Source organism: Chionomys nivalis, chromosome 10, assembly GCF_950005125.1.
Source record: "Chionomys nivalis chromosome 10, mChiNiv1.1, whole genome shotgun sequence".
Taxonomy (NCBI): Eukaryota; Metazoa; Chordata; class Mammalia; order Rodentia; family Cricetidae; genus Chionomys; species Chionomys nivalis.
The window spans coordinates 22,240,618-22,312,706 of NC_080095.1; the positions used below are offsets into that span (position 1 = coordinate 22,240,618).

At 48.4% G+C, this 72,089-nt stretch overlaps 1 protein-coding gene across 1 annotated transcript; it reads right to left on the bottom strand.

Moving 5' to 3' along the window:
• Positions 1–12,625: 12,625 nt before the first annotated feature.
• Positions 12,626–42,583, bottom strand: C10H14orf132 (chromosome 10 C14orf132 homolog). The gene is made up of 2 exons (XM_057783044.1): positions 42,154–42,583; positions 12,626–18,180 (listed from the first exon to the last, which is right to left on the bottom strand). The coding sequence occupies exons 1-2, from the start codon at positions 42,517–42,519 to the stop codon at positions 17,956–17,958; spliced, it is 591 nt and encodes a 196-aa protein (XP_057639027.1). The 5' UTR covers positions 42,520–42,583; the 3' UTR covers positions 12,626–17,955.
• Between the last annotated feature and the right edge of the window lie 29,506 nt (positions 42,584–72,089).

Genomic DNA, 72,089 nt, shown 5'->3' on the forward strand with positions numbered 1-72,089 from the left:
TTGATTGATTTTGTCTGTTTTTGAGACAGGAACTTGGTGTGGCCCATGCTGGCCTTAGACTCACAGTCACATGGTTCAACTTTCTTTATTTTTGAAAGTTTTTTTTTTATATGTATGGATGTTTTGCTGGGATTGCAAGCACCTGCCACATGGCTGGCTTCTGGATCTTGGGATACTGACTGAGTCGTCCCAGCACAAGGTTGAGCAAGTTTGGAGGCTTTGAATCTGTGTAAGCACACCTTAAGAGACCACGTTTCTCTTTATTGCATGTGACAATAATCTTGACATTTTGTGTTTTGGGAAGTCATATATGTTGAAGGTACAGACTCACTCTTAATGGATGAGTTGTCTCTCCAGTACCAACCTGAAGCTTTTGGAGCACTGACTTTTTACTATGAGCAGAAAACCTACACTTGACCTCCCAGGATGGGTCCCAGTCAAAACACAGGCATGCTGCCAATACTGACCAGAATTCCCCGCTGCGCTTGTAAGGCAGATGAGCCACGGGTTGTTTGCTTAGAATTCCTAAGGCATCTCCGAGGTAAAGGTGGATATTCCTGGAACATTTCCTGTCTCAAACCTCTTAGGTAAAAGATACTTAGCCCGTGTTTTGAACATTACAACAAACCACAAGAAAAAAAGCAAAACAAAACAAATAACAACAAATCCAGCATACACTCAAGCAGAGTAAAGGTTGCTTCAGAGAGGAGGAGTAACCCAGACAGTGGGCCCGGCCTGCATGCCCACTCTGCTCATTTCTGTGCTGCCACACTGTGTGTGGGCATCAACCATGACCTGCTTTATTCTACCTTCCCATCTCAGTAGATCCTGCTTTCGCATCTGGTGCACAGTAGGACCAAATGAGGGTCTGAGTTAAAAAAACAACAACAACAACAAAGCAATCTGCAATAAATTTTTATTCAGCCATTAAGAAAAATGAAATTATAAAATTTGCGGTAAGGAAATGGATGAAAAAGGAAAATGCAGTTTTCAGAAAGACACATATCGCATCATCTCTCTCCTATTCGGATCTTAGCTTCTCAATTTCATATGTGCATTTATTCCTGGGAGTGAGGGAGAGAGAAGAGGCCAGGAAACAAATCAGGGCCCATGGGAGAGGACAGAATTACTGTCAGTAGATAATTATGTTATATTCAACCTCAATAAATGTTATCTACGCTGCATTTAAAACCTAAATTTGGGTTGTTTTACTATCTGACCATTTAGGAAAGAGCTTAAACTCCTGCTTGTTTTATGTTAAGAATTGCTGTTCAGAGCTGGGCGGTGGTGGCGCATGCCTTTAATCCCAGAACTCAGGAGTCAGAAGCAGGCAGATCTCTGAGTTCGAGGTCAGCCTATTCCACAGAGTGAATTCCAGGACAACTAGGACTACACAGAGTCTTATAAAACCAAAAAAGAAAAAAGAAAAGAAAAGAAAGAAAGAAAGAAAAGAAAAGAAAAGAAAAACTTGCTGTTCAAACTCATTTCCAGATTCATCCCTCCCCCCACCATTAGTAATGCTACTAAGAATACTGTGGGGTTCTGTTTTTTCATATTTTATACGTTTAACTATTTCTACTGAGGCTCGTTTGTATTTGGATGCTGCTCATGGATCATTCATTTTCTTGTGGATTTAAGTCTTCTAACATAAAACTTAAAGATATATGTATATATATATATATTTATTTTTGTTAGAATATATACATGTACATATATATCACATTGTGCAGTACCCACACACGCCAGGAGAGGGCATCAGATTCTCTGGAGCTGGAGTTAACAGCAGTTATGAGCCACCCAATGTGGGAACTGGGAACTGAACTCAGGTCCTGTGGAAGAGCAGCCAATACTCTTAACCACTGAGCCCTCTCTCCAGCTGCCCCATTCCCCATTTTTTAAAAAAAGATGTCAATCTTACCAATGAATGTTCTTTTTTAGTTTTCTCAAAACAAAAACTTCCTTGACTCCTAGGAGGCAAATATCCCATAAGCTTGGTTCTCCTAGCTGGTGGGTGGACCGGTGGGCGGCAGGCACCACTGTCCCAGAACAGCCTTGCCACTCAGAGAGAGTCTATGGGCCCCAGGCCTGCTGCCAAATGCTTCTTTGTATTATTTAAAATTTTAATATTTTATCCATCATGGGATATTTTGGTACCAATTTTGACCTTAAAAACCATTACTAAGACTCACATTTATCTTTTTTAATTTTTAAAAAAGATATATTTTTAAGAAGATGTATTTATTATATATACCGTGTTCTGCCTAAATATATGCCTGCAGGCCAGAAGAGGGCACCAGATCTCATTATAGATGGTTATGAGCCACTATGTGGTTGCTGAGAATTGAACTCGGGACCTCTGGAAGAGCAGAAAGTACTCTTAACCTTTGAGCCATCTCTCCAGTCCTATTTTTACTTTTATTATGTGTATGTGTCTTTGTGTGGGTGTTTATAGAGGCCAGAAGAGGGCATCAGATCTCCTGGTGCTGGAGTTACAGGTGGTTGTGAAGTACTTGCTGTGGATGTGGGAACTGAATTCTGGTTCTCTGTAAGAACAGTATATGCTCCTAACCATCAACCCATCTCTCTATCACTGTTATTATTACTATATATTATTACTATTTTAAGAGTGTCTCATGTATCTCAGGCTGGCCTTAAACTTGCTATGCAACTGAGGATGACCTTGAACTCCTGATCTTCCAGCCCCAGCTCTGAGTGCTGGGATGACAGGCATGCACAGGTGTGGTGACACCAGGTTTATCCAGTGCTGAGGATTGAACCCAGGACCTCATGCTTGATAGACAAGCAGTCTACCTACTGACCTGCATTTCCAGACCCCAAATCCCATTTATCTTGGTGTCCATGCTCTGACTACCTGCAAAGGGTACCCTTTAATTCTCCGAAGAGGTCTGTCTTTGACCTGCCTGGTCCCTAACCCTACGTGCCAATCTCAATACTTGATGTGTGATGCTTGGTTTTGATTGTCAAATTGACACCGTCTAGATCCCTCTGAACAGAAAGTTTCAGTGAGGGACTCTCTAGATTGGTTGGCTAGTGGACGCGTCTGAGAGGTATTCTTAATTGTGTTGAGGTAGAAAACCCCACCCTGAATGTGGTGGTACCATCCCCTAAGCTTGTGACCCCCGGCTGCATGGGAATGGAAAACCTGAGCTGAGCAGAGAGCATGCAGGCCGTTATTCCTCCCTACTCTAGGATCTCATGTAACTAGCCATCCTAGCTTCCATCTTGATTTCACACGATAGACTGTAACCTTGGATGGTAAGCCAGGTAACCTCTCCAAGTTCCTTTTTAATCAGTGTGTTTATCACCTCAGAAATGGAGCTGGGAAAGCACGTGGATGCCTGTGAAGCTGGGAAGCCACGTGGATGCCTGTTGCTCCCCGAGTGGTCTTCACTGTCCATAGGTATCATTGTCCCTGTCCTCACTGCCTTACTTCATTTACAAATCTGTGACCAGGTAGCCAGGAAGGCAGGTGGCTCACAAGTCCTTTCTAGAAGCCACCTTGAGGGTAACTTCAGTAACTGCCCATCAAGTCCACCACTGTTTGTTCTTAGTGAACCCCACATTCTTCCGGGTTATGCCCTTGGGCCTTTCTCCTACTCCCATCTCTGGCACTCTCTTCTTTCTCCCTCTCCTGTGTCAAGTCACCAGGACTTTGGCTTCTAACTGGCAGTTTTTCTGGGAATAGCAGGTGGTGACGGCACTCTGAAGTCACTGGGGTCACCCCCGGTTTGTATGCTCAGCTTTGGGGCTTTGTGGCAGGTTCTTATGGGGGCTTCCATAGTCTGATCAGATAAACTCCTCTTGGTGTGTTGTGTCCGCCCCCACTCCTGGCTGCCTTTTCTTACTTGAAACTCCCCAGCAAAGAGTCAATCAACACAATTCTCCACAGCTCTCATGACAACCGCTTCTTTCTCATCTCTACATAGACTGAGTGTTTGTGATTGGGCTTGTGGTCCAGAGAAACCCCAGTTTGTGTCATTTGAGCCAGAAGTCACCTAGATTGGTACAGAAATAGGGACCACACTGGTCTGAGGCTTATTATCCACAAGCAGGAAAGACTCACAGCACGCCAGAGAGGGGAATACCGTCCCCAAGCCCGACCTTCCTGAGGGGAGTCATTTTCCCATCATGTTCTTGAATTAATAATGGCAGTGGCTCCCCGAGGGAAGCAGCTGCTTTCAGTAAAGCTTCAGTGCTTTCTGATTGCACACACAAGGAGCTGATGCCTGTAAGACTGCAGGCTGGGCCTGGACATTCTCAGGGCTGTGTCTTGCTCCATTGGAAATGAAGAATGAAAAGAAAGGCATGTACATTAAGTTGATCCTCTGCTTAGCACTCAATAGACACTTGAGACATTTTGTTGATTGGATGGGTGCATTGGATCTCGGGGATCACAAATAGTTCAAGACTCAGAAATCTACTTCCTCCCTCCTACATCTTTTTCTCTCTTTCTCTTTCTTTCTCCTTCCTTCCTTCCTTCCTTCCTTCCTTCCTTCCTTCCTTCCTTCCTTCCTTCCTGCCTTCCTTTCTTCCTTCCTTCTTTCCTCCCTCCCTCCTTTTTCTTTTGGTTTTTTCGAGACAGGGTTTCTCTATGTAGCCCTGGCTGTCTTAGAACTCACTCTGTAGACCAGGGTGACCTTGAATTCAGAGATCTACCCACCTCTGCCTCCCAAGTGCTGGGATCACAGGAGTGGCCACCATTTTCTCCTACATGTCTTGCATTTCTTGGGACATCTCTGTGGTGGCTTGCAGTTGTAAGCTTGGCCACTTTACAAGTGTCATTGACACTCCATAAAGGACCAGGTAGGGAATGAGATACCTTCCCAAAGCCTCCCGTGCTGGTTCAGCCAAAGGAAGAAAGCCAGCCTTTACCCCTGACTCCATCCACATGGCATCCGAGACCAGGCAGGCTGCATGTGTCAGCCCGTGTAGAGCCCACTCTACAGTTGAGAAGGGAGGCTCAGAAAGGCACCGTGACCTCCTTAATGACCGGTGCTGTGACCTGAAGTCAGCTCCTGGAAGAAAGATGAGCTGTAGCGGGTCCTAGGGAAGTGTGGTAGGGAGGTGGGGCCTGAGCCTGACAAAGGGTAGTGTGTGGAGGGTGACTGACTGTCCCCATGTGCCTCTGTGACGTAGGGCTTATCCTGCTTTGTGGGCTGCTAACAGATTGTCTGAGATTAACCTCTGTGTGCACCAGTTTCTGCTCTGGAGACTAGGGCTGGGAGCCAGAATTGCAGTTAATGTATTTGCTGCCATGCTGGCTCCTCCAAGGTGGGGTAAGCCCGGAAAGGGGCCAGGATGCAATTACTTGGATCTTTACCACATGGCTTCCACTGGCCGCTGTCCCTTCCCAAAAGTCATAGGTCACCCTTACTATCCCCACCCCTCCACCCTCCCACCCCCGCCTTCCTGCAGCACAGTCATCCTGGGGCCAGAGGAAGAGGCAGGGAGGCAGAGGTGGGAGAATCCTCTTTAGGGACCTTGTGCCAGAGTGACTGAGCTCTGCCTGGCACTTGCAAGGAAACAGGCAGTGACCCCTCACGGCCAGTGTGGGTCCCTGCTGATGCCGTGACCTGTCCTCACCAGCTGAACATCTTAGGTCAGCATCCATTGTCTTGCAGTTCTGGGAACAGGAGCCTAAAGTCAGTGTCCCAGGGTCAAGGCAAGGCTGGCCTGGGCTCTCCTGCAGCTCTGAGTGAGACTCCTTGCCTTCTATAGCCCCTAGCAACCCCCCCCCCCCGCTCCTCTGCTTCTGCCCCCTCCTCGTGGCCTCTGTCCGCTGTTTTGGAACTTATCTTTTGTTGTTCACTTGATCTCATGAAGTTACTAGCCACCCGTAGAGTCCAGGGTCACCTCTCATCTCTAGGTGAATCAATCTGGGCATGCCTTTGAGAGGATAGTGATGCCGGGCCTGAAGGATTAGAACCTGTGCCTTCTGAAGAGCCGTCATCATTCTGCTACGGCACCATTCCCGTCTTCACGTCATAGATAAAGACCAAGGCTGGGGGAGAGAGGGTATATGTCTGCTACCCAAGGTCAGGGCTAGGACAGAGAGCAAAGCCCAGGTGCTGGAGGACAAGGAAAGCATGCTGCCCCTGACAGTGGGCAGAAGCAAGCCATGGCAGGCATTTGGTTAGACAGGCACAGCTGGACATCAGCCCTGGCTGACCTGGGATGTCTGCTCTGGGCAGTGAACCCTGTACAACCTAAGTGGCCACAGAGGCCTCTTCTGTCTGTGGTCCTCCTAACCCAAGGCTGGAAGTGGGCTGTGTGGGGGAAAGGGTAGGATGATAGGCATGCCTCCTCATGCCTCCTCCTAAGCTCCCTAGACGGCCACTCACGATGCAGCTCTGAGCTCCACTTGGTGCCCAGCTTCTCTCATGATAACTGTCCATAGCACTGTTCTGGGGCCGAAGGGTATGGACCCCCATGGCAGTGACCTATTAAATGTACAAACCTACTTAGGCCAGAGGCGGGTACACAGGATTCTGGGGTCCCATATACTGTGGCGTGATCTAGAAAGGCAATGACAGAGCAAGAAAAGGTCTTGGGTTTGGGGGTCAAGGGGGGATATTGAGATGGATCATCTTTGGGGGAAGAGATTCATCAGAATGTTATTAGCATGGAGACAACAGCATGGCAGGAGCTCTGAGGATGGCTCACGCCCGCACGACGGAGTTGGAGAGAGCTGCCTTCTTTTCATAGGTTTCAGAGGAAAAAGAAAGAGTTCATCCCATGTAATTGATGCGCAGTCTACAGCATGGCCCTGCAGACATGCTGTCTCTGATTCCCAGGGGTATGGGGGGGGATCATTTTCTACTGGGGTGGGGGTAGGCTAGGTGAGAGTGAGAGTTGGGGGAGAATGTATGATTCTGAAAATGTCAGGGAGGACGGCACCTTTTAGTTAAGGTATACCATTATATAGGTGAGAAATATGTTGCCTTAGCAGTCCACTGATGCCTCCGTGTCTGGTAGCCTGGGCTGCAAATCTACCTGGAGGAATGAGAACGGGGCATCTCAACCCAGCACCCGAGGAGCCCGTTAGGGGTTAAAGATGCCCAGAGAAGCTCCTGGAAGGGGCTTGCCATGCCCTCTACAGCAGCTGAGAGAGGCTGTTGGACATATTGTCTTGGCCCTTGGAGGCCCTTGCCTTATGGGAGAGGCTCGCACGAGGCAGGCAGGAGGACAGGGAAGGGGTCGTACAGAGCCCTTTGACTGTGCCAGGGGGCCTGGTGTGATCTGCAGTGCATGGGTGCCCTTCACAGCAGGCAGACAGCTATGCCTGACCCAGAACTCCTCCCTTCCCCACTCTCATGGCCAGCAGCCACTGAGCAGATCTTTCCATTTGGTCAAGTCAAACCAGAAACTAAAATTCTATGTCAGTGTCCTTGTAGGCAACTGGCTAGAGTGAGTCTCATGACAATGCCGGCTTTAGGGGTTTGGGGCATCCTGAGAGGACTTGTCCTGTCCTGGTTCCTAGTCTGTGGGTGTAACAACTTTGAGGACTCATTAAACAGTACACAGGGACTTGGACATTTTTTTTCTGTTTCCATGTCCTAATCTGAAAAGGCCCAGGGACTGGGTTGAGCCTAGGATCTCCTGTTTGGATCTCCTGTAAGTCTGCTTAGCCCCTATCTAGATGGGCTGGGGGGGTGCTCACGGGTCATCAGCTAGGTTGATCTGTGGGGACCCTCTGGTTTAGCAACTTCTCCTGTGAGTCCATGCAAACTACATCGAAGCGTAAAGGCCACCTCATGGTTGCTGCTGTCCACACTGGAACAAGCTGGGTGAGGGTCCTGGCCTCACAAGGTCCCTATGGTGGAAGGGTGGGGCCAGGAGGTTTCTGAGGTCTCTTTCCAAGGTTTCTAGGGCCACACTGCCCCCTGCTGGGATGGCTCGTACTCTGCCCTTTCGGGACATGTTCTCTCACCTCATAACTCTTTGGGGGTGTTCCCTTTGACCTTGTGCTCTGCGGGGCACTTAGGAGAATGAATTAGTTTTCTGGATTATCCTGCCCATGGCAGGGTCTCTTACAGACTCCTTAAGAGGAGAAGATGGAACACAAACACAGCTAGTAGAAGGGATGAGAGATGTAGGGGGGCATCACAGTGACATCTGGCACCTACCCCAGCGCCATCTGAGGTTTGGCTCCTCTAGATATACGTACAGAGGCGGGGTTCACAGCTCCAATAAGCCCCTCCAAGTTCCCTTTCCCAACTTGGCTCCCATAAACAGCTGACACCCACCACTGGGATGGATGGTGACAGATCTGTAGTCAGTCTCATGGCGTTGACACCATCCTGGCAACGTTGCTGGCCTGCCCTCTCAAAATGAAGATCTCTTTAAGCACATGGGATGTGGGGAGGGGCTTGAGCTGGTGTGGGGGAACCTTGCTGGAGGGCTTTGTAAAAGAGCAGTTTTGCCTGGGAGCACAGACTACTGTCAGACCCTGAAGGATGGAGAGAGGACCACCTCATAAGTTGGTTTGCAAAGCAAGAGACAGGATCAACAAGACCATTCTCAAACCATCTCCATTTGCTTCTCCTCTGCCTTCTCTATCAGAAAAACAGGGCTTCGTTTTGTTCACCGCCCAGAACAGAGCCTGGCTCATCAAACTGCTGCCACTGGGGAGCAAGTCACAGTCTTCTTTTTCTCTTCTCGAACTCCGGGGTTGTGAGTGTCTGTCCTGGGGTACCATCCTGGTGCAATGCCTTTTCTGGCTTCCTCTTACCCACCCCTGGGTAAAAGGGGGTAGCATGTATGCTACCATGTTCTGCTATGAAGATGATGAACTAAACCTCGGAACTGTCAGCTACTCCAGTTAAATGCTTTCCTTTATAAGAGTTGCAGTGGTCATGGCGTCTCTTCACAGCAATAGAAACCCTAACTATGACATGTGGGTTGCAGGGATTGAACTCAGCAAAGGTTTTGCACCAAGTGATTTTACCTTCTGAGCCATCTCACCAACCCCACCCTATTCTCTTTATAAGTTAACAGTTTCAGTCATTTCACAAAAGTAATGGGAAGTGACCGATGTATCCCAGGGGACCTGGGCAGAGCACTGTGCTGACCATAGCACGTTCATGTGTTTGTGCAATGTCTTAGCTCTGGCTCCTGCAGCAAAGCACCAGGGAACAGATGATTTATAAACAAAATTTTATTTCTTGCAGCTCTGGAGTCTGGAAGACTGGGTTCATGGCACATGGGAGCAACTCAGGTCACTTTTCAAAATTGTGCCTGAGCCTCTGTGTCACCTCTCCCTGGTCACAAATGCCCTAACCTCAGACCTCAAAGTCACAGTGCATCCCCTGAAGCCCTGTTCAACCTTTAATTCCCCACAACTCATCACTCCATTCTTTACATGTGTACATGTGGGCAAGTGCATGCAAACATGTGTGTGCATGCATGCAGAGTCTGGACAAAAACTTAGGGTTTTGTTAAAATACTGTGCTGGATAAGTCTTATGTCAGCTTGACACAAGCTAAAGTCATCTGAGAGGAGGGAACCTCAGTTAAGAAATGTCTCCATAAGACTGGGCTGTACGCACGGCTGCTGGGCATTTTCTTAATTAGTGATTGGCAGGTGGTGCCATCCCTGGACTGGTGGTTCTGGGTCCTGGGTTCTGTAAGAAAGCAGGTTGAGTAAGCCATGGTGAGCAAGCCAATAAGCAGCATCCCTCCATCACCTCTGCATTGGCTCCTCTCTCCTGGTTCCTGCCCTGTTTGAGTTCTTGTCCTGACTTCCTTTGATGCTGATCAGCAAGGGGGAAGTGTAAGCCGAATAAACCTTTCCTCCCCAATTTGCTTTGGTCATGGTGTTTCAGCACAGCAGTAGGAACACTAAGATAAGCATCATTGACTTTTTATTTGGAGACTGGGTCACACTGGCCTGGAGCTCACCAAGTAGGCTAAATTGGATGGCCAGGGAGTCCCTAGGATTCCTTTTCCTCACCTTTCAAGGGACTGCAAGTGTGTACTGCCACACATGGCCTTTTTTTTTTTTTAAACTAGGGTCCTGGGGATTGAACTCAGGTCCCTGCGCTTGCAAGGCATGCACTTTACCAACTGAACCACCCACCCTGCTCTCCCGTTCTCAAACCATCTCCTTATTTGCATCTCCTCTGCTTTCTCCATCAGAAAGACAGAGCTTTGTTTTATTTACTGCCCAGAGCAGAGCCTGGATCATCAAACTGCTGCCATGGTTGAGTAGGTCACAACCTCCTTTTCTCTTTTTGAGCTCTGGGGTCATGAGTGTCCCTCCTGGGTGCCATCCTGGTGCGATGCCTTTTCTGGCTTCCTCGTACCCATGCCCGTGGTTCTCAATGTCACACATTTCACAACTCTCAACTGGCCATTTGTTTTTCCCTGGAAGGAAAAGGACAGCTTTCCTGCCTGCCATGCAGGGGCAGATGCCTGGAGCTCTGGTCCGGAAACTGGAGGGCTGGCCTGGACTGTTCTTGCAGACTCCTGGGCAGTGTCCACACAAGTGCTGGTTGTCATGGTGGGTAACGCTATTTGTGCCATCTACATGGATGGCTCCAGCATTCTGGCTTACGTGAATGTTAACTGTGGGCTGCAGGAGACAGAGCAATTAGAAGCCAAATGGAAAAATCCCAGAGAAGGCAGTTTTGAGAGATGGTAGCAGGCAGCTAAGTAAACAGACGAATCACTGAGAAGCCCACCATGGTCCTGGGGTCCTGCCCCTTTTCTCCCTGCCCCTCAGAGGGGCAGCCCGTTTTGGTAAGGTGATAAAAGAAGCCACTGACCCACAGGTGCCAGGATGGGGGTGGGTGGCCTGCTTCATCCTATTTCTCTCACTTGCTCCTTAGCTGCTTCCTGCTACTTGTATGCAGAAGTCACTACTACGCCATTCTGAGGGCCCATGAGAGAGAAAGAAGAGGTGCCCTCAGGGGTGCACCCTACAGGAAGGGAAGGCCTGTCCCCAGGAGAGATAGTTGCCTAGCTGCCCACAGATGAGCAGGATCCAGGACAGGGGCAGTTTGGGCTGTTGACACACGTATCTCAGCAGATCTCACGCCCACGTGGACTTGTATCACAACAAACCTGCCTCGTCCCACATGAGCCAAGATGTCCAGGGGTCAGGACACGGTACGCAAAGGCTTGTGTTTACACGCCAAGTTTGTAAGTCCCCAAATGCAGTACTAATGCTGGCAGGCAGGATGGAGCTGGGAAGTGGACAATGTTCAGAGGAAGTGGACAATGGCCTGGGCTGGACCAGCTGTAGCGCTGGGCTGTGGACACTGCCTGTGGAGGAGACGATCTCATGGACAGTCTTTCCTAGGGTCCCAAAGGCTGGAGGTGGGTCTTGAGAACAGAGTCCACACTGCACCATGATGGCCCCGGTCATCTTCACCAGACAAAGATGAGGGGGGAGCCCCGAGGCACTGGTAGAGGTTTTTACAGAGCAGGGAGGGTGGCAGGGTCAGGAGCAGGCTTAGGAGACCGAACTGGAGTCACTGCTTGGTTCCCTTGACACATCTCTCACTTTGTCTCCAGAGACTTCCTGCCTCTACTGAGCCTGGCCTTCTCAGGGACACGCTGATGGTGGTCACTGCCCCCCCCCCCCAGGATCCTCATTCTGATATTCCAGGTCCTTGCCAGCAAGTTCTATCCCCCTATTCACGTCTCCCCTGCCTTTACCTTTCAGCTCCAGCAGCTCTGTTACTGGAAGCACACCCTGCTAGACCCTCATCCCTCCAGATGTGCAAGGCGGAGTCCTCCCCAAATCCTCAGTGAGCCCACTGACTACTTGTTGCCAAGGTGGGTGCTTAACACCGCAGAGAAACTGGGAACATTTACCTGTGGCATCAAGTGAGCTCTGGTGGTCAGGTTCTGCTCTGTCATCTTACAGGCCAGCCTTGGCTGCCAGCCTTCGTGAGACATGATCCCAGAGTCAGTTTCCAGTCCTGGTTATCAGGTGCAGGCCTTGGGCAACTCTGCCTCAGTTTCCTCATTTGTGCAATGGAGATACAGCAGTACCTACACCCAACAGCTGGCATACAGGCCAGGAGCTCAGAATACCAGATACATAATTACTACACCAGTGTTTCCTTTTTTGGCTTTGTTATTTCTTTTTCTGAGACAGATCCTTACTTAGTAGCTCAGGTTGGTCTCAGACTTATGGTGATCCTCCTGCCTCAGACTCCTTACTGCTGCTGACTACAGGTTTAAGTCACTACTCCTGATGTTTTCTGGTGTTTCTGTGACTAGTGAATACACGAACACCACTACAGTTGCACACTTGGTGTTCCTTGGCAATATACTAAGCTGGCCATTCGGGCATCATTCATTCATTCATTCATTCATTCATTCAATTCACTCCCTGAATATCTATCTGCTGGGTACTTCCGTGCATCTGGGAGACAGGGTAGGTTCCGAAGGTGGAAAGTTGACGGAGATAAACTTTGCTTTCAGATGGTGGGGAAGGAGTCAGGAGAACCAATGGGTGGCCATATACAGCCTCTGCCTTTTTATCTCAGGTGTGACAGTGGACTGAGCTCAGAAGGGAGCAGGGGAGGAAGGAACCTATCTTACCTCAGTGGACCCTGGAGCTGTGGCTTTCAAAGACAAGCAGACAAGAGCCAGACAGAGTTAAACCTCTGTTCCGTTTATTATAATAGAAAATGACAACCATAGCAGGAAAGCTAACAGGGAGTGTTACCTAACCACACCTTCACTAAAGAGCACGCTGAAGTCCTATAAGAGCAAGGAGCCTTCCCACTGCAGTAGAAGCCAGCAACAGATGGAGGAACCGAGCACTTGGGCGGGGAGAACCCGGAACAACAGTTAAAATAACTTCATGTCGCATACACGTGCTTATAAGCTGTCCAGGAAAATATTACAAAACACAGAAGCTCGGCCAATGCTCTCCACACAAAGAACAGGAACCTGTGGGCAGCGGGTGATGAATAAGAATTCCAGGAGAATTTAGACAGTAGAAAGAGTTAGTATGCCTGCAGCTTTGGGGAGCAGAGATGGAGGACAAGGGGAGGGTCAGAAAGGACACCTGAATCTTCTGGCGGCTGTTTCTGTTCCCCAGCCTCCCTGTCCCCAGCAGAATCTCCCCACCAACTGTGCTTCTCAGGCGCACTTGTGAGGGCCAGACACTGGAGGTCCTGGACACAGTCACTGGCAGGGGACAAGATCAGCCTCAGCATTCTGGCCATATTGTGGGGTTGTCTCCACACAGGTAGGGGTCTTCCCAAAGGAAAACAGTCACGCAGGCTTCCATGGTCCAGTCTCGCCCCTGGAGTTTTCTCAACTTGGGGCAGTCATGGTGATTTCTGCTTTGATCTGCTCTGATCCACGAGGGGACTCGTGGATTATCCACGGCCACTGGAGCTTTAGAGAACTTTCCATTGCTTTGGACGTCTAAATAGGCTCTCCCATCTTTGGCACGGTTGGCATTTGGAGGCTGGTAGCACTTGGCCATTGGTCTGTCTTGTGTGTGGATAAACGGCACCTCTGGCCTGCACTCACCGGATGCCAGTAGGTCCCCACTCCTCCATAAATTGTGACAAGAATGCTCTCTAGGCATTGCCAAATGTCCCTCGGGGAAACAGGGTGCCTGAAATGTAGAACCATGGGAATTCTGTGGTTGGGCGCTTTGGGGACAAGACTCCATTCTTCCGTTGAGCAGCCCCACCTGGCAATGTCCCCAGGCCCACTAGAGGTTGGGCTTCCATGCTCTCTCTGTAAGCCTCTACCCAGAACCATTGGTGGAACAGAACACCGTGAACTACAAAGCAGTGATTCTCAGGTTCAGCTCTTGGACATTTCAACACAGTGAGGTCAACTGGAAAGTTTTTACCCCAAACTGGATAACTGGGTTACAAAAGACAAAAACCTCATATCATTTTAAGTGTATGATTTTGTGTTGGGTGGGATCCACAGTTATGCTCAGTCACACATGGCCGTATACAGCATGCGAGTCTAGAAAATGAAGACAGAATCCAGGAGACAGACACAGCAACTTGGGCTACTCCAGCAGACAGAGGGCTTCATGTAGAAACAGGGCTCTGTAGTGCCCTGTGGCCAAAGCACACACGCTCCCTGCACACTGAGCACACACAGGGTCTAACCCACAGAAAAGCAGGTCTGAACCCTTTGGAGGCAGGGTTGGCTGGAAGAAGAACCAGAGGCTGAGGCTATGCCTTCTCAATGCTGTGACTAGGCAGACACAAGGGCACCACTATGCCAGGTTGTCCTGGGCAAGGTGCACCTATACCGTCTACCCAAGGTCTGTGCCCTCTGATTCTCCTCTCTGCTGCCCTCCTCTACCTCGTCTAACATGTGCACACATGCTCATACAGTTGCCTGTCGAGGCCAGAGGTTAACATCAGGTTCCTCCTCAGTCACTAACAAGCAAAAACAAAACTCAAAAAACAGGGTCTGTCAGTGAACCTGAACTTTTTGGTTAGAATAGCTGGCCAGTGAGCCTCATGAATCTGCCTGGCTCCACGCTCCAGTGCTGGGATTACAGGCACGCACCACTATGCCCAGACCATTTATTCTAATGTGGATTCTAGGGAATCTGAACTTGGGTCCTCACACTTTACCAACTGAGCAATCTCCCAGCCCTCTGGTTACTCCCTATCAAAACCCATAGGTGACATACACAGTGAGCCAGGACAAAGGATTCAGACTTACAGCATATGTTGCCCCATCTGTCCTGACAGGTGACAGGGTTTTGTCACCTGATGATACTGTGCCATCGCCCTTAGTCCTGTGGTTTGTGTGGTTCACTCTCTCCGCCATGACACTTCTTGCTCATACTCTGATATCAGGAGGTACAGGGAGTACCCAGGGCTCATAATTTCACTGCCCTGGGCTTCTTAGAGGGAGCCCACCTCTGTCTGCACTTCTGGGCTCTCAGTGCCAGCTCGGAACCCTCTCCTCCATACCTTGCACTGAGTGGAGAAGGAGGTAGGGAGACTTGGTACAGGTACACATGTGCCATTCGGTCTCCGGCTGCTCCTCCCAGACTCCTCCCAGGCTCCTCTGGCCCTGACTTGGGAAGTATATGAACGGTCAGTGGGACAGGCAGCAGGAGAGATGAGCCACTTCGCTAACTAACCACTGATCCCAAAGGGAGGCTACGCTCCTGCAAGAGAGGACCAGAGTGCCAAGAGCACACATGCAGCCGAATGGGTCTGGCTCCCAGACAGATCCTGAGAATGCTAAGGTGACTGGCAGACATCCAAACCAGGACAAGATGCTGGCCTCTCTGTGTGGCACTGATCTGCTCTCTTTCCTGCTCCCTGGGACTCTAGAAACTCAAGCAAGGAAGGACAGTGTTTGCTTTAGGTATGGTAGGGGACTCATTAATCTCTCTAATTGGTTCATGAACCACAGAACATCCCAGCAAATGCAGTACTTCTTCTCCAAGGGCCAGCTACACAAAAGGTGCTTCCTGTCAAATTAAGGAGGCTCTGGGGCACACCTTCTCCAGGGAGAAGCCAATGGGATCCCAAGGAAGGTCCACATTCCCTGCTCTGGGGAGCTTGGAGGCTCAAAGAAAGACTGTATCCCAGCTTAGGTCAACCTGCCACACAGGCGAGCCCCACACTCTGACCTCAGGGCTGTCCATTGGAGCACTCCTAATGTGCCGCTTTTTAGGGCATGAATACCTTATTGGGGACCCTTTCTACACACACCCAGAAACCCTACCTCAGGAACCCTCCTTGGAGACAAGCGTGGAGACACAAGGTCAGTCTTACCCGGGTGGGGGAAGGACCACACCTCAAGTCTAGGCAAAGCTGAGGCTGCCCCATTCTGATGATCCGACAACCATGGTTGGCCCAGACTGTGACACTTTGGGAAACACTTTCTGATTATTCAAGACCAGTTCAAATGTCCCTTGGTGGTGCTGTCAGGCTCAAAAGGCAGGACACTGCCTCAGAGAGGGCTAGCTGCAGAGCCTAGCCTCCCAGGTTCCAATCCCACATCCTCACTTCTATACTGTGTTAACTGCATTGCACTGAGTTTGTGGCTTCCCTCCCATGCACTTGGGTGCTGCTGCCATGAGGGGACACAGGGACGAAGGCTATGCATGGAAATCTAGCACCGTGCCTGCTTGCAGCACGCAAGCACTAAGCTCAGACCTGTTTGCTCCTTTCCTGATGACCAAGCCAGAAGGTTCACTTCGGCTACCCTGGCTGAAGCCTGTCATTTACTCCTCGCTGTTCTGTGTAGTGAGGAAGGTCAGAGAGGAAACTGCAGGAGAAAGAAGGGCGGAATGGGACCAGCTGATATCATATGGGCAAAAGGGGCTTCTAATGCTCGTGACCATCTGTGGCTCTGACCCATAAGAGTGGGAGAGACATCAGCATGGGTTTAGCTCTGTGTGTGTGTGTGTGTGTGTGTGTGTGTAAGCCAATACTTTACAAGGCTAGAAGCTGTCTTTATCTTTTCTGTTCCTTCCTCTCTCATCACAGCAGGCACAGATCCCGTTGTTTCTCAACCTGTTGTTTCCATGGAGACAAGGCAGGGGATGGACCACCGGCTGCTACTCCCCTGTGGTAAATCAGACAGCACTGGGACAGAGGTGCCTCGTAAAGACACCACAGTACACTCCTGCCCCCATTCCTGACCTGGCTTCTCTCATGAGGCAGTCGGCCTCCCCTTGCTCTAGGAAAAGACTCTGGGGTATGATGAGGCGGGTCCTGCTGGAGACATGGAAGCCAGAGCAAACATGCAGCAACTTCCAGCTAACTGCCAGCCCAGCATCCTGCCCTGTGGGTGATCCTGGGCATCTTAGCAGACTCTACACTCCCACTTCTTGGCTATGGAGGGCAAACCAGTTCTCAGTCCTAACAGCTTCCGCTGGGGCCAAAGCATTTGCAAGGATGCTGGATACAGCGATAGATGTGGGGAGTCAGACCTGTGAGAAAGGCCGCAATGTCTACACCATCTTACAGCACAGACAGAGATGACCTGGGAAGTTCCCACGTTGGACACCTCCCAGGGATCCCGTCTCTGCTTCAGTTGCTTAGGTGGGGATACACTCACTAGAGAGCTTGGCTAGGGTGGAGACAAGACTCAGCCAGATTAGGAAATGCCTTGCTGCTCTGACTCCATCATTATCTAACCATATGATCATCGTGTCCCTCTCCATGAAATCTGTCCAACGATGAAGGGACATGACTAACTCATTTTTAGCTTTCATGAATCCTCAAAGAAGAGATGGTGGCTTCGCTTGGGCAGTGAAGGGTTAGTTGCCTGGGGATCTAAATTCTGAAGGCATCCTCTGCTTGTTTTGAAAAGATCAGAAACTTCATCCCAGTCCCTGGGTTTTCTGATGCACTTGGGTCCAGCAAGGGACCAAGAGTCTGGTCACAAAGCACTGTTTATGAGTCAATTTCACAGCATTCTGTTACCCTACAACATCACCATCAATATTCCAAGAGGTGGAGCATAAAATGAAAAGGTGGGAATGATAACCTGTGAAAGTTCTTATCCCAGCCCCCACACACTGGGTTCAGTAAGTCTGCAGGAAACACGACACACACGTGACAATTTACTGCTAGGGAAGCATCACAAACCAGCTCTACATTCTCTTTTAAACCTAATAGGATGCTCAACCTTGGTCTTGTGCTCTGGGACTGACTGAAAATGCAAAAACTGTCCAGCCTGCTGTTGGGAGGACTTAACCCATCAAGCCTTTAGGGGCTGGAAGCACCAACTTCAAGGCTTTCTGAATGAGCTCAGCCACAACCCAGGATATTCTAAATCAGAGCTGCCTGGAGATAATTACAGATGCGGGGTGGCTGCCCCTCCAGAGACTGTTCCAGCCTAGGTCTAGAACACAGGTGCATCTCCAGTGGCTGGGAACAAGATGGAGCCACGTGGACAACCTTGCTGGGTGAGTCCAGTGCATGAAGGGCTTCCCCACAGCTTCGGCATCCCAGTGCCTTCAGAAGGTAAAGGCATACACCACCCCTACCACCACTATGTTCCCCAGTGTTGCTATGATGGCAATCCATAACAGAACAGCGTCGTTGGAGGAGCGAGGAGACTCCTCTGGCTGGCCGTGGCCATTGGAGGTTGCGTGGATGTTGGCAGGGGAGCTAAACAGGGAGTATTCGGTGCTGAAGTCCTCGTTGGGTGAGTCCATGAACGCTCCTCCCATCATGGGCAACTGCAAGAAGAAGGAGCAGAATGAACCAGGCCTGTCCAGCAGAGACCACACATTCCCAGAGGGGACCAACCCAAAGGGCCCGCAAGGAAGTGCGATTCACACGGCATGAACACACATAAAATTGAGTGTTTCAGCAGGCTATATGCATGCCTGCAATCCTGACACATGGGAGCCGAAGCAGGAGATCACAGTTGAAGGTCAGCTTGGGCTACATAGTGAATTCTAAGCCAGCACAAACCCAAACCAAACCAACCACAACCCCTGAGCATATGCATCAAGCTTTACGGCAGACACCCCTGAGCCCGTTTTACACACAGCGTTTGATGGGTCTCACTCCACAAGCCCCCCCCCACACACACCCTTGTGCCAGGCCCTTCCAAACCCTCATGAGCTACAAAACACCTTTGTTCCTATTCTAATTTTAATCAAGAATACATCTTAGGCTAGGGGTGGTGGCTCACGCCTTCTGGGCCAGCCTTTAGGCAGCCAAAGGAAAGGAACCAGGAGCAAAACAGCTGTCTCAAAATACAAAGAATAAAAAAGATAAATCAAAAGCAGTAATAAGAGAATGGCAGGGAAAAATGCAAATCACCCCCTATTTATTTAGTTAACGTTTTGTTAACTTTTTATTTTCTTTTTTTCTGTGAGAGAGAAGAAAGGGAAGTGGGTTAACATGCCAGTTTCTAGTTCTGAATTTAAAAGTTCATCAAACCCCCATTTTAGAAGATCCCTCCCCCATATACATCACAGCTTCTGAGCTGGGGATACCCAATGTGCTGCTTGTACCCTGGAGGCTTCTAGAATGTTCTCGTGAATGCTTGAGAAAGGTTTGTAAGCATCCAGAGGGACCTGTTGGATTAAAAAAAAAATGGGCTCAACCCTCAGTGTCTCTCGGGGTAGGCACAGGACAGTTCTGGAGTTAGAACACAGAGGTCCCCGTGTTGTGGGTGTGGGAGGAGGAGGATGCGGATCCAAGCTCCATGTGAAGATGCTGGAGTCTGGCCGCCTTCCCTCCCAAGTCTTCCCATTCTTCAGCACAGACAAGGAAAGCTTCCCCTTCACATCCGTGTGCTGCAACTTACGCACCAGCCTCCAGAACTGGAACTAACCTCCCCTGCAGCTCGACACTGAGCTAGAAGAATGACCATGAGGTCCAATGCCTCTTAAAAGCTTTCGAGCATCATCATGGGTCATAAGCTGCAAATGGCCTCACAGCCCTTAACGGCCCCTCACTCTGATGGCAGCATGACCAAACCACCTTCTGCACGTACCAAACGGGCACCACTGCCAGTCTGTCATTGTCCTCCACTGGTTGGGCAGGAGAGGCTGACAATCTTGGTATGGTTTTATTGGGGCTGATTTGCACAAATAAAGTTGTACCCTAAAGCTTTCAGAGTCAGGTTATGTGGTCTGGAATACCTACCAGATTTTGTTTGTATGCTCTCGGAAATCACAAAGGAGTGAGCGACAGAGACATTATCTTTCTTGAGTATAGCAAGCATTGTAATGATTTGCGGGCAAGTTCCCACAGCCACGACAACTGACAACCAGCTAAGCATATCCCCGCTGGCCCAGGCTCTCAAGAAACAGTTCATTTCACTCCCCGATGGGGCTCATATAAGAGCGTGCGAGCTCCCATTTGAAGACCCTCTTGCACTGCTGATTTTGGATTCGGGGGCAGGGAATGTGGCTTTCATTGTGGCATCCAGATCTAACAATGTTTGTGCTATCTATCAAATGAAATTCCAGGTTGCTGCTAAGCTGGAGGAAAACTCATCTTGATAGATGACTTGGTTGGAATAGAGACAGAGAAAGTCCCTTTAAAGGATGCCTTTAACTCCAGTTGTCTGAATTCATTTAAAGTAACAGACTTTTGGCAAGATAAGCAACTGGGGACAATTGTCACTGTCAGGAAGATGACTCATCTACAGACCCATGGGATGAATGGCTCTTGGCGGTCACACTTCTGGCAGGAAGATTGCAGCAAGGTTTGTCTTCAGTTTGGGAATTAGAGTGGCATCTTTTACTTAATGAGAAAAAGGCATTTACAGAGCCTGCAAAGCTTTTACAAACTTGGTTCAAGTGAAGGAAGGAGCAGCAGGTGAGTTAAACAGTCTTGCCCTGTGCCTGCTTGCTGTCACCGGGGCTCTCCCTCCAAACACCTACAACTAGGAGTGAGGATTTCCCACGAAACTATTTGGCTTTGACTTTGGAGGAGAAAAACTGGTGTCTGTGGTGGTTTGGATGAGAATGGCCACCAGAGGCTTACATGTTTGAGTACTTGCTTCCTCAGCTGGTGGAAATGTTTGGGAAGGATGCAGAGGTGTGGCCTTGTTGGAGGAAGTGTATCACTGGCGGTGAGCTCTGAGGTTTCAAAAGACATACACTATTCCCAATTAGCTCTTTCTGCCTCCTACTTGCAGATGAGAATGTGAGCTCTCAGCTGCTGCTCCAGCACCATGCTACCTCCTCCCATGCTCCCTGCGTTGATGGCCATGGGCCTTCTGAAACAGTGAGCCCCAAATCAAAAGTTTTATAAGTTGCCTTGGTCATGGTGTTCTGTCACATGCGTAAGAAGTCACTAAGATGACGACCCTCAGTTGTCTCTCTGTGTCTGTCTCAGGTAAGGTTAGAAGTAGGAACAGAGTAAAGAACAGAGGTGTGAAGCTACCAAAGAAAAGGATAGCGACATACCTGCTTTTTCAGACAGAAAAATCAAGGTCCCTCTACACAGAAGAGAAGAGAGTGTGGGAAACGGACCCAAATGTGAGCATTCCCTTCTTAGAGAGATGGCTTTCAGGTTCGCTAAGATTCAATGGAAATCAGATCTTGTACAAAAGCTGAGCTGTTTATACAGTTTGATCATACCTTAGAATACATTTTCATGGCCTAAGTTCAGGTCTTCTTATTGTGTACCTCCTTTGCAAAATTAAAATATCAAGACTTTGACAAAAATCTTAGTTTATTGCATAATTTTCCTTTTTAGTTTAAATTTTCTGTGCACGAGCATTTTGTTCACATGTATGTCTATGTATGATGTGCATGTACCCGCAGAGGTTAGAGGAGAGAGTTGGAGCCCCTGGAATTGAAATCAGAGATGGTTGAAAGGTCATGTGCATGCTGGGAACTGAACCCAGGCCCTCTGGAAGAGCAGGTGTTCCTAACCATTGAGCCACCTCTCCAGCATTACTTTTCTTTCTTTCCTTCTTTTTAAAAAGCACAGTACCAAAATCTGTCCCTTTATTATTTTAATTTTTACTATGTATTTATTTTATTGCATTTACTCAATGTATGGGGTGGGTGAGTGTCTGCATGCCGTGCCATGTGGAGGTCAGAGAACAACAATAACAATAACCACACACACACATACACACACACACACACACACATACACACACGGACTCACTAAGTTGCCTAGGCAGGCCTTAAATTTGTGGCCTTGCTGCTTTGGCTTCCTGAGTAGCTGGGATCACAGGGATACATTGCAGCAGCTGCTTTGTGTAACACTCTATTGCAAACACAGCCATGGTACCACTCTTCCCTACCACTCTTCTTCCTAGTTAGGAATTTCCCCCTTTGCCCGATTCCTTCCTTCTTTCCTTCTTTTCTCTCCTTCCCTCCCTCCCTCCTGCCCTCCCTCTCTTCTTTTCTATGACGCTAAGCACAGTTTTGCACACTCCTCTATGGGTTTCTGTATGTTTGTGCATGCAGTGCTCATGGAGGCCAGAAGAGGGCATGACAGCTGGATCTCCTGGAAGTGGAGTTGCAAACAGTTGTGAGCTGCCGTGTGTGTGTGTGTGTGTGTGTGTGTGTGTGTGTATAATTCTACTATGTTGCCCCAGCTAGGTCTTGAATTCATGGTCCTCCTGCCTCCACCACCTGAGTGCTGTGATAACAGACAGAGCTGGGCAAGCCATTCTGTATAACACAGCAACTGACTCTGGGGTGTAATAACTAGAAAGAGGCCACCAGGGGGAGCTCAGGGCAGACGGTATTTCCTGACGAGTAGGTTGTGGTTCCAGGGGCTTGGTGAAAATTTCTCAGCAATTGGTTTTACCTGTGTGTTCTGATATATATATATCTGTTATATCATATCGGGATACTTAATTAAATTATCACCATTAGTGTATTGACGCAAGATCATAACAACAGCCTATAGGTGTTTGTCAGCATCTCCTAGTTACCTGACAGACCTGCCATAAGTCAAAACCGTCCTGAGCAGGAAATGTTTTGCTATGCCTGTCCTACCAAGCATCAGGTAACTCCAATGTCATGTGTCATATGTCCTATGTGCCACTACCTACCCCCATGACATGGCAGGGAGGACGGAACTGTGCAGTCACCAGCTGCTGCCCAGCCTCCAGAGTTCCAAATGACCCATTTTATAGCCCAGGGGGAGTCAAAAAAACTTAAGTCAAACCATTATGTATCAGGGCTCTTCCATATCAATAATAGCAAAGAAAACTGCAGCTTTTTTTTTTGTACCAGTTACACATCGGAAAGAGGGTTAGCATCTAGAATGTGAATATGACTATATATATATATATATATATATATATATATATATATATATATGTATGTATGTATATATAAACTGGACACCAAAAAAATCAAAACAAATAAAGATGGGTACACAACTAAGTAGAGTCCTCAAAAGATGAAATACAAATGGCTCAGAAGGAGAACGAGGTAGTGACAAGAACAGGGTCCAGGAAGACCAGGCTGGGTATCAGGAGTGCCCAGGTGAGTGGGCATTTTCTGCTTAGAAGGTAAATGTCTGGGTGCAGACTATAGGACCAGCCCAACCAGGGTTGAAGAACAATAGGAAGCGCATGTGGTGAGAGATGAACTTGTGGGTGGCATCCCATGGGGTGGCTGGAGTGACGGGGGTGGGGTGAGATGCCGCCTGGCTCAGCACCAACAGCAGCTCCTGCTCCTGGAGTGGGGCTCCATCTAGCCAGACTACCCCAGCAGTAGGGCGGCATTCCGCTCTATCAACTCCCTCCCCACCGAACTCTAGATGTGACTGGAGAAAAGCTAATGGCTGCAGATCTGAAGATTCCCCCAGAGATGCTGGGTGACCCCTCCTGCGTAGTTCTTCCACAGAGATGCAGCTAATGGAAAAACCTGCCACCTCCCAGCAGACCCTGCCCTCCGCGTTGCCTAGCAGCCACGCTGCAGAGTTTTCCGTGTAAAACAAAGCGTGTGAAAGGAAAACACGAGAAACATTTCCTCAGAGTTTGCTCCAGGCCAGGTGGGGGCTGGGACCTTTACAACCTGAGGGTATTTTGTCACAGTCCCGCCCATGAGAAAGAGCTGGCATCCCTATTTTCCATGTGGGGAAACTAAGGCACAAATGAAAAACGACAGAGTCGAGACTTGGGGAAGTACAATGACTTCCCTGAGCTCGCATAGCTCATGAGCAATTAACCAGGTATTGCAACACAGAAGCCCACCACCATCCCCAGGGCTACTGCAAGCAATCTGTCACCTTGGCAGCCACTGTCACCTCTGAGTCCTAACCTCACAGTGACAGAGACACTTCCCTCCCTCAGAGGGGATGTCAGTGGGTGGGGGAATTCAAAAGTCAGACTGCAGTACCCAAATGTGGCCAGGGATGGCGACATAGGGACCCAAGCTTCTGTACTGAGGACACAGGCCTTGTCTGTTTTCCTGCCTCCCTCAGCAGCACCTAACCAGCAAGCTATCATTGCTCAATGGTGACTTCCATGGGGTCCCATCAGAGCCCAGAGATCAATGAACCGGGGTCCCAGCTTTGGCCCAGAACCCTCTGCTCTCTTACCTCCCCCGAAACCAACATCATTTGCCACACCACAGCCGGTAGCCCTCTGCAGACACCTGTCGTCACCCTAAGCCACCCTACCGAGCCTGTCCTGACTGTCCCAGGAGCTTGGTGGTGGGTGAGCAGGGTCCATGGAAGAGCTACCCTGAACCTGTGTGCTGTACCATCTGTTCACAACAGCCCAGCATGAGGCAGATCCTGGGCCCAGCAAGGCACAGTCACTTTCCTGAGAATACACAGCATATAAGGAACTGATCAAAACCAGAGCTGCAAACTGGCCACCTTCTAACCTCCGTCTCCTACCCCAAGTTCACAGCTTTCCCTGCTGGAGCCTGACACGAAGAAACCTCTGCGGAGGCCGAAGGATTAATTGCATTACACATGCCTGCACTTATTATTATCTTACTTACTATAATTAGCCATTCACTTACATTACAGGCGTGTCTATCTTCCCCGGACTCTGAGCTCTTTACAGACAGACAGCCTGGAGTTGAATTTCTCCTTGGATCCCGGTGCACGGCACAGCGACATACATAAAGGAGATGCTAAGAGAAAGCTGCAATAAAACCTGTTTGCTCAACTGACAGCCGGGAGCAGAGAGAGCTACATCACAGCATAGACAGCTGCCTGCTCTATGAACCCAACCCCACAGAGGGACCCAGGAAAATAAGGGTATTTTTGGAAAACCTGAGAACACTGCAGAATTAAGAATAAAAAGCAAGCAGACTCCTTTTGGAGGCTGTTGCCATAGTAACTCAGCACACAGCAGAAAAATACTGTCTCCATGGAGCCATCATCTTTGATTACAAATAGTGAAGGGAACACTAGCCCTGGGGATAGACACGTTGGATGTGACTAGCCACCACCTGGGATCTGTTCTCTGTGGTGCAGCCCACAGCCACAGTTGAGAACTCAGGGGGCTGTGGAGGAGCCCGGGCTTCAGTTTGTCTTAGAAGGTACTGGTTGAGAACATCAAGGAAAAAAATGGCCAAGACCAGCTGGATGGCTCCACCTCCTGGCCACACCTGCCCTCCCGTGACCTTCTGAAGGTCAGCAAGACTCTGGACGGTCTCTCAAAACGTCAACTACTGAGCAGACACAAGACAACGAGGGCTCTAAGGCTGTCTCTTAGGGGGCTGGCTGGCAGAGGCTGTTGCAAACCAAACCTAATCTACCTCCAAAGGCTCCAGACAGCATCTAGAGTGACTCAGCAGCACTGATGGAACCAAATGTATATTCCCTTTCCCTGGACAGAACAGGGCCTTAGGGTCTCAGGGCTGCAAGGCGAAGGGTGGGGAATCTGATCAACTGCTCACTCATTCACAGACTAAAGAGACATTTTGTTGAGCATCTACAATATGCTAAGAACAGGCTGGAAGGCAGATGTATAAAGAGAGAAACACAGACCCCTGTCTTGGAGGAGGATGGGAGGAGGCGGTATAGGAAGGGAAGAAATGGAACAGGATTGAGAGCCTAGAGCAGAGAGTGGGTACATCCTGCAGTACGTGTGGTGGTGGTGGTGGCGGCGGCGGCGTTGGTGGTGGCAGTGGGCTGATGTATCCAGACTTTGCCTCATTGATTCAATCCTTTGGGATGGTCATTCTTCCTTTCCCTGCCTGGGAAAGTTCTATTGAGCTGGAGCCACCAACACGCTTTGGATTCTACACTGGGAAGCTGGTGAGTGACAAGAACACGTCTCCCAGTCTCTTGCATGCAGCATTGCGGCTCCTGGGAGAACTGCGGTCGTAGGGACACTTAGATGAGCAGGAGACACACAGAGGCGGCTGGGCCTTGCTGACCCTACATGGCTCACTTGTGATCATTTCTGTATGCCCACCTGGGTCGGAAGCCAGAGAAGAATCCTCTGTCTCCAGTGGCTTTCTAGAAGTGCCATCCTTGACTGAGCACAAAGAACAAGTCATGCTGCCATGAAGATGAGGGTGTGTTGTGTGTGGGTCAAATCTTCTTGTCCAGTGGGCCTCGCCAGAAGACTAGGGTGTTAAAGGGACCTTCCAGGAAAGTAAATACAGTTAACTCTCAAAGGATGCCACCAACTTGTCCCCCAGAAGAGAGGGCTTTATAAGAGGTAACCTCTTAGCCCATGCTGTCCGCAGGGAGTGTGTGTGTGAGGGGGAGTCTAGGCACTGAGCATGGCTGGGCAAGAGTGTACAGTCAGAATACTCTTGACTTTGTCCCATGGTTGCAAACTGATGCTACATCAGGACTCCTCTGTTTGCCATAGTCAAACAGATGGGTTGGTCCCCATCTCAGCTAGCTCCCAGATGTTTGGAAAGCCTCTGATTAAATAATTCGCCTCTTTTGGGATTGTGGTCCTCCATTTTGTACACTGACAGCTACTCTGAGGGCAATCCTTCGGGAGAGATGGCTGTCTTTGACCATGACTTTTCGGCACACTGCATAGTCAATAAAAGCTCACTGCATTATGGCAACATCAAATCTGTATCACGTTGCACTGAATGTTGGAGACAAAAACCATCTTAGAAGCCAAACTATATTATTCTAGGGAATATTTAGGGCATCTAGGGCTACTAGGTCACAAGTACCCCAAGAAACAGTGGTCTTGGCAGACCAGGAGCAAAAATGGCACACTGACCTTCAGCTGAAAAGCCCAGGACTAGTTCCAGCTGTTGAGGCCCAGAGGAACTGTTGTGGCCACTGCCCTGGAATGGTGGACATGTGCATAATTCTAGCAGCCTCAGGGAGCTAGGCAGGGTTTCCCACCTCAAATGAAACATGCTTCGTCCCCAGCTGAAAACGCTGGTGAGGGTGATCAGGGCGAAGATGCCTGTGGGCGGCTGCAATGTCTGAACCTTTGTGAAATAATCCATGAGAGACCGTTAGCAACAACCACGCTAATTAAGAGGACAAGAGTCTTTTTGGTAACAGCCAGACCAAGGGTAGGCTAACGCCTCCAAAACACCTCTTGGTGCTGAAGCTCAGGGGTATAGCATTTTTAAAGACAAAACCCACAATCACATCAGTGATCCAGGAAATTATTACATCCGTGTTAGAGCGTGTGCTGATTGGCCTTGTGTCAACCTGACATAAGCTAGAGTTATCTGAAAGGAGGGAGCCTCACTTAAGAAGATGTCTCCATAAAAGCTGGCTATAAGACATTTTCTTAATTAGTGACTAGTGCGGAGGGCCCAGCCCACGGTGGGTGGGGCCATCCCTGGGCTGATGGTTCTGGGTTCTATAAGAAAGCAGACTGAGCAAGCAAGTCAATAAGCAGCACCCCTCCATGGCTTCTACATTAACTCCTGCCTCTAGGATCCTGACCTGGTCTGAGTTCCTGCTCTGCTTCCCTTCAATAATGAAGTGATCTGGAAGTGTAAGCCAAATAAACCTTTCCTCTCCAACTTGCTTTTTGGTCATAGTGTTTCTTGGGGTTTTTTTTGTTTGTTTGTTTTTTGTTTGTTTGTTTTTTGTTTTGTTTTTCGAGACAAAGTTTCTCTGTAGCTTTGGAACCTGTCCTGGAACTAGCTCTTGTAGACCAGGCTGGCCTCGAACTCACAGAGATCCGCCTGCCTCTGCCTCCCGAGTGCTGGGATTAAAGGCGTGCGCCACACCGCCACCCAGCACTGGTCACGGTGTTTTGTCGCAGCAGTAGAAACCCTCACTAAGACAAAGGGGGTTGGAGTAACCTCGTAACACCTGTATTTTTGCAGAGCTTAGCAGGATTTTTTAAACACAACTTTTGTCTACACAACGGATAGACACACTGACCAATGAAAGAACACACAGGTGAGAAGTACAGGCATCAATGTGCTTGCCTTGAAAACATGAAAAACTGAGTTCAATACCAGAAGTTGTGTGTAAAGTTGGCTGTGGTGGGGAGGCTGAGACAGGCAGGTACCTGGGGCTGCCAGGCCAGCCAGCCTGGTCCACTTAGCCAGCAACAGGTCTTGAGAAACTTCCCATCCCAGCTTCATATCTGTTAATGTGATAAAGTATCTTGGTCCAAAGCAATTTGGGGAGTGTGGTAGTTTGAATGTAATTGGTCCCCATAAGCTCATAAGGACTGGCACTATTAAGAGGTGTGGCTTTGTTGGAGTAGGTGTGGCCTTGTTGGAGGAAGTGTGTCACTGTGGGGGCGGGCTTTGAGATCTCATATATGCTCACACCATGCCCAGTGTCTCAGTTCCCTTCCTGTTGTCTGAGAATCAAAGATGCAGGACTCTCAGCTCCTGCTCCAGCACTGTCTGCCTTAACACCACCATGTCACACCATGATGACAATGGACTAAACCTCTGAACTGTAAGCCACCCCAATTAAATGTTTCCCTTTATAGGAGTTACCGTAGTCATGGTGCCTCTGCACAGCAACGAAAACCCTACCTAAGACAGGGAGTAAAGAGTTTATTTGACTCATAATTCCAAGTTACGGTGGATTACCATGGGAAAGTGAAGGCAGGAACATCGTGTCCACAGTCAAGAACAGAGTCGATGCATGGATCCTTGCCTGTTCTCAGCTAGCCTTCTCCTCTCTTGTACTGTCCAGACCGCTTGCCTAGGGAATAGTGCCGCCCACAAAGGACTGGGTTTTCTTACTTCAGTTAACAATATCACCCCCCACAGACCTGCCCACAGGCCAGCCTGATCTAGACAATTCCACTTTAGGGCTCATTTTACTCTCTGATTTTTAATTAATTTTTGGTGGCTCTGCGTGTTCAACCTTTCACTCCTACCACATTGTCCTCAGTTCCCACGTACAGCTATGGGACCCCAAACAGAACTCACAGCTTTGCTTTAGACATTTGAATGTGCAGAAGGGCTGGACGGCAGAGGGCTGAGCCTTGAGAATAGGAGGGTCAAGTCCCATTAAAGCCTCCTTAGGATGGTGTGTGGGGAGCCAGAGAGGAGGGCGGTTAGAACAGTTATTCCCTGGGATATGAAAAAATTTCTGGTCAAGCAATTATATCTTTTAAATCTTGAGGTCTTAAAGAAACCGTCTGTCCCACAGTGGTCACACAGTGACTAATGAGTGTCACTTAAAAGACAATGCAGTCAGGCTAGAGAAATGGCTCTGTGGTTAGGGTACTCACCCTGCAAGGGTGGGAGTTGGAGTTCAAATCCCCAGAACCCATACACAGAGGGAATGGTGACCCACCTGAATGCCACTTCAGAAGGTGGATCCTCAGGTCAAGCTGACTGGCAACATTAGCCACACTGTTGAGTTTTGTCTGGGTTTGATTGAGAACACTTCTTCAGTGAATACGATAGAAGAGCAGCCAAGGGCGGGTTTGCAGCTATGGGCGGAGTCCCTAAGCTCCAGTCCCTATGCTGGCCCCTTAGATCACTCTGCACACCCTGCAGAGAATTTGCAGATGTGAACATGAGCCCCAGCTGCTGAGTCTAGTGGCTATGAAAGGCCTTCGACTGCAAGCCAGAGGTCTGGCATCTCTCCTCAGCATCTCTCAAGTTATACAGGCAGGAGAGAGTCTCAGGCCAATCTCAGTTCTTAACATATTTGTGCTAAGGTTCAAAATATCTACTGTACACATGCCTCAGGAAGACCTGCCGGAACAGAGGCATGCAGGAAGGAATATTAGTGGCGCAGGATAAATCAGAGGCTCAGCACTACATGAGGCAAAATTTGGCTCCCACAGCCCAATGAGGGATACATTGTATCCCAAAACAATAATGAGGGTATCAGGGCAAGATCCAAAGAGGTGATAGGTTTTCTGAGATAACCATGTTCTAAGAAACCTGTTTTATACAAACATGCAGTGATATTTATAAAGCTAGGGATATAGCCCAATGGTAGAATGCAGGTCCTGCCTGCTCAGAGTCTTAGGTCCAACCCCAGTGTCAATTTATAAAGCCACAAAAGGAGGTGACACAGGGAGGATCCAGGGCGATGCTCAAGCGTTACACCTACTGGCAGTTGTACAACCTTGTGGGGATGGCTATTTTTCATCTCCTAATTTCTGGGGTTTTGTTTTTTACACTATAGTTAGAGAGCAGAGCCCCGAGCACGCTGGGCAAACCGTGCGCTTTCACAGCCACCATCTCGCTTGCTCCTCTTCTCCAGCCCATGTGCTAGGTGCAACCGTTCCCGTCGAACAAAGAAACCGAGGCTCAGCACCTCGACCCGCGTGACAAGTGGCAGAGCCTGGCACTTGGACTTGTTTCCCATCTTGCACTCTCCAAGGCCGTTGAGGACAGGCTGCCATGCGTGAGATGATAAGACTTGCCACCCGGGATGACAGGCCGCAGGAAGGGGAGAAGATTAGCTGGCTGGAGACAAGAAGGTCTCACTGAATCAGCCAATTTGCCAGGCGCGTCCGGGTGTCACGCTGCTATATTTAGACTGCAGCACCCTGAAGCTTCTCGTAAGTGACCACAAATCCCCTCCCTGCATGGTGTGGCCAGGCACACGGGAGTTTGGAGCGCCTCAGGGACTTCCTGTCAGCACAGCAGAAGGATGAGCATGGCTACCTGCCTTCTGCTACCTGCCTTCAGCATGCTTTGAGGGGCAGTGAGCCCACCCTCATCACTGGAGATGCAGATACAGTGGGCTACTCGCCCTCGATGATGTAAGAACTGATTCCGCACGGGAGATACGGCCAGTACTCTATAAAGATGAACCGGCTGTTAGAATTCCCACCCGGGTTTCTAACTCCGTGTTCATGGTAGCAGGCCCCACGCGTTAGAGGCAGTGCTGCTTGCTCACTAGCCTGAGGGTCTCAGAGGGAGGCAGATATGTGCAGAAAGGGAACGCACTGCTTCTGCCCTGTGAGGTGTGGCTCAAGTCACCTGACACGTCTGCTCTCTGACTCTCATCAGGTAACCCTACTTCCTTCACATCTCCTCCCTGCTGGGGACCCCTGTGGTGAGCTGTGTGGCCTGGCTGTGTTCCTACAGGCCTGCTCCCAGGCCACAGGCTGAAGAGAGGGGAGTCAGAGACTCTCTCTGTGAAGCCACCTATGGCTGTTGGGGGCTTGTCTGGGATTGGGGTATCCTAGGACGGTGGAGGGAGGTGACACATTGAGGGCTGTAGGGGAAGAGGAGCCTGCGTCATGCTGTGTGCGGCCAGATGTGCTGCATACATCTGGGACCATGATGTGCCGGGTGCCTGCTTACCCTCAACTGCATTCCTGACAGAGTCAGCCAAAGTCAAGACTTTGGAGCTCTTTCTACATGTTGCTGAACTACCGGGCTGAGTCGATGGCTCTCATCCCTGACCACATTCCACAGATGGTAACCATGTCTCAGAGCATGAAGCCACCAAGGAGTGTCCTTCAGAACTTTCGCCCCAGCGCCTCAAACAGAACCTGGCTCATACTGGGCAACTGCCAGACATCTGAGGAATCAACGAGGTAGCTGGGGATGTACCATCTCAGCAGACAGTTCCAGTCTCCCCTCAAGGGAGCACACTCAGGGGCATGGAACTCTGGGGCAGCAGGGTGCCTTCCCTGAGGCCTCCCAAAGCCCCACGCGGCCTCTGCAGGTGGCAGAGCATCCCAGTGTGGCTGGCACCATCCTGGTTTTGGAAGGTGAAATTCTCCAGTCTTGAGAGAGCTGAGATTGTTGATCATGGTGTACCTCAGTGACCAACCTGACAGACAGGCATGGAGGCTCTGAGGGTCAGCCCTTTCTTCAGATACATCCCCAGAGCCTGTGTGCTGTGGCCCCAAGGCAGGCATCCCCATCCTTCTGGCTCTTTTCTCCTCAGTAAGCAGAGAAGCACCCCAGGTGTACCTCACAAGACGCACCAGAGGTTGTGACAAAATGCCATACAGAAAGTCAAATATGCCAGGTCCTGGCACACGGCAAGCATACTGAGAGGGACTAGGAGGGTGAAGTCTGAGGGACAGAGTAGGACACTTTGTGCTGGTAGGAAGAGCTGGCCTTCTAGGTCCACCAGGATGTGACCTGCTGCCTAGTACTCTCTGCTTTGGCTGACCTCTGTGCCAGACTTCATTTCCTGGGACTGGCCCTGGACTCGGTGCATATGAAATGAAGGTCCTTACTGTCAGGGAGCACCAGACAGGGTGGCTCAGACTGTGCACGGTGCTGGAGGAAGGAGGGCTACGTGGAAGGATGTGGTGTCCTTCCTTCCATTTTTGACACCCGTCCATCCAACCCTTGACAAGTCCCTCAGCCATGGTCCATTCTGCCCACAGAGTCCAGACCTGAAGAGACTGTGACAGAAAAACTCATGTATTTGATCCTCAGATGTCAGCCAGCCAGCTGCCACCTTATGGTTCCTCTTTCCCTACCTGCACAACTCTGGGCACCATCTTAAAGCCTTTGAGTTGATGCTTTTTCCTCCCATATGGGTGCTCACTAGACAGGCACTGGGGGTGGCTTGCCCCTTGGGGTGTCATCTCTGCTTTCTATCCTGGCTTCTTCCACCTGAAAGCAGGGTCCCTGCCTCCCTGATGGTGTTCTTTATATCACATGTGCTCCGAGATGGGGTGAGCAACAGCCAAGGGGGATGAGTGCTGGAGAGAAGCTAGTCCTGGCTCCTCAGCACTCTCCCGACCAGCCATGTGCATGGCTCATGGCTTTCCATGCTGATTGATTGGCCCAGCAGGGTCAGATGAACTTCCGCAGGAGGGAGAAGGAAGGGCAGGAAATCAGGAGGAGGAGGCAGCAGTTAAAGTGGTGCCACTGTGGTTGAGGCAGGGAGAACAGCGGGAGGGGGGACGGGACAGAAGAACACATTAGTCACCTCTCAGGCCTCCCTTGGAACAGAAGTCCAGTCTTAATGCATTTCTAATCAGCTTCCAGAGCTGCGGGTGGAGGCTACAGATGGGGTTTCCTCGTGGAATCGGCAGGGGACAGGCTGAGTGGGAGGTAGCCATGTTCAGTCTGCAGCATCTGCTCCCCTCTTCTGCCTTCTTTCTAAGGAGCTTCCTAGGGTCCTCATGTTGAGACTGAATGTGGAGGCAGGAGGATTGCAAGTTCTAGAATGTTCTAGAACAGTCTGGCCCCACCAAAATGGAAACCACCCCTCTCCTCCAGATTCAGACCCAGCTCTGCCACTGGGCTGCATGCCTCCAGGCTTCCTAGTACAGCCTCAACATCAGGTCTCAGCCTACAAACCACAATCCCAGGGAACTTAGACAACAATGAGGACTCTAAGAAAGACTTACATAGATCTAATCTACATGGGAAGTAGAAAATGACAAGATCTCCTGAGTAAATTGGGAGCATGGGGACCATGGGATAGGGCTGAAGGGGAGGGGAGAGGTTGGGAGTGGAGCAGAGAAAAATGTAGAGCTCAATAAAAATCAATAAATTTTTTTAAAAAAAGAAATTATGCTTCCAGCCCAGTTGGAGTTATTGGGACTGAATTTATTCACTCAACTGGAAAAAAACAAGTTCAGTATATGAAAACAATTTTTCAGGACTTTGATGCCAAGCAAGTAAGGCTTGAGGACAGAGAGAATACGGAGAACCCCGGGGGCAGGCAGAGGGCGCTCGCAGTCCCCAGAGACTATGGCTGGTGAATCATGGATGTGCACAGCCTGCTGAGACAGAGTCAACCAATTGGATGGCCATGAGCAGTGCCCTGGCACCCACACAAAACTACCACTCCTGCTTCTTCCCATTGGCCACTTTGTGGATCTTACAACTCACAGGGCAGCAGAGAGAATGGGCCAGCCTCGCTAGCTGCGATAGTCACCATCAGATTAAAGATGACCCTTGTCATGCCTAGCAAATCATAAATCCCTGAAGAGTCCAAGCTGCTCCCAAATGAGTGGTCTTCATCCAGAATAAAGGCGACGACTATTTAGAGAATACAGAAATACTTATCATGCAACGAGATGAAATTCACAGTGCTTAGCCAGGTGTGGTGGCACACACCTTTAATCACAGCACTAGGGGAGGCAGAGGCAGGTGAATCTCAGAGTTCAAGGCTAGCCTGGTCTATAGAGGGAGTTCCAGAAGAACTCTGTCTTAAAAAAGAAAGGAAGAGAGAGAGGGAAAGAGAGGGGGAAAGAATCTCATAGTCTTTAGCATCTGACCAAGAATGACCAGACAGGCAAGGAGATGCAACCTGAACCAGGAGGTGAGGGCATCCCATAAACACACCCCAAAGACTAAATATGAGTGTGAACATGTTAAGAAAAGGCAAGATAATTTTCAAAAGACACAAACTTACTGTCTAGAGACAACAGCCATAATCTCTGGGATGGTGATACTCTGGATGGATTTGCCACTAGTTTAAAGATGGACAAAGAAAATGCTGGTGATCCTGAAGGGGTACTGATGATAGCGACTCAAATGGAACATCAAGAGAAAGAGCAGAACACCAATGGGTGTGAGCCAGTTGGAGGCAGACTCGTGTAACCAGAAAGAGTGTCGAAAGGCAAGGAGAACAGAAAAAAGTACACGAAGAATGAATGCCAGAAAAGCTCCCAAATGTGATAAGACTATATATAACCCACACAGGCGCTTTTCAGATTTATTTTTGATGACGTGTACATGTATGTGGGGTAATATATGCACATATGATTGCAGTACCCACAGAGGCCAGAAGAGAGCGTCGGATCTGGAGTTACATGGCCAGATGGTGGCCAGATATGGGAGCTAGGAACCAAACTGGGGTCCTCTGGAAGAGCAACACACACTCTCAAATGAGCCCCCGCTCCAGCCTCCTGCACACACATCTGGAAATCCCAAGCACTAGAAACATGAGAATCGCTCCAAAAAAAAAGCTTCTCTAAATTGCTCAACATCAGAGAAAAAGATAAAATCTTAAAAGCAGCCGGAGGGGGAAAGGAGACACTATACTCAGAGGACCGAAATACAGAGAGCAGAAGATTTTCTCTAAAAACAACAAAAGCAGGAAGTTAAAGCCATATTTTTAATTGGACTAACAACTTAGAGTGTCTAGACACATAAAAGCTGAGAGAATTCATCCAGCAATTCAGTAGCACTAGAGATGCCAACGCCCTTCCAGGCAGAAAGAAAACGATGCCCCAAAGAAATGAGAGTCTACACCAACGAAAGAAGGGCACCAGGAGTAACCAGTGCATGGAGAAACACGTAAGACTTCCCCTTATTACTTAAGTAAATGGAAGACAACTGACTTTTAGCAAAGATAGTAATAAAGTATTATGGTTTATAACATAAACACAATAGTGTATTGTGGTTTATAACATAAGCACAATAATGTATTGTGGTTTATAATACACACACACATCTCAGGGAGACAGAATGGGCAGGGAAGGTGCAACTCTGGGTCTCCAGTTCTCAGGGCAGAAGCTAGAGCTTGGCCCGATACAAGGCAGAGCACACGAAACTGTTACATAAGCAGTATCTTCCTGGTAACGCACGCCCACCCCCCAGGCCTCTTCTCTAGGCTCCGTGAAGTCCTAGGTTTTAAAATACTACCTAGAAATTTGATGGCTTTGTTAAGTGTGCATTGCGTACCTGAAGAAACGGCACACAGCCCCTCCTGAGGTCTGATGACAATGCCCAAGGATTTACTAGGTCTTTTCAGTGAGAATTTGAAGAAGACAGGCCCTCTGGTTAGAACCACCAGAGATAATAGATAATTTGTACTTTAATGATAATTCTTGCTTTAAGAAACCATGGGCTGTTGTTAGCACAAAGGCCCTTGAGCCCATAGAGAATGAGGGAGCCAGGAATATTAAACACTCAGCGGCCTCTCCTCTAAGGAAGAATTGACTATTTCCACCCAGAAGACTGGGAGTGGATATTGTGAGCGGCCTGGTGACCTGTTTGCTATCTGTGGAGGCAGACCACACCCAAATCCCCGAGAATGTCTACCCCAGACTCTCCCTCCCTAAACCTTTATCTTTAGCTCCCAGTTAATAGAACCCACCCTATTCTATTCTAGGGAAATGTCACATTGTATTTTATGGCCTGCTGACCTCTGTGCTGTCTCAGTCAGAGATCACATCAGATCCTAGGTCTTTCAGCACGGAGCCCACCCTCAGGGTCGCATGGACTTTGCCAAGGAGTTTCTGTGTAGTTGCACCTTAGGTTTTATTGTGCTTAGCATACATGTGGTCCTAGGTTCAACCCCCCAGTACTGTCAAAAAAGTAGAATAAGTAAACAATTTATTTAAAAACATGCCGACAATGAATGAACCGCCTGGCATCCAACTCGCTGAGGTGTGGTCCAGGTTGAGGACATCAGTCCAATCCGAGTTTTCACTCCCACCTCAATTCTTCTCTGTTCCTCTGCCTGACATCTGCAGAGGCCTGGCATCCCCAAAACCTCTAGCCCCTCTTTCCACCTCTGTGAATAGCCCTAATAACAGGTTGCCTGGCTCCCCAGGATTCTATTTTTGGGGCAGTGGTGTTTCTCTGGACAAGAAATGTCTGCTAATTTCTTACAGATCTGTTGGAATGATCCCACAGACTCCTTTGTACAAAACAAAGAAGGCCTCTATTTTAAAGAGAAAACAGAGTCATGTGTCCCTTATGACTAGAAATCTTTTGTGGTTTTCCCGCTTTATGGAAAAACAAAATGAAAAAGATAATTTACTGTGAGTCTCCTAAGGCCCTGGAGATGAGAGAAGGCAAAAGGAGTGGGCAGGAAATATCCCAGTATTGATTAGACCCTCAGGTTGCCTCCCAGAAATAGCCCAGGGTTAGTACCTGTTCCAGGTGCCTTCCCACCTGCCAAGGTCATGCTGTGGGGTGGGCTGCAGGAAGATGAGGGGGTAATCTCATCTCCCCAGATACAGAGAGCCTTCTCAGACTCCTCTGCCATGAGGTTAAGTCACAAGTGTCAGATCTGAAACGGTCAAATATTTGCAGCTGCATATGGCTCCCCCAGCATAGCCACAGCTAGTTCACCAGCATAACCACAGCTAGTTCACCCAGCATAACCACCAGCTAGTTCACCCACCATAACCACAGCTAGTTCACCCAGCATAACCACCAGCTAGTTCACCCACCATAACCACAGCTAGTTCACCCAGCATAACCACCAGCTAGTTCACCCACCATAACCATCAGCTAGTTCACCCAGCATAACCATCAGCTAGTTCACCCAGCATAATCACAGCTAGCTCACCCAGCATAACCACCAGCTAGTTCACCACCATAACCACCAGCTAATTTATCCAGCATAAGCACCAGCTAGTTCACCCAGCATAACCACCATAAGCACCAGCTAGCTCAGAGTAACTATCTTCTCCCCTAGGCTCGCTGAGATACAAGACCTTGAAAACCCACCAGAGCTCCAGGATGGATGCAGCCCACACTCCTGTTCTGTGTGCTTCAAGGCAGTCACCAGTCTCAAGGATGTCGTGGTCCATGCCTTCCCACCCTCCTGGACATGGAGAATTATGGGCTGGTCCACTCCCTCTGCATCTAAATCACCACAGAACGTTCTCAACCAGGAGGGTGTAGTGTTACAGACATGATAGGACATCTGAGGCTGGGTCCTCAAGAGCCTGAAGCCTCTACCTGGGACCACTGGACTCTCCCATTAGGAGAACCAGCACTACACAGGCTACACAGGGAGTAGGCTCTTGTGCTGGGAGGAGGCCCCAGCTGCTAAAAACAAACCCTGCAGAGAGGAACACCATATAGAGAGTGGCCATGTGGGGAGGTGACAAAAATATCTGTGCAGAAGCTATGAGCTGGAGCCTAAGTGTCACACAGAGGCCATTTCAGCAGATACAAACTACCTAGCATGGTCCTTCTTGAATCTGTCCCACAAAACTGTGAGCAGTTCAGACAACTCCTTCCATCTCCTAGCAACCACAGTAATCAACAGTAACCAAGCATCCCATGCTGTGGCTGGTCAGTATGCTACAGATTTCTAGATAATTGTTGGCATTTAAAAATCCAGCCTGGCCGGGTAGTGGTGGCTCACGCCTTTAATCCCAGCACTCGGGAGGCAGAGGCAGGCGGATCTCTGTGAGTTCAAGACCAGCCTGGTCTACAAGAGCTAGTTCCAGGACAGGCTCCAAAACCACAGAGAAATCCTATCTCGAAAAAAACAAAAACAAAAACAAAAAAAAAAAAAATCCAGTCTGGAGGCTGGGGAGATGGCATAGTAGGTGACAGGCTTGTACAGCAAGAACAGGACCTGAGTTTGAAGACCAGAACCCTCATAAGAAGCCAGGCACAATGGTACACACTAGCAATCTTAGTGCTGGGATTAGAGACAGAAGGATCCCGAGGTTCACTAGCCACCAGTCCCCTTGTTCAGTGAGAGACCTTGTATTAAAAGCTAAATAGAAAGCAGTTGGGAAAAGTACCCACCATTGACCATTGGCCTCCACATTTATAAATACACACACAAGAGAGAGAGAGAGAGAGAGAGAGAGAGAGAGAGAGAGAGAGAGAGTCTGCATGCAAATATCACCATTTCGAATTTTCTCTAAAACACAGAAGTGCCACTGCTCCAGGCCTGTGTGTATGCCTGGCACATGGGGACTAGTGTCTGTCACACCTACAGACCAGGCCCTTACTCTTAAGGTCACCACAATGCCACACCTCCCTGTTCCACTCCATGAAGCCAATGTCAGAGGTTCCTGAGTTTCACCAATACAATATGTTCCACAATATGCTCCAGAGTACAGGACCTATCCCTGGTGCATGAGCTAGCTTGTTGGAGCCCATTCCCTATGAGGAGATGCCATGTTCAGCTTTAATGCCACGAGGTGGTGGGGGGCTTGGTCCTGTCCAACTTAATGTGCCAGACTTGTTGACACCTCATGGGAGCCCTTACCTGTTGGGAGGAGTGGATGGGCTGGGGAGAGGAGGCGAGGGGGCTCGGGAGGAGGGGTGGGCGGAGAACTGTGTTCGCAATGTAAACTGAAACTAAATGACAAACAATATGCTCTAGAAAGTCTAGAACATGGTCTGGAAAGTCACGATGGCGGTCCTGGTCTGAAGGGGAAGGAAAGCAGGTCCAGGCTCCTGAGGGGAAAGAATGGGCGGTAGCCATCTTTGAGTGTAAGAATCTGGGCTCAGTCCTAGAGATCTGGGACCATCCCTCTCTCTCCAGCCCTGGAGTCTTGGTGGTGGCCCTGCCCATCTGGTTACCTCTGGCTACAGAGATATGGATGTCCTGCATGTCCACAATTCCCAAAGCTTCCAGGATCCAGGGATTGTGAGGGACTGTGTGGAATATCCCCCAGGTGGAGTATAGGTGCCCAAGTGCCCCAGGCTGTGGTCCAGGGGCTCTATTTTAAACCTCTGAGGCGAGCCTCTCCTATGCGCTCTCTCTCTCTCTCTCTCTCTCTCTCTCTCTCTCTCTCTCTCTCTCTCTCTCTCAGCTTCCTATAGAGCAGGAAGGGCACACCTCTGCATCGGGGGACCATGCACACACTGCACAGCTGATGGGGTATCATCTCAACACTTGTTTGCAGCCCCAAACGCTTCCAAAGGCTTATGTGCTCTGAACCACGTGAAGATGCTGGCAGGAACCCTATTTAGCATTGAAGGCTGGAAGCCAAGGCTGGAGCTGCTTTCATTCCCTTCTTCAGTGAACACACTCCTGACCCCACCCATTCTTCCATCTTCCATTTTCCACAGGGGATGGCGGGGGGAGAGGATTTCCCCAGGCATACACCATTCCTGTGCTGAAGAACCCACAATGGTCCACAGTGCTCTCTGCTTCAACCCAGATTGCCATCTGCCAATCAGCACCTGCCGTAACCTGGCCCTGACAGCTCACTCTCTGACCCACTGGGTCTCCTGTCCTCCAGCTCGCTGAAGGGCTCAGTAACTACGTGTTGCTTTCTCAAGAAAGCGCATTCCCAGGCTTGCTCAGTTCAGGACCATCTATCTGCCTGTAGTCCTAGTATGCCCACTGCCTCCTTCTCAAAGTCCTGGTGATGTAGTCACATCTGATAACTTGCATTCACTCTCTGTTGGTCTGAGTGTCTTTTCCCAAGCACGCATCTCATTATCCTCATCCAACCATCCAACTGAGGCTGCTGAAGAACTACTGTGTGCCAGTTCAGCGCTGGGCTCAGCATTTGATCTATGTCTCTTCTGGTCCTAGTCTGACCAATACCCTGGAAGCACCCAAAGAAAGGACCTAGGTCCCATCCGACTCTGTCCCTCGGCACTCCTGTCCTAGTGCATGACAGGGTCCATGACACAAGGAGCTGACGGAGTAGATGGAGTGCCAAGATTTCTCACTGCCACACAAGGAGGGGCTGTCACACACACACACACACACACACACACGCCCCCCCCCCCGGGTATACAGAGGCTGAGTGCTCGCTCCCACATACTGCTAGGTCCTTCCTATTTAAAAAGGTATCAACTCTCATCCCGTGGGGACGGTGAGACAGATCTACGGCAGGAAGCGATACTGAGCACAACCAAGGCTATGCAGAACAGGAGGCACCATGGCGCCAGCACCTTCAGAGGAAGGGGACAGATAAGCCATCTTGGAATGTGTCCCTAAGGTGAGGCCACATGGGGAAACCCCAGAATCTCTGCAGAACCTAGGGGCTAGGCTCAAAATCAGCTCCCTTCCTCACGAACTGCACGCCCTTGGGTAAATTATTCTTGCCATCTGGCATGCTGACCTACAGAAATCCAGGCTAATAGGACTTGCAAGAGTTCACACACAGTAGGTCCTCTAAAAACCTTAGTGTGTCTTCCATTGGTGTGCCTGTTCACACTTGCGCTCCTTTTAGTTAGCATGGTGCTGAGCATGCAATCAGTGCCACCTTTTGGCAGGAACAAACTGGCCACGTGAAATGTGAATTATAAAACAAAACAAAACAAAACAAACAAACAAAAAAAGCGAAACCCCACTGCCACCACACCAAAAAAACAGACTCCCGCAGGCTCTGCCCACAAGTACAGAAAAGCCCTGTATGTTTTGTCAAGTCACCATAGCAACTGTGGATGCTCCAGCCAGCCCCGAGGTTGGCTAGTAATGATCAATTTCTCTTGTAACCATGGAAACTCTAGCTTCTGTGGGATGCAGAGAGGAAGGCAGCCACAGACATCCTGTGAGTTTCTCTCCTCACTTCAGCAACAGCTTAGCTAAACACCCTTCCATCTGCAATGGCAGTGACTGTTCCCCATGACAATATTTACATACGGGCAGAATATGAGATGGGTCATCAGCCAAAAAGGGGAAGTCGTCAGAGTCCTTCGGGTTATCACTTGCTTGCGTGAGACTGCCCAACCCTGGGTTTTGATTCCCCAGAGCTAACTTGGGGACTTTGTGTCCTTTGATGCTCCCATTTGGGAACAACCTGGCTTTTGATGTTACATTTTAAACAGACTTCCACCACACGGGTGAAGTTTGGAGAAAGACGTGTCCCTTCAAACATTGCTGCTAGAGACAAGCAACAAGGATCGGGGCCCTGGACACACACACACACCCAGGAGACAACAGAGTTGGCTTCCCAACACTGCCACAGAAAGTGAAATGTCTTGTGGGCTGGGACTTGTGTCCAGCCAAACGTAGCCTCTCTCTGTAGCCACACACTGTGGTCAGCGCTGGGTCTTCCCAAGAACCATGCATAACCCCAGAAAAGGGTGTGTGCCTTTGTTCTGGCTCAAGAGACTCAACACCTAAGATCACAACTCCAAGGCATTCTCCTGCCTCCAAGACCACCAGGCACCAAGAGGTCAGTTGTATATCTGCCACAAGGAGCCTGCTTTGTGTGCAGGGAAGGGTGGTAATCTCCTGCTCAAACCCAGCACAAAGCAAAAATGCATTAAACCATCCATCTCTGTCGCAAAGCCCTGTCACTGCCTTCCTAAGTAGCAGAGGCTAAAGTCTCAGCCACAGTGGAGAGAAAGGGGGTTGCCCCGAGGACACCAACAAGTGACAGAGTGCCAGTGCCAAGCAAAAGCAGAGTAGGGAGGGCAGCTCCTCTCTAGTTCTCCTCTGGTAGTCCCGGGGCTCCAGGGCTAACATAGTGAGTGGGGGTTGGGCTGGGAGGGGCGACTTCAGCTCCCCAGGCTCTTCAGAGCTGTCTTGTTCAAAAGTGGGGTGCTCAAAGGAGACAGCTCCACTCCACCTTCGGTGTGTGAGGAACATGAGCCACTCCACCCAGAACAGCTACGCTGCCGGGTCCCGGGTACGCGCACCAGGTGGGACTGCCTGCCGGGCTCGGGACAAAGGACCTGGCCACGGACGCTAGAGCTGTACCGGGGAGGGCAGCGAGGCCGGGGTTCTGAAAACTTGGCGACCCAGGGAGGGTGGGGAAGATTCCGGGTTACCTGCGCGGCCATAAAAGACAGATCCATGGTGTCGCTACTGGCGTGGCTGCTGCTGTTGCTGCCCGCGCTCCAATACTCCTCGCTGCTGCTGCTGTCGTCGCTATCGCCGCTGCGGGTCCAGCCACCCGCACAGCTATCAGGGAGCGGGCGGAACAGCGAGCAGGTGCCCTCAGGCCCCGGCGACCGTGACCTCAGCAACCCCGGCGTGGTGGCGTTTTTGCAGCCTTCACGGCGTCCTCGCTGACTCCGAGCTTTGGCTCCCGACACCAACTGGGCGGGAGACCCCGGGCGCGGCGCCCCTCCACGTGACCACTCCCAGCCCCACCCCCGGGGGCGGGCCGAGCAGGACCCCTGATTTCTAGCCATCCTCCCTTTACCTTGGCCAAAAGGGGAAACTGAGGCCTGCAGTGTGGCCAGCTGGGTTGGTGAGCCAGCCTCCAACCCAAATCCAGCGTGGTGGGCGCCCTTCCCAGGGCACCTGACTCAAGCTTTCCTGGGGTTGGCTGAGTTACCGGGTGACCCGGAGTATATATACCCGGCTTTCAGTGGAAGCCCTGTGCCCAGACTCCTGAGTGCTTGGCACTTAAACTGGGCAGAACAAAGCAGAATGTCTAGCTTTTCTGTATTGTGTTGCTTGGGTGAAGTTTGTGTGTTTGTTTGAGCCTGGGTATCCTCATTCATAAAACGCGAGTAACAAAACCTAGGAATTAAATAAGACACGGCATATGTCACCAAAGGGTGAGCTGTAACACGACCAGTGACCCTTAGTGGAGACCAGGGAGTGAATGACCTTCCAGGAAGACATACACAACCTGCAGACAGTGTCCGTGCCTCTGTTAAGACGTCTTACCTCAGAAAGGTAGCCCTGGCCACGCAGGTGTCTTAGCTGAAATGCAGGGAGCCCCAGAGATACCCAATGGGCTCTCCAGGGTATGTGTCCATCCCTCCATCCTCTTTCTCTCCTCCCTCTTTTTCTCCCCACTTCCGGCTCTTCTCTTCTTTGTTTCCTCTCTTGCTTCATTGATCTCTAACTCTTCCAGGCTCAGATCTCCGGCATTTCCCCACCTCTGGCAGCCATCACTCTGCACCCTTCCAGTCTGTACTGGCTGGTTGTGTTTGTCAACGGGACACAAGCTAGAGCCATCAGAGAGGAAGGAACCTTAGTCGTGGGAATGCTTTCACAAGATCCCGCTGTAGGGCATTTTCTCAATTAGCGATCAGTGGGAAAGGGCCCAGCCCATTGTGGATGGTGCCATCCCTGGGCTGGTGGTCCTGGGTTCTATAAGAAAGCAGGCTGAACAAGCCAAGAGAAGAAAGTCAGTAAGCAGCACCCCCATGGCCTCTGCATCAGCTTCTGCCTCCGGGATCCTGCCCTGTTTGAGTTCCTGTCCTGACTTCCTTCACTGATGAACAGCAATGTGGAAGTGTAAGCCAAATAAACCCACTCCTCCCCAACTTGCTTTTTGATCGTGGTGTTTTGTCGCAATACAGATGCTAACTGAGACACAGTCCAAATACCTGCTTCTAGTCTCAGTGCCCAGAACTACCCACGGGGTCCCATTCCTCTATGGAAGTGGTTCTCACCCCTCCTAATGCTGCGACCCTTTAATGCAGTTTCTCATGTCATGGTGACCCCTCAGCCCCAACCATGAAATTATTTTCATCGCTACTTCATAACTGTAATTTTGCTACTGTTATGAATCGTAATGTAAATATCTTATATTCAGAATATCTGATATGTGACCTCTGTGAAAGGGTCATTGGACCCCCAAAGGGGTCTCGACCCAGAGGTTGAGAACCACTGCTGTGTGGCCTAGCAGTTCCTCAGCCTTCCCAGAACCCATTGCTTCTCTGCACTTTGACCATAAAACCTTAAATATGCAGAGATGTGTGTGTGTGCGCGTGCGCGCGCACATATGTGTGAATGTGTGTGGGTACGATTTTAAAAATGAAAACCCCCTGCAGCTTAACAAAAAGAATAGATGGTGCTGGAGAGACGGCCTGTCCATTAAAGACTCAGGCTCCCAATTAAAAAGGGTAAGCAATGTTCTTTTACCCTAAGGGGCATCTCTCCAAAGCTCTTTCTTGCCTGCCCCTGCGCCCCAGCCTCCTGTAATCTAAATCTTCACTATTATTGTTCTCTTCCTGCAGCTCCACCCTGATCATTTACCAGCCTTAAACCTGTGTGGGGACAAAGAATCCCTCCGAGACCTCCCGACCTCCCTCTTCAGTCAGTACTGCGTTAGCCTTGATGGTGACCGAGGCCACCATCCACCTGCTGGTATTTACACGCTCTCTAGGTTTTCTCCTAAAGTGAACAATGTTTTTGACCTCCCAATAATCTGTTCTCCATCGCTGTAATTTTGTCATTTCAGGAAAGTGTTACATGAGGAAGCATGACTAATAACCCTCTGGGGTCAATGTCAATCAATCTGGTTACCAGGAGACTCATCCAGGTTGTCATAGCAGCAACAGTTAGTTCTTTTTTATTGCTGGGTAGTATTTTATTTTATTAATGCACCACCGTTAGTTTAACCACACATCCATCAGAGGACATCTGTGGTGTTTCTGTTCTTTGGTGCTTATGGAAACAGCTGCTACACACATGCATGTCTGAGGAGTCATTTGAACATGTCCTTCACCCATTCCCATGCCTGTGGTCATGGAGCGATGCTACTTCTACAGTGTGTCCCCATAGATCACGGCGTTTAGTGGCTCCTCGGCCTGCATGCCTGACCTTGCCCACTAGAAACCCAGACTTCTCCTGACTGCGCTCCGGAGGAGGAGAGAGGCTGGGTGGAGGCAAGCCAGCCGTGTAACACCCATTCCCATTGGTCTTAACCCCTCCTGGACAGAGCAACACATGAGAGGATCCCTCTCCTCTCTGAGGTCATTGTCCTTTCTAAATGCCCCATCAGGAATGCTCACCAAGCTCGTCAAATGAACCTCACGGGTCACCTCCAGCTCTGTCAACTGTTACTCAGTGGTGTCTCCTGGGCCGCCAATCTGGCCAGCACTGGGCTCTAATGTCTGCCTTCTCTCTGCTTCTGTCTGAATCAGAAGATGTTGCTATCTAGATCCTCTGTGTATTCACGCTGCACAGGGGCAGAGGGGCTTAGGGGCAGCCACACTCCCCTTCTGTGGCTGGGTAACGGATTCTGTCTGCCTAGAGGAAGAGGTGTCTGGCAAGGGTCTCTGAGACAACCAAGGCCAACAGAGAAACCACCCGCCAGAGGCAGGAAGGTAGTTGGGTTCACCATGACAGTAGCTGGTGTTGGTTTAAACTTTGGGAGTCACACACACACCACGTTATTTATTTTAGTCATATTTAGATTTATTCAGTTTGGTGAAAACTTTCCTGGTGATAATTAACTCAATCCCATGTGCACAACAAAGCACACATAAATCTCCTTGAGGAACAAAGTAAGCTAAATAAAGATCAGCTGTGACTACATTAAAACTCTTTGTAAAGCGCACACGATGCCTTCCCTAAAGATGGTTCTAGAGATTAAACTAAGACAAGCAACCGGAGGGTGGGGGATCCAGTGTAGTCTCCCACCACACAAACAGCTCAGTTAGCCACATCCGCTCCCAGCCTTCTGGGTGGAAAACAGGTTCTACATTCCTTCCTTCGAAGGACAGCACTGTGTTTAACACTACAGCTTCTCCTAGTGTTTATCTGTGAGCACAAGGACCTCGGTGCCTCCTACAGTGTCTTTGCTGAGTCTCCAGAAATGGTTTTGAAGGAGAATCTTGCAGGAACTGGATATCACTCTCCCAGCTCCTTTCTCAGCCCACGCCATGTTGAGGGCCACCCAGGGACCTTCTTTCTCTCCCAGGAGGCTACCAGCTTGTGTGCCTCCTTTAGCGGCATAGTCTTTGTGGTTCCTTCTGCTATGGACCTTTCTCTGAGTGGTTCAGGTTTTATTTCCAAAGATACCTCTCCATGGCCCAGGAGTTAAGAGAGCATCCTGCGCTTGCAGAGGACTCAAGGTTCATTCCCCACACCTGTATTTGGGTGGCTCACAACCACTTGTGAGCCCAGTTCCAGGGAATCCAATGCTCTCTTCTAGCTTTCTTAGACACCTGCACTCATGTGCAACTCACCTACCCATACACTCTAACATATATTGTGCATGTGTGTATACATATATGCATATATAAACATAATTAAAATTTAAAAATAAAAAATAAAATTAAAAAACCCACCTAAGTCTAATTGGAGGCCCCTTAAGATCATACTGGCTTGTGCCTATCTTATCAATTTATTTTATTTGCCCCATGGCATTTCTCTGTCTTTAAGACAGACTTACCTGTTGGAAGAGGTGCCATGCCATGAGTCTTTAGTGTTCCTGAGTTTTCCCAGGGCCGGTAAGAACACAGGGCCCGGGGAGCTCTTTCCTGATCTGTTTATCAGAGTCGTGTTTCAGTGTGTAATCCAGACTTAGCGAGGCTGTCTTCCTTTCTGGACATGAGACGGCCTTTTTGACTCCTGAAGAGTGAGTGGATCCTTGGGGCTCCACCATGCCCTTCTGTAACACAGTCCACCATGTCTAACCCTGTGTCTCAGGCCTGGGGTCTCTCCTGCCTCTGGGACTTGCAGACATGGGGGTGATGAGAATCACAGAGAAGATGGCGTGGGTTGTGTCTGGGGAGCTGTAGGCAGCCTGATGGTGGCTTTTCCTCTAGCTTAGTCCTGGGGATCAGGTGAGGTTGGTCTCTCCGGTCCGAGACCAACAGCAGTTCGGTGGCTCACCTTGCCACTCAGAGCCGGTGAAAGCAAGAGGCCAAAGGCTACCGCAAGCTCTGGGTCCTGGCCACTTGGTCTGGGGCTGTGCACTCCTGGCTCTGGTTCCAGGGACAGCCAGGATGTGCTCCTGCCAAGGCAAGCCCTGCATGCATAATTCATGTGTGCTGAGAACTTGGGATGCAGAGCTTAGGAACAGTGTGTCCCTTCAAAGGCACCAGCCAAAGACCACAGCAGGGGCCTGACCTCTCCACTGACACTTGGCAGCTTTGAGAATTCAGGAAATATCCACCGAGTAACTTGATAAGTTATTCAAGAAGCTTAAAGGGTGGGGTGGGATAGGGGGTATGGCTCAGTACCCATCTTTGGAACGGACAAGAGAATAAAGCATACGACCATGGAGGTAAGAAGGAGAAAACCCTGCTGTCCTGGAGGCTTGGCCCCAGCACTCCCTCCTCTGCCAGCTCTCTCTCGGAGACTAGAGACATCCTTGTTTAAAACCCTCACTGCTTGGTTGATGTGGGATTCCCTCTGTATGCTGTGAATACCATTGGTTAATTAAGAGAAACTGGCTCGGCCTGATAGGGTAGAACAGAGCTAGGTGGGGAAAACTAAACTGAATGCTGGGTAAGTAAGGCAGAGTCAAGGGAGAAGCCATGGAGCTGCCAGCAGGGACAGATACATTGAAACCTTGCCAGTAGCCCACGAGCTTCATGGTAAAATATAAAATAATGGAGATGGGTTAATTCTAGATAGAAGAGCTAGCTAGCAATATGCTTAAGTAATTGGCCGAGCAGTGATTTAATTAATACAGTTTCTGTGTAGTTGTTTCAGAGTCTGGGCAGCCTAGAAATGAACAAGCGGGCTCCTCACACTACACCCGGTCTATCTCAGTGTTTTTGAAAAAGATACTCTGAGGTCCCTAATATATGGGCCAGCAGGGGAACTTGTTTAATGCCTAGTGCTGTGGAAAACAGACTCAGCAATCTGGACCCAGAGGATTCTCAAGGGTGCCTCTCCCTGGCAGAAACTGCAGCCCAGGCTAGCTCCATTTAGCAGGAGCTACTGTGCTTGCACGGTACATCAGTGCATACAAACCACGGAAACAGACTGAGCAGTCAGCCTTGCTGAGTCCCTCAGCACACGTGGGCAGTGCTGGTGTTAGAATCCAGAGCAGATGACAGCAAAGCCCTTGCCTTCTTGCAAGGGGTTCTGCTTATAAAGAATGTACATTTTAATCAAACCAATGCAAAAGCTCTAATGGTCAGGTATGGAAGAATGGATTCACTCCTCCTTTGTTTCCTTAGTTCAACAAGCACCAGGGTAGTGAGATGGCTCAGCAGATAAAGATGCCTGCCACCAAGCCTGATAACTTGAGTTTCATCCCTGGGATCCAGTTGGTAAGTGGAGAGAACTGACTTCTAACTCCTGAAAGCTGCCCTCTGACCTCCATTTGCATGTCATGGCATACATACATTCAAACACACACACACACACACCAAAAAAATGTATCCATTCAGTTCAGATTTCCTGAGCATTTATTACGTTCCAAGTACTATGTTCACAAAAGGAGAAAATGTGACCAAAGCTTCCAGTTTGATGAGTGTCTCAGTTATTTTCTACAACTGTGAAGAGACAGTATGGCCAAGGCAATGCATAAAAGAGTTTATTAGGGCTTACAGTTCCAGAAGGTGAGTCCATGACCATGAGGGGGCCTGGCAGCATGCAGGCATGGTAGTACTGGAGCATAGCTGAGAGCTTACAAGCTTACATCTAATCCACAAATGCATGACAAGGAGAGAGGGAGAGGAAGGGAGGGTGGGAGGGAGAGATAGAGGGAGGGGGAGGGAGAGATAGAGGGAGGGGGAGGGAGAGGGAAGGAGGGAGGGGGAAGGAGGGAGGAAGGGAGGGAGGGAAAGAGAGTGAGGGAGGGAGGGAGAGAGAGAGAGGGAGGGAGGGAGGGAGGGGAGAGAGAACGTGTTAATTGGGAGTGGCATAGGTTTTTAAAACCTTAAAGTCTATCCCCAGTGATACACCTCCCCCAGCAAGGCTGCACCCCTAATCCTTCCCAAACAGTTCCACCAACTGGGGACCAAGCACTCAAATTTATGAGTTGAAGATGGTTGCCGCAACATTACAAAAGAACTTTGGGTGACTGTCCAGGAAGCGAGATGTCTCTGTAAATTTTAGAGTTTTGGACGTTGTGTACAACACACTTCCTGTGTACTTAGGCAATATCATTTCCTTCTGGAGTCTTTGATGGAATTGAAGACAGACAGTTACAGTTTTTCCTTAGTTATAATAAAAGAAAAATTAGATATGAAACTTTAGACTCACAAAGATAAAATAGATGATAGAATATTTTCTTTAATTTTTGCCTAATACAAATAGATTAAATATTATAACTCTCACTCTTACTTGATAACTGTTGTGTTATATGTGATTTAACTATGTCAAAGTTAAAACTTTCCTTTTATTTAGGCAGAAAAGGGGAGATAAAGTGGGATGTCTTTCTGTATATGTGTTGCCTTTACTGGTTAATGAATACAGCTGTTTTGGCCAATAGCTTAGCAGAGTAAATCCAGGAGGGAACTCTGAACAGAAAGAGAGAGAGAGAGAAAGAGAGAGAGAGAGAGAGAGAGAGAGAGAGAGAGAGAGAGAGAGAGAGAGAATAGGCAGAGTTGAAGGAGATACCATTTAACATGTTGCACAGTAAGCCACAATCTTGTGGTAATAGATAGATTAATAGAGATGGGTTAATTTAAGACATAATATGCCTGAGCCATTGGCCAAACAGTGTTGTAATTAATATAGTTCCTGTGTGATTATTCAGGTCTGGATGGCTGGGGAATGAAAATGCAATCTCTGTTTACACATTTTTAATATTTTTTTAACCCCAAAGCAAGAGATCTGTTTGTACATTTACCTAAGAGTCACAGGATGTCAGGTCCAACACAGAGATGGGAATGACTGGCTATATGGGGCCTAAAAGTAGCCCAAGGTAATTTGGCACCTGAACTTGAGTTCGCAAAACTCACCAGCACCTAGCATGTAGCTGACTTAAGCAGAGGGTTCTGGGAGGGTTTCTGAGTAAATAAATGAATGGATGCAAGAATTAGGAGACTGTCTGGAGTCAAAACCTCTAACACTCTCAGTGGCCTTGCCTGTGTCCTTTGTCCAGGCACACGCACCAAGACATTTTTATAAATGGGCACTGGATGGACAGGCATGGCTTACCTGTAGATTAGTCTATCCCCTACAGGTGAAAGGTTCCCCGCAGCACAGGAAACACAGTGACTTGAATCAGAATGTCCCCCATGGGCTCCCGTGTTTGAACATTAGGTCCCCAGTTGGTGGTGCTGTGGGGGGGGGTCACGGAACCTTTAGGAGGTAGAGCCCTGGGGGAGAAGTGTGTAACCAGGGGTTTGAGGTTTTATAGTTTAGCCATACCTTCTGCCCTCCCCTCTGGTATATATGGGTGAAATGTGATCTGTCTGCTTCCTGGATACCAGGCTAGCCTCATGACAGCCTGGATACCAGCCTGGATACCAGGCTGACCTTCCCTGCCATGATGGACGCCATCCCTCTGGAACTGGAAGTGATAACAATCCCTTACTTCCCTGAGCTGCTTTCAGTCAGGGTGTTTCACCCCAGGAAACAGAAAAGAAGCTGACACGTGGAAGGAGAGAAGAAGATGTGGAACAGGGGCCCCAGGCTTGGCTGTACCCAGAGACATCTTCTTACCGCTCTCTTCCGTAAGGGACCAGAGGGACTCTCGCATGCATCACTCATCCACCCCGTGTAAGCATGAACCTCCAACCAAGCACCGGGCACTGTGCCGGGCTCCCTGGTCAGGGAGATCACAGTCTGTCTGTACTGTGCTGGAGGGAAGTATAACCACTGCCCAGCCATGAACTCACAGTACAGACCTGTGCTGGCCAATATGGGAACTCTCTATGGCCCTGGAAACTCACTGAGCCAGGATGGGAAGAGGAAAATGTGGGCAGGATTTTGAGATGAAGTATAAAAATTTAACGTTTTAAACACATGTAGAGTTGACAATACTTTGGATATGCTGAATTAATTGCATCGGCTTCTTTTGACTTTTTAAATATCACATCTAGATTATTCTAAATCATCTATGTGCTTTGCATGTCTGTAGCACGAATAATAAAAACCCAGAGACAGATCTTGGGGTTCAAGTTGAAGATCAGAAAAGCAAAGCGGCCAGCCAGTAGGTCTTACCTCTACCTCAGACCGAAACAGGTGGTCCTGCGTCCACGAATCCTCAGACTGAGACTGTGCCTGAGAGCTGTCTCCTCCCGTCTTATATTCCTCTCTAGTGTGGGGATTAAAGGCATGCACCATTACTTCCCAACCTCTATGGCTAACTAGTGTGGTTGCTGAGATTAAAGGTGTGTGCCATCATTGCCTGGCCTGTATGGTTGACTAGTGTGGTTGCTTTGCCCTCTGATCTTCAGGCAAGCTTTATTTATTAAAACACAAATACTATACAAGTATATATGTCACTTCTTTGTGGGGGGGAGGGTGCATGTGTCGGTGGGGGACAACCTCAGGCATCATTCCTCAGGGGCTGCCAACCTTCTTTTGGGCAGAAGTTATCTTCCCTCCCCCCCTTTCCCCAAGACAAGACAGGGTTTCTCTGTGTAGTCCTGGCTATCCTGGAACTTGCTCTGTAGACCATGCTGGCTCAGAACTCAGAGATTCTCCTGCAAGAAAGAAGGTGTCCTATCAGACTGGAACTTGCCAAGCACATTCCCCCAACCAGCCACCAGCAGGTGAGCCCCAGGGATCCACCTGCCCCCACTTCCTGGGCTGGGATCACAGTGCATAAATATCCCTAGCTGTTTCATATGGGCTCTGGGGACTAAATTCACCTTTTGTGCTGGCAAAGAAGACACTTCACTGAGCTGTCTTTCTCCCCACCCACCCTCCCTCCCACCTCCACCCCCACCCCCACTCCATGGTATTCCATTTCTAACGAAGATTCTTAGCTCAAACAGCTCAAAGCAAACAGTGGGTGCAGGAGGCTGGAGGGATCTGGGCAGGTTCTGTGGTCTTGGAGGACCGCACGTGTGTGGATGGTGGCTAGAGAGGAGAACAGGTGGAGGCTTCGGCAAGGGAACCCATTGGAGAAATTCTAACCCAAGCAAGGCCCCATTTCCCAAGTTGACAGTACAGCTATTTCCAGCCCAGCCAAGCTCACCTTGCACTCTCCGGGGAATGTAGCTGTCTGCTGCTCTGTGGAGTCCCAGGCAAACTGGGAACTTGGGCTGCTGGGGCAAGGGGTGCTTATCCATAGAGAAGTATCTGGTCTCCCCACAAACCCATGTTGTTTTCTATTATTTTGCCCCACCCACAGAAAGTGCGTCCCGTGCCCCAGTTCCCCAGCTAGATTCTTCATGCCGCCTACACCTGCGTGTCTTCACAGGAGCCGCCTGCGTCTCCTCCAGGCGGTGCCTCCTTGTCTTTCTTTGCTGGCGGATGAAGTCATTTTAATTAAAGCAAGCGCTGATTGCACTCAGAGGAAATGGCAGGGAGCTGCAGTTCTGCTGGGGTGGGTGGGTGGCCAGCAGTGAGGGTGACGTAGGGAGGAGCTTCTCCTCCAGCCCAGGGCAGCACTGACCTGTCGTCTCACAGGGACAGTGATGATGCTGATCACATTGACCCACATGGTTTCCAGGCTGCTCCTCTTTTCCTGTGTTGTGTCCCGGGTCCCCTCACTGACTCCCACTCAATCTCCAGAGCTTTCCTGCAGGGTAGTTGCCATTCAGAGAGGAGGAGGCATTTCCCTGGAGTGACTACTGCATGTAAGCCAGCATTTGAACCCAGCACCTGGCCTAGCAAGTCGAAGCCTGTTGTGGACTATGATTTTAACTAGGCAAAGATGTGTTATATTTGTTTATGCTGCAGAATATTACTTTAACTATGTCAAGGTGTGTTTATGCTGCATTTGTTTAATGATGTAAGGATGTGTGTTTAACTACGTAAAGATGTGTAGCATCTCTTTCACCTTGTCCGTCTAAGATTGGTCTAATAAAGAGCTGAATGGCCAATAGCCAGGCAGAGAAAGAATAGGCTGGGCATGCAGGAACAGAAATTTAATAGGAGAAATCTAGGCTGGAGAGAAAAGAGAAGGAAAAAACAAGAGAAGAGAATGAAGGACACACCCTGGGGCCAGAAGCCAGGCAGACACCAGCCAGACACAGAGAAGCAGTAAAAGTAAGATATACGGAAGAAAGGTAATAAGCCCCGAGGCAAATGGTAGAGAAAGAGAAACAGGTTAATTTAATGGAGCTAGCCAGAAATGTGCCTAAGCTAGGCTGAGCACTCATAGCTAAGTCTCTGTGTCCTGACTTAGGAGCTGGTTGGTGACCCAAGAGAAAAAGCCTAGTACAGAGGCCACCACCACACATGTCGTGACTCTTCAAAGGTCCCTGTGGCCTTCCAGGTGACAACCGGGACCAGATCCACACTCTGCTTGCACACTCATGCATGCTTGTGGGAGCGTCTTCTACGATTGCTCCCCACCGTCTCTTTGGAGGCAGGGTCTCTCACTGAACCTAGAGTTCACCGACCGGCTAGGCTGCCTGGCCAGCAAACCCCGGGGGTCTGCCTGTTTCCCCATTGCCCACCCCCTCACACCTCACACAGATCCACGTTCAATAAGCTTATAGCTCTCACTTGGGCACTAGACATCCAACTCAGGTCCTCGTGCTGGCGTGGCAGGCCTTTTACCATCTACGCTGTCTCCCTCGCCCAAGGTCTTCAGCTCTAGAGAAACGTCAGTGTTGTACCTGAGTCCTAGGACCCCCAAGAAGCCCACCACGGAGCCACACTTCTGAATGCAAAAGCAAGGTTTTGTTTATTAAGTACGGGCTAGCACGGGCCCTCTGCCTCCCAGTCTGACACAGCAGATGGAGGGAGAAGGACCCCGTCTATTTTTGTAAGGGGTTTATAAAGACAAAAACCACAAAGCTGTCACAAGGTTATGGTCTTAAAATACAAAATTACTTATTCTATATCACAATTGGCTAAAGGTGAGGTAAGGCTCAGCTGTTAGTTTCTGATAGGCTATTAGTATCTAATAGCAACAGCTTCCCTGGTTACGTCCTCCACACATCTGCTGACCCTGCGCTTACCACAGGGGTTGCTTGAAATATTGCCCAGCTGATATCACCCAGCTGATAGCGGAAGTTGGGTAGAGAAATGGGCTGCAGTCAGCAACTTTATGTAACTTAGGTTTCTCTATTAGCTAATACTTTCCCTAAAAGAGGGGTCCTACGGCCTTCAGCTTATCCTGGGGCCTGGAGTGTAATTCAGGGTCCCAAAAGGGCCCAGCACTGAAATGGAATCTTTTCCGGCCTTTCAGTCAGTCCTAGAAACTCAGAGCCAAAGGCAGTCACGGACTCAGGTTGCTCAGAACACATGCTTTCAAGGAATGCTTGTCATGCTTTCTAGAACATCCTCAAGGGCCTGCAGGTTGAGGGTTTGGTCCCTAGCTTGGCACTGCAGCAAGAGGTACGGCATTGCGGGAGGTTTTAGGTTTCTGGAAATATGCCCTTAAAGGGGATTCTGGAATTTCCTCCTCTTTTTCTGTCTATCTCCCCACTTCTTTCTCTCTCTTTCTCTCTCTCTCTCTCTCCCTCTCCCTCTTTCCCTCTAGGGCATTGTGGGAGGTTTTAGGTTTCTGGAGATATGCCCTTAAAGGGGATTCTGGGATTCCCCCCTCTTTTTCTGTCTATCTCCTCACTTCTCTGTCTCTCTCTCTTTCCCTCCCCCCTCCTTTTTATTATCTCAGTACATAGACCCAAGACCAAAAAGGTTGTTTGGACATGATCTAAAACCTCCAACATTATGAGTCCAAGGGGGTCTCTTTATGATTTTTGTTTATTTGTTTTTACCACGCTGGTGGTTTTTGCTCCACAACATATTTCTTAATAGGTTCCTCTGTTGCCTCTGTGCTGCTGGGGCAGAGAATCCATCCCTGCAGCAGAAAATCGCTACTGTGCACTCCCCAGTGCACCACGCAGGGTCTCTGGGGTTGTGCATTCCATTATCCATGATGATTTAATCGTCAGGTTACGGTGGTTGTCTTCCAGGTTTCTGGATGGGGAAGCTACCGTCTCCCCTGTAACAAAACACAACAGACTGGAGGCCTTAAACACTAGAAATATCTCATAATTCTGAAGACTAGAAGTTCAAGATCCAGGTACAGCTGAGGTCTGTTGTGGGCTCAGTCTGTGGGCTACAGACGGCCACCTTCCTACTGTGTCCCCACGTGGCTGAGAGAGAGAGAGAGAGAGAGCCACTTTTTGGTGTCTTCTCTTACAAGGAGTCACTAATTCCAACTTGCAGCTCTGCCAACGTGGCCTCACTGAAACACACTCACTTGGGAAAGGTTCCATCTCCAAACGCCATTTCGGTGGGGGTTGGGCTTCCCCAAAAGCACCAGGGAGCTACATGCTTTAGTTAATCATTATTGTATTACTCTGGCTGGGTTTGGCTATGGAAGCCAAACTAAGTCTCTTTGGTGCCACCCTTTTCTATATTTCTCATATTAGACGGGGTTCCCCAGAGGCACAGAATCAATAGAGTGTGTGTATCATAAAAGCATATTTATTAAACTTAGTTTACCAGAAGTGTCTAACCTCTTGACATTGTGACCTGACATGGATATCTACAAAATTCATACTCCAGAACACACAACTGCGATGCAAAGAATACCTTGTCATGTTGTAAGTTGATGACGTAAGTCACAAAACAATCCCACACCAGTTCAAAATTATGAATAATAAGAGGGTTATTTATTTAAGGGGAAAATTTACAGATCACTTTCCTGGATAACAGTCCTCTGCACAAACAGGAACAGAGTCTAGCAGTCAGAACTGAGAGCCGGAAGCAAGAGAGTGGGCACCCACCGCTGCTTTTACAGTATAAGAGACCACACTCACGTGGGCTGATATCTTAAAGGCTATTGGCTGAAGGAGCAGAATGTTCTCCTACAGCAGTGAGTTTGCAATTTGGTATTGGGCTGAATTGTTGCACTAGAGAGGCAGAGAGCAACCTTTTGGTTGCTCAGTGCATGAAACTGGGTACTCCAGCTGTTTCAATCTAGCACTGAAGGTCTTAGAAGATCCCTGGAGAGTTCCTGGTCCTCAGCCTCGTTGGAACACTGAAGAATCTGGAGGTTGATGTCAGTGAAGGGTGGTGGTAGCAGCATCAGCACAAACAGATGCACTTACCAGCAAAACATGAAGACAAGCAGGCAAACATGTCATAGCCCCACATTGGGGCAACATCTGTTAGGGTCTACCTTAATGGGTTCGAACATTCTAGGCTGGGGCATGTGGATTAGAAATGTTTAGAAATGTTAGGCCGGATGAACAGAGATAGAAAAAGATAGAGACACAGGGTAGCACTGGCAGGGCAATCCAGTGACTACTGAATGCGCCCATTTATACTTCTTATGATCCTTAAATACCCCAATCCAAAAAAGGGGGGAAAAGCAAGACTTTTTTTTAATCATGATACAAGGAACAAAGCGATTGCCATTGTAATACCCAAAACACCAAGTAACCACATCCCAAGTCAAGATATCTTTGTTAGTAGCCACACCTTACATGAAATCTCCTGTCAATAACCTTGAAGGAGCAAGAACAGGCTCAAACTCTCTGACTTTCCAAGTGGAACGGATCCACTTCTGTGCTCTCCCACACGAACACCAATGCTCCCTCCTCAGAAGTCACTGTCTCTGAGCCACTTGTGGGAAGACAAGCTCACGCTGGGGGAGAGTCATCTCCTTTCATTTAATCCTTCCCAGAATGCCCTCACAGACCAACACAGAGACGCATCTCTTAGTTGATTCCAGAGCCAAGCAGGTAGGTGATCATGACTGACTATTATAGCCCCATCGTTGTTTTGGTCCCTTATGATTTCAGAGACTATTAGATGCCGTAAGTTCACATTGTACTTTCCTGGCCTGAGGACTGGCAACTGTTTCTCACAAAACCTTTATTTCTTTTGGAACTGATGCTTATAAACCAAGTTCTAGTCTTGTTGGCATTGAGCCTGGGGCTAGGCTGCATTTGGCTTGGCCACTCTTTTGTGTGGAGCCAGGAATGGAACATGGGGATTCATGCTGCTAGGCCAGCTCCCTGCTTCTGTGCTACACTGAGCCCAGCTCTGGACAGCATCTGCAATGGACAGGCTTCTCTGGCAGCTCAGGGACCTTGGGGGATCTTTGGGTCTCTCATCTGTGAGATGTAAACCGTGGGTTTCCGGCAGGTTTTTGTGACATTTTATTTTTAGCTATGGTGAAATCTGCTCATAGAAGCCTCAGGGATAAAACAGACACGACAGGGGAGGTGTTTGAGGAATTAATTTGTTGGCTGCTGAGGACAGTTTCGCAGGAATAAGCAGGGATGTGCCCCACACCCCAGCCCTGGGATGCACAGCCAAGCCTTCGGTTGCAAGTTGCAGGGTTTAGTAACTTGAGTGCTTCTTCTCATGAGCTGTTTTGTTTGTTTTGTTCCTGTCTTTCACAGGGGAATTGTTCAGGGAGAGGAAGCCTGCAAACAGTGAAATGTTGGCTGCGCAGCATGACAATCTGAGTTCAAACCCCAGCTTTTCTCGCTTGTGAAGCAGGCACAGTGATGCTGCATCTCAGGGTGATCATGAAGTTTAACGAGGCAGCTGGGCACAGTGGTGCACATCTGGGATCCCAGCTTCCCGTGCCACTAAGGAGGGATTTAAATTCCAGGCTTACCCAGGCAATTTAGAAAGATTCGGTCTCAAAATAAAGTGAAAAGGGGCTGGGAAGGCTTCGCTAGCATGGTTAAGGCCTTGGTTCCAAAGCTCAACACACACAGACATACAGACACACAGACACACACAGACACACCACATACACATATCGAACACACAATACACATATATACCACAAACACACGCATGCACTGCACACACACACAATACTGTACATACCATATGCACACAGGCACACCACACAGACACACACATGGACACACACACACACAAGCTGATTCATGGAGCATTCCTGTCTCAGGACCTGACAGAGAACATGCGAATAAACAGGCTGTTGTTGGTTTTTTGTTAATAACTGTGCATGTGGCAGTTAAAGTGTAGCTGGACCATTCTAGCAAAGCTGTCCGGCAGGCAGACTTGGACAGGTCTAGAGCTCAGAGGGACTCCTGGCTTGGACAGAGATGTGGGCATCCTCAGCCTACAGCTGCTGTCTGATCACAAAACCCTCAAATAGACCAGGATCAGACTACATAACGTGGGCACTGTTTATTCAACACTCCCTGCATACCTAGTCCATGGCAAGAACACCTGAGTGAACACGCCCTCTAGGCTACCTTCCCTTGTAGGTGTGGTGAGTCCGGTGTCAACACTGTGTGTCTACTAACAAACAATTGAACATATTTTCGTTTATATTGCTGTAGGAAACCATGACTTTAACCCTTTCCTGATTTCCACACACCTCTCTCTCTGCATCTCTCTGTTTCTTTCTCTCTCTTTCTCACCACATGCATGCATAAATACACCACACACACATACACACCACATGCACACACAGACATCACACACACCACATACACAGACACACACACAAGCACACACATGCGCACACACCACACGCATGAGCACATACACACACACCACACACATGAGCACACACACACACACACACACGAGTGTGTACTTATTGCTTCTCTCTGCTTTTGACTGTGGATGTGAGTGCTTAACGCTCTTGCCTTTCCCACAGTGAGTGATGGACGGTGAGCTGAAATTGCAAGCTGAAATAGCTCCTTTATCCCCCAAATTTCTTTCTGTTGAGGTATTTTATCACAGCAATAGACACAAAGTTAGTGCCCAGGCCAACTGGCTTGTGAGCTTCTAGAGAGTCTTCTGTCTCCATCTTCCAGCTCACACAGGAGCAAAGCAAAGGTCACACCCAGTTTATGTGGGCTCTGGTATAAGATTCAAGCTCACATTCTCATCCTTGCAAGACAAGCACTGTCCCACCAGGCCATTGCCTTGGTCTCTCCTCTTTTTGAATATAAATTCTTTAGAGCTGTCATCTCCTGCTCTGGACAGCTTTACACATATTTCATGAATTCTATTATGTTTTCATGTTCTTTTTTTCTTGTGATTTATTACTGGACTCATTAATTATTTAGGAATATATCATTTACTTTCACACATTTGCAAATGTCTTCCTGTTGTTGATATTAGTTTCATTCTACCATGGTCAGAGGAAATGTTTTGAATAATTTAGGTCCTTTAAGGATGGTAGGGTGCTTTTCTCTGCTAACTTAGTGGTCTGCCATGGAGAATTCTATCTATTGCATTGGGCCAATGGGGTGGATTGCTGTAGAGGCTTGACTTCTTCAGTGACAGGCACAGCTACCTTGCAAGGAGGAAGGTCCAACATTCTGACACCTTGATTTGACAGCACATTGTGCCCATTTCCAGCCCTCCTGGGATGCACACAGGTTGGGACACATTTTCTATGTCCTTGTTTATTTGTCTCCAGTGTGTCTGTTATTACCAATGGGGTGGGAACTTACTCACAAACAGGGATTCACTCCATTTGTCCTGATGCTGTCACTGTGAACATCGTTTTATTCTATTGACTTAAAATCATAGAGCAGGGTTGTGGTTGTCTTAGTTCTTTTCTTCTTGCTGTGACAAATACCCCGACAAATGCAACTTTAAAGGGAGAAAAGGTTTATAGCCAACCAGAGTTTAAGGTCACAGCCACAGCAGCAGGAGCTTGAGGGAGCTGATCACGTGGCATCCACAGTCAAGATGCAGAGAGAGGAGTGCGGGTGCTTGGTTCACTGCTTTATGTCATCCTTCAGGCCCCAGCCCAGGGAATGGTGCCACCCACAGTGGGAGAGTCTTCACACCTCAGTCACACCCACAGTGGGAGAGTCTTCACACCTCAATAACACCCACTGTGGGAGAGTCTGCACAGCTCAATCACACCCACAGTGGGAGAGTCTTCACACCTCAGTCACACCCACCGTGGGAGAGTCTGCACACCTCAATGACACCCACAGTGAGAAGGTCTCCACACCTCAGTCACACCCACAGTGGGAGAGTCTTCACACCTCAGTCACACCCACAGTGGGAGAGTCTTCACACCTCAATGAAGATAATCAAGACAACAACCCACAGGCAAGCTTAGGTGATTCTAGATCTCCTCAAGTTGACAGTTGAGATGACTCATCTCAGTTGTGTTATATAGAAAGCACATGACTAATACCAAGCTGCAATGTGGCTGTTCTGTTCTGTGTTCCATCAGCAAGACACCAGAACCTCCGGAATTTTATCATTGCTTGAACTCCTGATTGTAGGGTTTGCTTTCTAAAAATGTTGTTCAATGGCTAAGCCATTTCATCTCATATTGGTTCAGATTTCCTTTCCTAATGACAGAGACCTCGACTACCTTTTGAAATGCCTGTGTGACATGTATGTATCTTCTCTGACTTAGTGCCAATTGAAGTCTTTTTTATGTTTTTAAAAGTTCTTTATATGATGTAAGCTAGTCCTTTATTTGACATGTGAGACATAAATACATTTTCCCCTGTCTGGTTGGTCTTCCTGTGTCTTCAGAAGAACCTTGTTTCTACTTTAATCAGGTCTGCTTCATATTTTCTCTCATGAATTTTTTTCCTATTGTACCTGAGAAGTCTTTGCCCAGGCTAGGCATATAGCTAAGTCAGTAAAGTGCTTGCCTTGCAAGCAGGAGAACACAAGTTCAATCCCTAGTACCCACATAAAAATTCTGGGCATGGTGAGGATAAGAAGATTCTTGGAGATTTCTGGTTAGTTAGCCTAACCTACTTGGTAAGTCAGGTCAGTGAGAGATCCTGTCTCAAACAAGAAAGGTGAATGGCACCTGCTGGATGACACCTAACACTCAAGGTTGTCCTCTGGCTTCCACATGTATGTGCACACAAATGCACACATAGATAGACACCACAAACACACACACACACACACACACACACACCCCTAACACATAAGGATTTTATTCTGTCTTTTTTCTGACATTATAATGAATTTTTATTTATATTTACACCTGTGATCCATTTTGAATTATTTTCATAGTGTGTGATGTGTGGCTCAGTGTTGATTTGTTTGCGTAGTGTTATCTAGCCAGTCATTCAGTTTGTTGAGAAGACTATAATTTCTCCATTAAGTTGCTTGCAGATTTTTTGCAAAATAAAATCAAGGGTGCCATATACAAATTGGTCTATTGTGGATGTTCTAGTCTTTTCCACCAACCTACAATACACGTCAATCCTTCCTTTAGTAGTAAACTCAGTCACTAGCTTCATAGTTTGAAATCCAGCAGCGTGACTCCGTCAAGTTTTCTTTTTTTTCTTTCATTATTTTTCATTATATTTATTTTTGGTGCTGGGGTTGAACCCAGGACCTTGCACATGCTAACTATGTATTCCACCCCTCAGCTACAACACCAGCTCCTGGGTGTTTTTAACTTTTTACAAATCCTTTTAACCAACCCTGTCAATTTCTCCACAAATCCTGCAGTGGTTTGGATGACATTTGCACAGATCTGTAAGCCAGTCTGGCCAGAACTCCCATCTTTGTCAAGTCAAATCTCCCCGTTGAGAGCCTCTTCTTCTATTCTGACCTTTGCTCTGTGCATGCATTGATTTTTACAGTCCTTGTCCCAAGGTTTGTACACATGTGTTGAAAAATTTACACCTCTATAGTTTGTTGGGTTTTTTTTTTTTTGCATTTTTGATGCTATCCTAAGTGATATTGCTACTTTTATTTCTTATTTTTAAAATTAAGTTTCAATTGTTCATTTGAATGGGTTTGACATTTTTTTATATTACCATTTAATTTTGTGGCCTGGTGAAAATGACTTTTTGCAGTCTTGGTAATCCTTACATAGGAATTCATGCTGCTGGCACGGAGGGTGCTTCGCTTTCTTCCTTGATTCTTCTGTGCTCCTTGCTTTCTCTTACCTTAGTAAAACAGCTGAGATATTCAGTGTGGCGCTGAGCGATGCAGGACAGGTTTGTCCTGATTGTTGGAAAGATAAAGCAGCCTCCCATTGTCAAGCACAAAGGGAGTGGAGCTTCCTCATCTGTCTCAGTCACTGTGCCCCTCTTTTCTTTGGGGACAGGCTCTGGCTGTGTGTCTCAGGCTGTCCTCAAACTTATGATCCCCCTGCCCAGCCTCCCCAAGATTACAGAACTGTGCCACCACTTCCAGTTTGGATGGCCTCTCTTGGAAAATTCTCTTCTACTTAGTATCATGAGGATATGCTGGAGTTCGTAGATTTTTTTCTGCATCATAACCATATAGTTTTTCATTTTAGTTTATCTATGTGATTATTTACAATGATTCCTTTATGAACACTGAAATGACCCACACTTACTACAATAAATTCCACCGAGTATGTGTGCGAGGGAAAGTGTTTGTAGGATACATGGTGTGATTTGCTAGTATTTTGTTGAACCATTCTGTCTCTGTCTGTGAATTGCATTCATTTTGTTTTCCTTCCAATTATTCTCCTGGTCTCAGTATTTAGAAACAGATGATCTCAGAAAAGAAACCTGGCGGTTACTCCTCTCCACTGGTTCCTAGAAGAATTTGTGTGTAATGGACAGCATTGTGTGAATGTTTGGTAGAATTTGCTCATAGAGTAATGTTTAGTAGAGAGGTCGCTTTTGCAGTTTATTATTATTTTTTTTAATCTGTAGCGGCTTCACCCTGAGCTCCAGGTCTTTTTTTGTGCCATGCCCAGGGTTGAGAGCTTTCCATGACCTTGTTTCTCTAGCTACATATGACAGCTGTCACCTGTACCCAATATGGCTGTTCTTTTTGTCAAGATACACTATGCAGTTTTCACATAATAAATGGAAATAAAAGGCTCCTCACTCAAAAACCTCAAAGTCGCTGTAGTGGAATGTCAAGCCAAACTCGGTGCTTGCAGTCATGAGATCTGAGCAAAGCCCAAGTCATTCTCATGTCCTCATCCCAGGTCTGGCCAGGCCTGGAGTACAGCCAACTTACATTTCTGTATCAGAGATGGGCCCTTCTCAGTGACACTGCCATCTTTAGCTAGGTCTGGTCTCCTGCGCCTTCTGTGTTGACCCCTTCTCCAGCTAGTGAGGGTTTTCACCGTGTCTGAACTCTGACTTCCCGATCCAGTGGTTCCAGGCATGTGTTCTACAGGAAGCATAGAGGGAAGGGTGGTCTCCCTTGGTGCCACCATGCCTCCTTCCTGGTTCCTTATCAAAGGTGCCCACTGGAGAGTATCTTGAAGCAGGTGCACACCTCCCTTGTACCTGTCACCCTCGTGGCTTTTCCTCATGATCTTCCCTTTTGCAGTTTGATGAGCGTCTCTGTTGACTTGGTCTTCCTGGAGCCTAGTGGCATGCGCTCACTTCCTGGAGGTGCCTGCCTTTCTTTTTATTTTTCGCTAGTTGGCAGCCCATGGCCCAAGCTCTCTGATGAACTCAAGAGTGTGTGAAAACTTTTGTTACCATGGTGAAAGTAGAAGTGATGCTCTTGTCAATTTTTCTACCTCCTAATGGGAGGTTGGAAATCTATTAAAACCTAAATTTCATTACGACAAATGTAAAGTAGTGTATGGAGTAGAAACTCCGTAATCCCGGCACAAGGGTGACTCCAGGGCCACTTTGACTTCATCCACTCCGATCCACAGGAATGGTTATTTTCAATACATCCTATGCTTCATCCAGTTTCAAATGTCATATGTTGTTTAAAAGATGTGTGTGAAGTCAACAGCTAGATCCCAGCAGGGCAATAATCACCCAATGGGAAGTCAGGATTTAAGTACGTATCTGAGAGATTGTGAATGCATAGATAAGCCCAGGAAGCGACATATCATTAGAGCTGGTCATTTTCATGCAGGCGACATAGAGTTGGGGGGCACGTGAGTCATGTGTGCACGTGAGCCATGCGTGTCCAGTGCACGTGAGCCATGCGTGTCTGGGTGTATGTGAGTCATTCGTGCCATTTAAAAAGTGTGAAAAAGGAAAGAAGGTAAATGAAGCGAAAGGAATACAATCAGTCCTCAGCTTCTTAGTGGGTTCGAGTCCCAGCTCTGCTGCTGTCTGCGTACAGGACCTGGACCTTGGGCACATCAGATCCGGGATGCTAAGGGGACAGATGAGAATTGCTTCCAGGATTAGCTGCAGCAGAGGACTCCCAGGCTCTCCCCATGACACTCACTTGTCTCATCCCTGCAATGAAGTATCTGAAAGAAACAACCTAAGGGAAGGAGAGTTGACTCTGGCTCCCAGTCTGAGAAGAACTGGTCCAGCGTGGTGGAGAAGAGTTGGTGGGAGGAGTGAGTGGCTTGTGACTGGAGCATCAGGGAGGTGGGGATTACATAGCGTCCACAGCCAGGAAGCAGAGCACGCAGGCTAGGGTCTACACCAAGCCCCCACGCACGAGACCCACCCTCAGTGACACTCTTCCACCCTCGGTGACACCCTCTTCCACACTCACTCAGTGACACTCTTCTACCCTCAGTGACACCCTTCTACACTCAGTGACACGCTTTTTCCAAGCTAGGTCCCATTTCCTAAGCAGTCTACAACTTCCCCAGACAACTCAACCATCTGAAGACCAAGTGTTCAAACATGACTGTGAAAAATGTGTGTGTGTGTGTGTGTGTTTGTGTGTATGCATGCTCGTGTGTGTGTGTGTGTGTCGGGTTATCTCACATTAAACCCATGTACTAGCCCTATAAATTTGTTAGCTCACAGTAGACACTCAACAAATGTGAGGGTGCTATTTCCTTGTCTCCCCCAAATGCAGAATGACAGGCATATGCAGCACAGGATAAGAAATCCTTGTAAGAGTGAGCCTCTCCTGCCCCCTTGTGGTGTGTTTGGTTATTGCCGGGCTTGCTCAGGTACAAAATAAATCACGTGAAGATCACTTATTTCACCTTTAAGTTGTAGTTCACCTTTCACTTCTGGCCCCAGCCCAGATCCTGCATCTTATATTTAGGCTTCTTTTAAGGTCACCTTTTTATGATGTGTCACTCAATGTGAATGACAGTTCATTCCTGTGACCTGGTGGATGGTGAAAGGACCATTGTTAAAACTATGGGCAGGAGATAGCTCAGTTAGTAAGATGCTTATCACATAAACATGAGGACCTGATTCAGACCCCCAGCTCCCACATAAAACATGGACATAGTAGCAGATATTTGGAACCCAGACTGGAGGGTCAGGAGTGGGTAGAGGCAGGAAGATCTTTGGTGCTCGTTGGCTGGGTTCATCTATCCTAATTGCTGGGCGCTAGAGTCAATGAGGGACTCCATCTCAAAAAGTCAGGAATAGAGTGAGGAATGCCCCTAGTGTTGACTTCTGGGCTCCCACACACATGCACTTGCACACACGCATGCACACACATATGCACACACGCACACACACACACACACTACAGGAGGACTGTAGTTGGTGCTGGAGAAGAAAGGGGGTGCTATGAGGACTATCCGCAAGTGAGAAGAGGCTAGGGTTCTCAACTGTAGCTCCCCATACAGAGTCAGGTAGGAGGGAGGTACTCCCATCAGCTGACAGTAGGGGAGGCACGTGACATAACCTAGACTCCTACAGACTCCTGTATATGACATAAGAGCTTGGTGGGTGTGGCTGGAGGAGAGTCCAGAATCGCAGGCCAAGAAAGAATGTGAAGGCTCTTGAATGTCCCGAGGAAGACAGATATGTCACCCAGCCAGAGAATGATTTCCTTTTTTTTAATTGATTTTATTGAGCTACACATTTTTCTCTGCTCCCCTTCCTTCCTCTCTCCTCCCCCTTCAACCCTCTCTTATGGTCCCCATGTTCCCAATTTACTCAGAAGATCTTGTCCTTTTCTACTTCCCATGTAGATTAGATCCATGTAAGTCTCTCTTAGAGTCCTCATTGTTGTCTAGGTTCTCTGGGATTGTGATTTGTAGGCTGGGTTTCTTTGCTTTATGTCTAAAAACCACTTATGATAATTGTCTTTTTTGGGTCTGGGTTACCTCATTCAATATGATGTTTTCTAGCTCCATCCATTTGCCTGCAAATTTCAAGATGTCATTATTTTTCTCTGCTGTGTAGTACTCCATTGTGTAAATGTACCACACTTTCCTTATCCATTCTTCGGTTGAAGGGCATTTAGGTTGTTTCCAGGTTCTGGCTATGACAAACAAAGCTGCTATGAACATCGTTGAGCACATGTCCTTGTGGTACAATTGAGCATCCTTTGGGCATATACCCAAAAGTGGTATTACTGGGTCTTGAGTAATGTTGTTTCCTTATTTTCTGAGCAATCACTGTGCTGATATCCAAAGGGGCTGGGCCATCTTGCACTCCCACCAGCAATGCAGGTGTGTTCAGGGAATGATTTTTTTTTTAACAGTCCCTGTTAAAAGCAGTCCCTGTTGGAAGCAGTCCCTGTTGGAAGCAGTCCCTGTTAAAAGCAGTCCCTGTTGGAAGCAGTCCCTGTTGGAAGCAGATGACATGAGGGCTGTAGGCTTCACCGCTCCTGTCTTGACATGAAGTAGGTGCCACCACCAAGCAAAGTCTCACACACTGACAATGTGAGGACTCTTTCTTAGGCATTGGTCTTAACAAGGTGTGACTTCGTTCATGGGCCAGGGCGTGCAAACTTCCCGGGACACAAAAGGTGTCCAGTGAAATAAAGCCTGTTGGCATGGAGGGCGAGAGGGAATTCGCACTGGAAGCTGTCAAGTTTCAAAGAATGTATTTAAAGGTTTATAATTAAGAGTGTGGAGAAGAGGGCTGGAGAGATGGCTCAGTGGTTAAGAGTACAGGCTGCTCTTCCAGAGGTCCTGAGTTCAATTCCCAGCAACCACGTGATGGCTTACAACCATCTATAATGAGATCTGGCTCCCTCTTCTGGCCTGTAGGCAAAAATCCGGACAGAATGCTGTATACATAATAAATAAATAATAATAATAATAAAAGAGTGTGGAGAAGACATAACATTCCTGAAAGTTACCTGTCCAGATGACTTCTTGATTTGCCCAGTTTCTATGGCTTTTAACACAACACCACAGTCTGGGTAAATTTTTTAAAAAGTCTCTTATGGCTTATAATTTTGAGCAAAAGAGCCCCAGCTGGTGGTAGCTTTATGCTGGCAAGGTACCAAGGTGCTCTGGGCAGCACACGGAATGAGACCAGGAGAGCACCTGGGTCTTGGCATCTCTCATGGTCTCTTTGGCATCTTAGAGCACCACTCCTTCATTCACCATTGGGTTCTGTCCTGATACCTTCCCTGGACCTAATCAGAGTCTCCATTGCCCCCTGGCATTGTGCAGCAATTGTCTCTTAGTAAGAGACTGGTGATGACCCAGGAAAGTCTATGGGAAGTTCATTCAGATTCAGGGAGTAAACAACTCAAAAGCTTCAAAAAGTCCCTAGAACTCAGTCAGATGCACACAGCTTTTCTTTCTTCGGCAGTGGAGATTGTTAAAGCAGGGGGGGGGAGGGGGGAGCGGTCACTCTCTGACCTAGCAGCTTGTCTGCAAGCCACACAGGGCTCCTGTGGTCCATCTTTCATGAGTTGCCACCCATCCTGGGGAGAGCCTTGGTGATGATGCCGTTGCCTTCAATGATCCACACTCCTGTAAGTAATCCCAACAAGCCCATTGGCTCACCAAGTTGGACTTTGGTGACATCTGTGCTCCCATCTCTCATTGTTTCCTTCTCTCTTGGGGGTGAGTATATATTTGTTCATGTCTCCCCAGAAATAGTGGCCCACAATAGCACCTTGTCTTAACGTTATAGTCAGATCAGGATCTCCTCTTCTTAGTACCTAACAATGGAAGTTTTTAATTCCAGTATACATTTGGGAGAATCACAAACCATTCAAACCATAACAAGTTGTTGTTCAAACTCATGCTTCTGAAATGCTTTATTAGCATATGTTAATTAATATAGGGATGGGCTATATATATATATATATATATATATATGTATCTGTATATAAAAGTTACTAGAAAAAACAAGCAAGGAATTTTAGTGCCTATGTTGTAAAATATGGGGGAAACCAATGAATCTGCAAATAAAAAGATGGCTTTGTAAATTCAAATAATCTTCAGTTTTTCACCCATGGTACTGTTAACAATTTCATAGCATGAGTTGTGTTGCCAAGGGCAGGATGCCATGGGGCAGGCTGACGCTGGTGTGGTGGGTGATGTAGTGTGCCACCAGATTCCTACCGAAAGGTACAGGCACCCATTGTCCTAGCTCCCAGGGCTGCTGGCTGCCGCTGCTGCCTCTGAGCAGAGCCCCTCCCTGAGAACTGTCATCAACTAAAGAAAGGCATCCATGTGTCATTTACTTTTCTTGCACTCTAACCAAATGCAGAACTAGAATTAGCTTGAAGGGGGAAGGGCTGCTTTTGACTCATGGTTTCAGGGATACTGTATATGATGATGGGGAAGACATGGTAGCAGGTGGCTCCATGGTGGTGCAGTCTGCAGCTGAGACTCCTCCCCTGACATCTGGGAGGAACGAGAAGCAGAAAGATGGAGGTGGAGCAGGAGCCGGAGCAATGATCCTCTTTCTCCAGCAAGGCTTCATCTCCCAGAGGTCCCACGACCTTCCAAACAGTGCTACTGGATGGAGACCTAGTTTAGACGTGTGAGGCTGTCAGGGAGTTGTAGGGGCTATGGAGGTCTTTGTGCCCACAGACATGTATTAGGGGAACCTGAATGTTAAGCACACAGGGTTATTCCTTCAAGGGAAAGAATGCATAACTTGTTTTCCACTCAGAAGGCTGGAGTGGATGTGCCTTCTTGCCTGGTGACCTTTGTACTGTGTGGCTGGAGACTTCCTGGCCCTGGACCCTCCTCCAGACCCTTCTCATGAACTTGTTTTTCTCAGTCCACCTATTGAACCCACCTTTAAGGAGGTGTCACAAGTGCTTACAAAGAGGTTTGGTACAGTCGTGTCTCATCTGTATTTGGCTTACTTTGTTCCTAAAAGAGACTTAGGTGTGTTGTGATACATATGGAATTGTGTTAATCACCACTGGAACAGTTGTTACCAGGTTGTGCTGTGCTTAAATATGCATAAAATCACTCAGCATCAAACCCGTGAGGATTGAACCAACAGCAGTTACTGAGTCCTGTTGCATTATACTGCCTTCTTTCCTCCCACGGCTCCTCTCTCTGTTGCCCATGAAGGTCACAGAAATCCTCTCAGGAAACAGTTTGCTTGCAAATAAAAAGATTCCCCGAACTGTCACACCCAAAGGCTGTCCAAACCCTTGACTTTAATTCTGAGAAGCGGAAGGACTGCCCCCTCCCCAGGTCCTGCTACAACCCCATGGCGTTGTATTGTGAACTGAAGTTCCTGCTGGGTGTGGGGCGGGGCTGCACCTGCCTTAGAGATTCTGCAAAGTCAAAAGATGAACTTCACGGTCACGGAGAGCTAAAATGTTGTAGACCAGAAACCAAATTATCTTCAGCTATTTTTAGCCCCGGGGCAAGCCATTTATTACCTAACCAGTACCTGACCTAATATACAGTGACTATTAAAAAAAAAAGCCAAACCAAAATTTTAAAATGCATTGCTAGCAAGCCACTGCCTTCACCAGTCCACAAGCTGAGACTGTCAGCGGAGGGTAGCTGAGGCTATCTAACAGAGACTTACCTCTTGGCCCACCTAATGTTTCCACCCCTACATCTATCTAATGCTTGACTCGACTTTGTTTGCAGCGTTGCTGTAAAAACATCACGAAACTTAACATATCAGAGTATGGGATTTGAGTTACCTGAATCTGTGTTCTCAAGACCATGGTCATTCATATTTGGCTCCAGAATAAGTTACCACTTCTTCCTGTTGAGGTGAAAGCCATGTTCTTGTGTTGATGCTGTGTTTGCTCCCTCAGCCTGAGAGCCATCCCCATAGCCTCTGCACACACATTGCCATCCTATGCCTGCTCCAGCATAAGTCATGAAGGAAGACCACCCTCCTCTTGTTGAGTCTATTCATGTTCCATTGCTATCTTGGCTTCATGTCTCTAAACATTTGCATTCAAACCATAGCAGTTCTGTAACTTTCGCACCAATGGCTGGACCAAATTGAAGCACAAAGAGCCAAACCCTTGACCTTAACTCCTTGCCCAGGGCCAAACTACAATGATTTTCTCCTGCTTCTTCCAGTGTCCCATGTCTCTGTGTAGCTCTTTAGCTCACTTGGAATTTCTGCCTGATGGAGCAGGGTTCTAATTAACCGCATCCATCGAGGTGATTGCTGGCGTTTGTGACCAAACACGTGGCCTAGGCCTTCGTGTTTTTAGGAGGCCTGGGCTTTGATTTCAGAAGTAGAAGTGGCTTGCACTCGGAATATTCTACTTAGAGAGTGTCCAGCTTTTTGAAATTGTGACTCGGCTCTGTCATCTACAAAGTTCACAGCTAGATATGCACAATTGAGTTACCCCTCCCCCAATAGCTCACAGTGTAATAAAGGAAGTTTATGACTTTGTATTGGGCTGCGTTGGTAGCTGTCCTTGATTGCATGTGGAGGCCAGGGTTGGACAAGACTAACAGAACCTCTCTGCAAGATTGGTGAGACTTTATATAGCCAGCAGGGGGCGCTAGTAGCTAATAAATAAATGATTTTCCATTTATTTGTTTAGTGTTCCTCTCATTCCCTTTGATCCACCAGAGCTTTGTGGTGGGAAGAGCTGCTGAATGGCTGGGGAGGGTCGGGAGTGTGTGAGCAGGGGTAAGGAGGGATGTCTTTCTGTTGAGGACAGTGTGGAAAGTGACCTGAGTCTACAGGGCCTGCCCTGAACGGAGATGGAACTCCACTTCAGGGCAAACCCAGGGCAAATAAATATTACGAAATGGTGAACCTCTTGTTGTGGAGAAAACCCTGACAAAGCCCTAAATACTCTTATAGCTTTCCATAGACACGGTCTGGCTGGCAGTGGCACTCAGTGTCTCTGTATAGGCGACTGTGGTAAAACCCTTCGCAAAATACCAAGTACATAATGCTTTATTTCTGTTGTGACATCTCAGTGTCGTGACAGAGGCCTTCTTCTGTGCTATGATTTGAGGCTGGGGTGGGCAGTGGGGGGGTCTCACCTGTCCCCGGCTCTCTCTGGCCACAGCAACTGCATTGTTATCCTTACAGATTCTTCTCATTGTCTCTCAAGAGTGCTTTAGTCACTGGAGGGGCTCTATCAGCGGGCAGACATCAACCCAGACAGCCCCAAGTGACAGTCCTGTAGGGATGTGGCACTGTAGACAAGAGGAAGAGTCAGGCTTCTTGACCCAGCTCCACCTCAGGCAGAAAGCAAGCCTCTCCCCACTGGGGCCTCGCCTATGAGTGAAGGCGGGTGCAGACTGAGTCCTTGATTTCCCAGGGGCCCTGACTCATGATGCTAGAGATGAGATGGTGGCTTGAACTTCACTGAGCACAACTCACTTTCTGTCTTATGAGCCAGAGTGGGTTGAGTCACACACAGCTTCTGCCTCTTCCAGGTCCCACTGTGTCAGGAGCTCTATGCAGACTCAACCTGACTTTCAGGTCACAGAACCTCAGGGATTCTAATGCCCAGTTATTCTCTATCACCTCTCCTAAACCTAAGCACAATAAGGCTCTTATGTACCCCTTTATCTGCAAGTGCTTCCCCACAAATTAAAACAAATTCAAACATCATCATTGTTGCCATTATCATCATCACCATCACCACCACCATCATCATCACAATCATAATCACCACCATCATCAACACCACCACCATTGTCATCATCACTACCATCACCACCATCATCATAACCATTATCATCATCACCATCACTATCATTATCATTATCACCATCATCATGACCATCATAATTATCACCATCATCACTACCATCATCAACAACACCACCCTTGTCATCATCACCATCATCACCACCATCAACATCACCACCATCATAATCATCACCATCATCAACACCACCACCATTGTAATCATCACCATCACCACCACCATCATCATCACCATCATAATCACCACCATCATCAACACCACCACCATTGTCATCATCACTATCATCACCACCATCATCATAACCATTATCATCATCACCATCACATCATTA

What these genes read in the sequence shown, in the direction of transcription:
- C10H14orf132 (XM_057783044.1), bottom strand. Translation starts at nt 42,519, where the DNA reads ATGGCTAGAAATCAGGGGTCCTGCTCGGCCCGCCCCCGGGGGTGGGGC. An exon ending in TGTCTTTTATGGCCGCGCAG is followed by an intron (nt 18,181 to 42,153) that starts GTAACCCGGAAT and finishes TTCTTCTTGCAG; the next exon opens with TTGCCCATGATGGGAGGAGC.